This window comes from Engraulis encrasicolus, chromosome 18 (assembly GCF_034702125.1).
Source record: "Engraulis encrasicolus isolate BLACKSEA-1 chromosome 18, IST_EnEncr_1.0, whole genome shotgun sequence".
NCBI classification, from domain to species: Eukaryota; Metazoa; Chordata; class Actinopteri; order Clupeiformes; family Engraulidae; genus Engraulis; species Engraulis encrasicolus.
Window position 1 is genome coordinate 45,951,775 of NC_085874.1, and position 72,089 is coordinate 46,023,863.

At 43.9% G+C, this 72,089-nt stretch overlaps 2 protein-coding genes across 2 annotated transcripts in view; both read left to right on the top strand.

The window, feature by feature from the left end:
- LOC134469437 (interferon-induced GTP-binding protein Mx1-like) overlaps positions 1-898 on the top strand; it is an 11,796-nt gene extending 10,898 nt beyond the window's left edge. Inside the window, exon 13 of the mRNA XM_063223699.1 lies at positions 238-898. Within this exon, the coding sequence (XP_063079769.1) occupies positions 238-462 (225 nt within the window). The 3' untranslated portion in view covers positions 463-898. The remainder of the gene's footprint in view (positions 1-237) is intronic.
- Positions 899-19,521: 18,623 nt separating this feature from the next.
- LOC134468663 (fish-egg lectin-like) lies at positions 19,522-29,047 on the top strand. Its single transcript, XM_063222557.1, has 5 exons — positions 19,522-19,651; positions 19,990-20,214; positions 21,095-21,306; positions 28,169-28,296; positions 28,611-29,047. Exons 1-5 carry the CDS (start codon positions 19,591-19,593, stop codon positions 28,753-28,755), a joined length of 771 nt encoding a protein of 256 aa, XP_063078627.1. The 5' UTR covers positions 19,522-19,590; the 3' UTR covers positions 28,756-29,047.
- The last annotated feature ends 43,042 nt before the right edge of the window (positions 29,048-72,089 follow it).

Consider the following 72,089-nt stretch of genomic DNA (forward strand, 5'->3'; position numbering starts at 1 on the left):
AACATTTTCCAAACGGCAAGGTTGACCCGTCTCCCTTGGTTTGCTACTGGCTGTTTGCTTCCCGACAAAGTGGAAGGAGTTCCCATTTTTTCTGGAGCTCAGAAACGGTATTTGTATTGCTCCTGGCCTGAACAGAAGCAACGCTGAAAGGTGTTGCATCACTAGGAGGGTGCGGCCTGGCTACCTGAATGACATAACCACTTCTTTTTCGCCCTCTGTCTCTCTCCCCTTCTCCAGATTGTGATCCAGCGTCTGGCAGACCAGATCCCGATGCTGATCCAGTTCTTCCTGCTGAAGGAGTCTGCTCGTGTGCTGTGCCAGGAGATGCTGAGCCTGATAGACGGGGTGGACTTGGACAAGGCCCTGTGCGAGAACTCGGACGCCGGCCGACGCCGTAATGATCTCCAGAGTCGCATCGAGCGCCTCAGCCTGGCCCAGGAGAAGCTCAGCCACTTCATATGAGGAGCTCAGCTCAGACACTTCATATGAGGAGCTCAGATACTTCATAAAAAGAGCTCATTCCATATGATGAGATTGACCATAAAACAGTAATGTATAGAAGACACTTTACTTTGAGGACTAAGGCTCTTAATATGAAGAGCTCAGCTACTTCATATGAGGAGCTCAGCTCAGACCCTTCATATGAGGAGCTCAGCTCAGACACTTCATATGAAGAGCTCAGCTCCTTTGTAGCATAACACAGTAGTGTATAGAAGCCATTTCGGAAACACTTTACTTAAAGGCCATTCTACAGTGCATGTGATGAGCGCATTGATGAATTATAATCATACTTGGTCACAATGCATTATGGCTACACTCATAATGCTTCATGATGTATTATATCAAGAGTTATAACTGTACATATAGCTAATGCCTTATAAATCAAAGGTCATTATATATATATATATATATATATATATATATATATATATATATATATATATATATATATGTATGTATGTATGTATGTATGTATGTATGTATGTATGTATGTATGTATGTATGTATGTATATAAGGCATTATACGCTAGCTGTATAGTTATAACTCCAGATAGACCTATACGTAATATCATGAAGCATTATCAATGTATTCATAATGCATTGTGACTAATAATGATGCACATTACAATTCATTATAAATGTGCTCATAATGCACTATAGAATGGTCTTTGAGTGAAGTGTTACTGCCATTTCATATGAGGAGCTCAGCCACTTCATGTAAGGAGCTCAGCCACTTCATATGATGTGATTGACCATAAAACAGTAGTGTGCAGAAGCCACTTTATTTGATGAGCTCAGATACTTCATACAGTATAAGCTCACCCACTTTATTTGAGCCACTTTATAACCCATTAGTGTTTAAAGAAGCTCAAGGCACAGGGGCAGAGGGTTTTCACGGGGACATTTCAGAGTTTTTTTTCCTTCACATTTCACATTATTTTTTTGCATGTGTTTACAACATAGCTTTTTATGACCATCACAGTTGCATCCTTTAGAGGATTGCTTGTGTAGCAAATATGAAAATGACTACTGTATTTACTACTGTAACTACTGTAAAAGACTACTGTATTTATTTTCTAACTGTGTTTTATCCACTGTAAACATTATTTTATGTGCTCGAAAGTAGTCTACATTGTTTTGGTCAACCAAAGACTACTTATGACTACTTACTTATGAAAATAACTGTTACATAATTGTATTCATCTCCTAAGTATACTAAATAAATACATAAATGTACAAGTGTTTGTGCCAACCCAGGTCTTTTGATTCTCATGATTACACTCTTGGAAATACAATCTGAGAAAACTACTCATTTATGAATGCCAGTCAGCTGGTTTCATGATATCTGCAAAATATCTAGGCCTCACATATACTGTGGAGTTTCCTTTTAGTATCAAATAAGAAAGTTTAAATTATTAGCTGCCAGTGATCTTCCTGCATGTTGTCATTGGTAGTGTTGCACACATGCACACAGCTATTGGTTTCTGTTGTTGGTGTAGTAGTATTGTGGACCGTTTCATATTTGAACCCAGATAATAATTCTCAATTTTCAACAATACCTCGACTACGCCACTAGAAAGAGAAGTTTTACCTCTAGAAAATGAATGCACAAGGCACACAGGTTCGTACATTACGTGAGTTCCATAAATATTGTAACATTTCTTTTTGTACACAGAGTTAAACACACAAACATCAAGAGTTCCACAGATATGCACACGTAACCTTTTGTCCATAATAATCACGCTCGCTGGATGTACATCATTGAATTTCCAAGCCAAGCACCTATAAGATTTAACTCATGCAATTTAGGCTACACACTGCAAGCAAGACAACTTGGTTACCCAAGGGATGGACAGTTCATACAATTTTATAGCCTAGAAATCTAGACGCCCCTAGCGAACGCAAATTGAATTTGCTCCCGGGGGAAGTCTAGCGGACCCCGGTTGTTTTGCGAGGCTGAAAGTTATCCGATGACAGGGCCAATCAAATCGCGAGGAGCGAGATGGGGGGCCGGGCTACCTAGTAAACACAGAAAACTTTCTAAGAAGAAACATGGCGGCCGTCCGTGCTACTTACAGCACGAACGTTTTTACTTAATTTAGAAAGCCTGGATGATAATACATTTCGTGGCTGACATGGATTGATGTAAAAATACACCATGAACTTATCGGACACAAATAGATCACTACACATTACCATTTGATCATTCAATGTTTTAAGCTAGCTAGGTAAGCTAATTTGAGCATTTTACAGAACCAGATAGTCACACGCTATTATCAGACCACTATTGTAGGTGTAGAATGAAACTGCTGCCCCAATTTCTAATAAGACACATGCCATTAAAAACGAGACATTTGGGAGCTTTGAAAGTCTTTGAGTAGCTTACTAAATAGATGGGAATGACACCTAGTCTACCGAGCTAGTGGCTAGCCAACCTGTCGTCAATAACACCTGTGCCAGGTATCCAGCCTTGTATTATATGCCTGCCCCAATTTAGTGAAGTGAAAGTGAAAGCCCATTGGGAAACTCCAACTCCCATTGTCATTGTGACACAGCACTCCACAGCACACAAGTGAACACTGCACACTGCACACAACGAAATTGAATTTATGCCTCACCCGTGCAAGGGGGCCGCCCTCAGTGGCGCCCCATGGGGAGCAGTGCGGTGGGACGGTACCATGCTCAGGGTACCTCAGTCATGGAGGAGGATGGGAGAGAGCACTGGTTGATTACTCCCCCCACCAACCTGGCGGGTCGGGAGTCGAACCGGCAACCTCTGGGATGCAAGTCTGACGCCCTAACCGCTCACCCATGACTGCCCATTTTCATGACAATTTCTAGTAAGGTCCATCCTATTGCGTGGCGTTGAGTGCCAAGGCATTTTGATAGACAACGTTTATCCCGCCCACACTCTCTGCAAGCTCGCCCAGACCCTTGTACAGCTTTTTGCAGTACGGGTCTGGCTCGCCAGGCTAGCAATTTTACACACGTCAAAATATCAGACAGACAACTGACTGCCTACGTAGTAATAAAATAAAATAAGCATGCAAAATAAACAAAATCAAACACAAGGAAAAATGCTTAGTTAGTACATCAGCTGCACTCCGCCGAACGTGTTGAGTCGGAGGGGGGACGCGGTAGACCCCTTCTTGTCATATTGTAGGCTACATTACAAATCACTCAATACAATACAATACAAGTCTCTCAAATGTGGTGATTAGGCCTACGCCACCAGCAGCAACCCTCGCGCTGCCTCTTGGCGCACAGGAGAGGATGGATCTTACAGCACCGTGGCGAGGAACAGCCGGGTAAGCAAAGCAGCAACCTCTGGTGCGGACACACGATTGGCCCAAATAATCCACTCCAACTGTGGGAATGATATGTATGCTAACGGTCAATGACAATGGCCCACGCACCACTGCTACTACAAAACAGTCAGGAACAACAAGTAAGCTTTCGTACGCCAACTTACGCGGAGGTGAAGGTCAATAACGCACGCCGGTAACGGCAAATGCAGCAGTCGCAGCTGGTGTCAGAGGCTACTCAGCAATCTCATGCCCCCAAACTCGGACGACCATCAGCTGGAACTACAATATAAGGCCAAAATGTTATGCTAGTATAGTAAAGTAACGATAGAACCTTTAAGAGTGTACCGTCACACCGGTGTGATGGGAATGTTCAGGCAGTGAAAGTTTTATAGTATTCTGGGCGTCATTCAATACAATATGGAATTGTAGAATCTTGCACACACTCTTTAAGGTTAAGCTGACAAACACAAGACCAATACAACAACTCACCCTTTCCAAAACTTGCATGCATTCAACCGTGGCGGCAGCGGCCAACGTGCAGCCCGCACCACCAAACCCACAGGCACCCCTGAAGCTGCAAGGAAATCACCTGTTCCTGCTACCTGCCCATTTATCACTACTTTAGAGCGTCATCAACCAATCCAAGACGTCCCTGGGGCAATTATCGAATGTGAGCACTTCCACCTGCTACACATAAAAACATGCAATGAGTTGCATTTAAACGCTAAGACCCTCATCTTTCATTAGAATGTGTTCATTCTTCTTAAACAAACAAATATTTTCAATTAAGTCTGAAATCTCATGAGCCTGAATGTTGCGTAATTCAGCTCCAGGCGCCAAGGCCAATGTTGCACAACTCAACATCCAGCATCAATGGGTTAAAGGGGCCACTCAAAATTAGCGGTGCAGAACTGACTCATCGGTGGGCATTGCACCTTTGAAATGTTAAAAAAAACCCTCTTTTTAAAAAATGAGTGGCCCACAAGGGTGCGGGGCCCACCAGGAAATGCCTGCTATGCCAAATGGCCAGTCCAGCCCTGTCAATGTATGCCCAATTTGGTCTGAAGCAGGGGTCAGGAACCTATGGCTCTAGAGCCACATGTGGCTCTTTTGGGAACTACAAACCCCAACTCCATAGAAGTTGGGACGCAAGGTTAATTGTGAATAATAACAAAATACTGCCATTTTCAAAAAGTTCAAATTGTTCATCAGTACAATTCATTTTGAAATGTTCTTCCTGGTTGTTTTATCTTATTTGGATGTTTATAACATTTCACTGATCCCCGTCCCAACTTATTTGAGATGTGTTGCAGTTATAAAATTAGAAATGAGTACATATGTCCCCTAAAAAAATATTTTTTTCTCGGTTTTAACACTTGATATGTTGTCTTTTCAGTATTCTCCATCTAAGGAATGTATTGAATGTTTTGAAAATTATATCATTTTGATTTTACTCTCAGTTTACCAAATGTCCCAACTTCATCGGAGTTGGGGTTTGTATATATGGCTCTTACTTATCTAGGGTTCCCAACCATCCCTTGAAATATGGAATCGGTTAGGGAGGTTAAAAAGTGTTAAAATGCAGGACATTACTTCTAAGAAATACAAAATTCTCCCAGACACTTGCCATAATGAAGTTGACAGTTAAGTGTCTTATTTTTCATGTTAAGCATTGTCTTGCTTTAAGACAAGTTAAAAGAGGGAGCATGTCGCTAAGCTAGTGAAAGTCAATGGATCCGTGTAGCATGGCGACATATTCCCTCTTTTAACTTGTCTTAAAGCAAGACAACGCTTAACATGAAAAATAAGACACTTTACCACCTTTATAAACCCTGGCCAACGATTTTAACTGTATTAAGCCCCAAAATAGTGGCATACCCCTTTAATAATGTAGTGCTAGCAACACACAGGGTTTGGAGCAAATCCAACCATTTGCATGAAGGAACTCATTTCCTTATGGAAACTTCTGTAATGAGTTTCGATTGATAGATGTAGCACATGGATAAAACAGTTTTTTTATTTAATGAAGACGGATCATTGTGTGCAAGGCACACAACAAGATACAGGACTCCGCCTTAATGCCTGGTATGTAAATGTGTCTGTAAATTTGTCTCCAACAAATAAACCCTGACTTCACATGATGTGACAGGTGTGGAATTGAACACAGAGTGCAATGGCCAACATCACCTCTAACCCCGAGTAAAATGAACAGGGCAAGTTACATACTTAATAGCCTACATTTATTATGCACAAAGCGACTCTATTTCAACTCACAAAGTTAAAAGATTCATAATTTGTTTGCATTCATAATAAGATGAATTTTGCATTTCTAGCATTGCATAGCGCTGTTGAAAAGTTGGTGATCCTCTCCCTCTCCCTCCATCAGTGGAGACACAATCAGGTGCCTGGCGCGCATGCAGCCTCCCCCATCGTTGAATGCTGTGATTCAAACTGTAAGAATGTTTGTGTGATGAGATTTTTTTTAATTATAGTTTTAATATAAACGATTAATTATAGTTTTAAATACAGACAATGGATATGAAGGCATCTGAAACAGCTTAACTGTTAGATGCGCTGTTTACAGATATGGGAAGCAATCCCAGGTGAAAAACCCATATACTTAAAGTGTACTTTTTTGACCGTATAGTACAAAGTGTACTATTTTCGGCGATTTAAAGTGCGCTTCATTGCACCATTAGTGCGCTGAAGCACTACTAAAGCAGTACTTCAGCACACTTGCAGCACACTGAGGCTGCTAAATTGGCACCGCTTTTGGACAACTTTAAGTGCACTACAAGCATACTTTTGAAAGTATGCTCCAAACACACTTTTCATGCATTCGTATGGCATTAAGAGTGTGCTGGAGTACTCTTCTATGACATTTTATTTTTACTTGAAGTTCAATAAAAGTATATTAACGTCATGCTTCTTTGGACTACATTGGAACACTTCAAGTCTGTAAAAAGTATATCATGTTAAGTATTGTAAATATATTAACAGGTATGCTTGAAGTACGTTTACAGTACACTCCCAAGTACATGAAATAACATAAATGCAATACTATAATCCATGCTGTTTCTCAGAGCTTGTACATTAACCACATCCACAGGTCACATCAGTGATATGCATGCATAGCATGTTTGCCATTCACAGTCATTACAGGTTCACACAGATATCAGATACACATGTCACTTCAACTCAGTCTTGTTTCATCTTCCTACACTTAAATACTTACTTTGATCTGCCATCCTTAGTTTGGTCAAGTACTTCTGTCTTACCTCCCACCATGAAACTAGTGTGAGCCTATAAGGCTATATACCAGCACATATATGTGACCGTCGCAATGACGGTGGGAACATGGTCATTATCTGTTTTCCACTTAAAATAAAATAAAAACCCCTACAATAAACGCAGAATATAACAATGAGTAATATTTCCAAGAAGTGCAGTGCATGATGGGGCATGCATGATGGCGCATGATGGGTAAAGGCACTTTGTGTAAGCGCACTTTGAAGATATTTGGGTGAAGTACAATCATGGTGCACTTAGAAAAAGTATGCTTGCAATATGTTAAAGCGATTTACTTTAAAGCGCACTATAGAAAATCACACTTCGAAGACATTTGGGTGAAGTATAATCATTGTGCACTTTAAAAAAGTGCAATTGCAATATGTTATTAAAAAATACACTTCTAGTAAGTTCACTATTAGAACACTATTAGTAGGCCTATATTCCTCTAAATACACTTTAGCCAAACATCTTCCAAGTCCACTTTAAGTATGGTTGGCTAAGTGTACTTTATTTGAGAGAAACTTAATTACATCTAATTTTAAGTACACTTTAAATAAGCATATTGTAAACATACTTTTTCTTAGCACAAAAAGTATGAGTGCACTTTTAACATGCTTAGTACACTTCAGTCGTGCTTTTATTGTACTAAATTGAACCACTTTTTCACCTGGGAATTCATCATGAGTTTCCTTGTGTTGACAAGCTGATTAGAAAACTTGATAATGGAAATTTGCACATTGTTAAAGCAACATAAGATGATATCACAGAGTTTGGCGCAAATAAAGGTAGGCTATAGCCTATTTGCTGATCCTGGAAGAGTTCAGACAGTTTGAGGATGTACACAGTTCATCCTCTTCCACATCTGCGGGCTGTCAAATAGGGACTGGTAAACTTTTGCTCTCCTGCCTTTGCTAGTAGGCCTACCTGCATCATCAGAAGAAACTTTGGTAACACTTTCTATGAAGCCCATATCTATAGCGCATTATGAGTACGTTTATAACAACTTATAATGCACATCATAGTCATAGTGTATTATGCATATACCCATAACACTTCATGATGGACAGTGTTGCCACAGTTACTGTGATAGCCTACAGTAATCCGACTACTGACTACTTCTTTAAAAAATAATTTAGTTAAGTTACTGACTACATGCTTTTAAAAGTCACTAAGTTAGATTACTTTTAGTTACTTTCAGCAGAAGCTGATCCCTGCCCCCGGCCTGCCCCCTAGGCCTATAACATGGAAAGGATCACCAGTTCTGCCAATAGGCCTAGCCTACTCACTTCATTGACACATAGGCCTTGACCTATTTTAAGAGCAACATCAAAAATGACGCTGACATCTGCAAACCTTTTCTTGAAATAGGCTTGCATTTTTTTAAAATAGAAAATAAATAAGACAAGGCCTAGAAAAACATCTTTTGGTTCCGGTGCCGACTGACCCTGTCATTTGTTATGCGACCCAATTTTCTTTCAGTTTTTGGAATCCTCCAAAATTAGCGATGCTGTGTGGACTATTGTACATACAAGACAAGATTTTTCTTCATTCTCATGGGTTAACTCCCTATCTCTCACTTTCTCCCTGCCTGTAGCTGAGTTTGTGTCGCAGGTAGGGGGCGCTCGTGCTTTCAAACGGCGCCCCCATTTAAACCAAACAATTACCCTGGGGAACATGCTATGCGCACCAAGTATGCCAGGACACCAGTTTCAAAGTTGACACAATCATGTTTCTTTTATTTAGTAGGAAGCCTGGAAGGCTGAGAGGGGGGGGGGGGGGGTGTGTGCAGGCATTGTCCATAGTCCATCCAAACCTCAGAGAGTTCAACGTCAAGTTCATGTCAGTCCAAGCATACGTGGCATCCAGCTGGCTGGAGGGAGACCACGGCTCATCCGGGTGAGAGTGGAGAGAAATGGACCTGTAGGCACACGGAGGAGGGCACCAGTCAAGTGTTCAGGGTATTGCTACAGGTTGAGATGCTCAGCTAAAACACCGCCCCGTTGAAGAGCACACGTGGAGAGACACTCACACTGCACACAGACTACATCTATGCTCAAACGAAGTGAAGGGTGGGAGCAACACATCATCACAGCACACAGTGCATAAAAGGGGGCAGGCATCTCCACGTAAGGAAAGTTCAGCAGTTCAGACATAAATGCATTTCTAATTATTGTTCATGATCGTGCGGGCCTGGAGTGAGCGACTCAGTCCGAGCGAGAACAGAGTAGGCTATGAGAGAGTGAGAGACACAGAGCCAGAGCCAGGGACAGCTGCAGTCCGGCAGAGGGGTAGGCCACGGGCACCAAGAGACGGAACAAAAAGGGCACTTAACTTCAGCGAGGGAGGGAGCGTCCTCACCCTTCCTCCAGTCATCCATCCAGCGGCAGATCCACCTGCACCCGGGTCGCGGTCTTCGGCCCATCCGCCGTCACGCTTCCGCCTGTCCATCCGCAGGCTGCCGTGTCCAGATCCGTAGGATCTTCGGTTCTTCCAGTCTCTGTCATGGTCCCGCACCGGCTACCGGCACGCGTCCACCCCCTTCTGCAGCAGCTTCCCAGCACGGATGGCTCGCTCACCCTCTCCTTCGTAGTCTCCAGCCTTCTCGTTCCTCCACCCGCTCTCACCCCCTGTCTTCTCTCTGTGAAATAAAAACATTTCCCCAACCTGTGTCGCCCAATCACAATTTCCCTCACCTGTACCCAATAGCCCCAATTATCCCCAAGTTAATCGTGTCAATCCCATAGGCCTACATGTTCTCCTGTTTACATCCCGTCACTAAACTGCTTCCCTAGGGGTACAGGAAATGAAAACTTTGGTTCCCTCCCCGACCAATCCTAGTCACCCCGTGACATCTGCATCATCTATCAATCTAGCCTACATCACTCAGGCAACACACATGCGCGTGCAAGTCTTTGCGCAGCGCCTCTTAGAAATCCCAGCGATGTCACCACATACAGTGCCTTCAAAAAGTCTACACACCCCTCTTCAAATGTCAGGTTTTTGTGATGTAAAAAAATGACAGAAAGACGAATAAATTCACAGCTTTTTCCACCTTCAATCTAAACTATTAACCTGTACGATGCAATTGAGAAACAAGCATAAAGCTTTAAATGGAAACAATAGAAAATAAAAAACTTCAATTAACATGGTTGCATAAATATACACACCCTTAAATTAATACTTAGTTGCAGCACCTTTGGCTTGTCTGGGCCATTCCAAAACCTCAATATTATTCTAGTGAAGCCATTCTTTAGTAGATTTAGGCGTGTGCTTAGAGAAATTGTCGTTCTGAAAGATTAGTTCCTCTGCATCTTCACCTTTCTACCAGGGGGCCGAAGATTTTGTGCCACTACCACGGCCCCTGTGGAAATGTTCATAATTCCCTCCTCCCTAATGAAGGCCCCAGTTACAGCTGAAGAAAAACAGCACAAAAGAACAATGCTGCCACCACCATACTTCATGTTAGGTATGGTGTTATTGCGGTGATGTTTTGTGCCAAAAATACCTTTTGGAATTATGTCCAAAATGTTCAACCTCAGTTTCACCTGACCATAACACATCTTCCCACATGCATTTGGGAGATCACAGAAGTATTTTTTGAAAAATTTACCTCACCAAGATTGAACTTTTTGGTCATAATTCAAAAGGATATGTTTGGTGCAAAACATCACCGCAATAGCACCATACCTAACATGAAGTATGGTGGTGGCAGCATTGTTCTTTTGTGCTGTTTTTCTTCAGCTGTAACTGGGGCCTTCATTAGGGAGGAGGGAATTATGAAAATTTTCACAGGGGCCGTGGTAGTGGCACAAAACCAAAACAAGGCCGCAGGTTTTTTTCCTTTCGTAATGAAAGACAAAACCATTTGTGCATTGGGGGTGGTTAGGGGTCATTTAACGCTCAGAAGAATTTTATACATTTTTGTCATCTTTAACTGCAGGGGTTACAATTACCCAGTTTGTGCTAAACTAACATCCATGGTCTTGTTAGAAAGGCATGACTCTGGAGTATGTCACTAAATAGCCAGAAGACCAATCAAATGTACTGTCACAAAAATATTTGGAATAAAACACTAACATTCTTGGGGGGGAAATGGAGAAAATAAATGTTAACCCAAATAAATGTCAGTGTAGTCCACTGTGAAGGCAATTCTCCCGCTGAAACTTCAAGTCTTGTAAAAAAGTCCAGTCCAAAGGATCCAAAAAACACGCACTGCCAAAACCGCCTCTGGAGGTCCCATTGACGGCCATTAATTTGGGGAGTACGAAAAAGACAAGTTCGCGGAGGGGGTTCCTCTAATTATCAGAAGCGAGCTTTTCGGCACAAAAAACTCACTCTCTGGAGGTCTCGTTCCTACCGAGTCTGACGCATGACGAAGCCCATCGAGAGCACACGTTTTCTGGCTGCCGGTCCGCGGAGGTCCGGTTCTCACTCTGGAGGTCTGCAGCGCTGGAGGTTTTGAGCTTTTCACCGAGGTTTTCCTAGTGTAGTAAGGTGGACCGAATGATGGCAATAAGACCAGAAATTAATTACTATTATATTTGCATGGAATTGCACGACTACGCCACTGGGGGAATTTCGCCACCCAGAAATATTGAATAGCAACCAAAGCACAACAGGTTCGTTTTAAAAGGCAGAGACAGAATGCAGGGTAACAGTTAATTCTCTTATTTTATTATTTCACGTTCTTAATATTCTCTGTGTAAAAGGGTTCAGGTGTAACAAACAAGCATTGCGACAGATGATTTGAGACACGTCTTAAAACAAAACAAACAGATAAAACAGGTTCCACACCATCACTGATCCCATTATCCCAACTGACCTCGGAATGCCGTCCACCCCTTGAGATGCCAATAAAATACAGAGCAAAGTAATCACCGCAATACACAGCAAACACGTTAGTTCTAGTTAAGGAAACCCACATCAACCCACACCGTTGAGACTGCAACCAATTCACGCGATGGCACTAAGAGGGCACCTTACACTATGGCACTGCAACCAGGAAGCTCAAGGAGCCGGTTATCCAGGCAGTGGGAAGAGACTGGGCCAGTGTGGTAATTTACATATAATCATAAAATAACAAACAAAACACAGAACCAAAATACAGGACGGGTCGTTCGCTCGTTCAAGAGCACAGTCTCGCTCAAAACAAAAGTACATAAACAGTCATGCAACCCCACTCACACAACCACTTCAAACGTTACGCACACACCATCACTCGGCGCATCTAACCAGTTCAGTCTACCTAAACTAAACAGCAGCCCGCCGCATTAACCAGTTACATCAAGGAAGGGGGTTCCACACCCCAACCGACGAGACAAGCACACACTCCCAACAATCACAGCAGGGGGAAAACTGCGACGACATTCAGTCAGTCACCTAGTTAGGCCTAAACACCAAGTACGGGACTTAGACAACACCTGCACGTTTAATAAAGCCCACAATATAACATGGTTAAACCTGAGGCTACATATATGGAGGTCAATTTATTGACCTCATTCCCTGTTTCTCTGGCCTTTTATATGCCAGTACTTGTAACAGTTCCTTGTGGGTACCATGCATGTGGTGCATAATAGTGGTGTCTTTTGCTTACAATTCACACACTGTCGCCGTCCCTCTGTTCCATCTTCCCCGAAGTGAGGAGGTATATGCAGCACATCAGGTGGTGCTGGTGGTGCCTGTGGCGGATTCCTATCCTGGCATGGGAGGCAACCATCTGTACATCAATGGCGATGTTCTGGCCTGGCTGGAAGTTGGCCATGCAGTTCTGCCGGATTTGGTTGTAGAGGGGCTTAATCTTCTGAAGCCGGTCGAACTCAGGGTTGCCTCTCCGATCCGCATTGAGCTCGTCCCCTTCAGGATAAGACAGATGAATATTGGTGGAATTTACGGCCAGACATGGTTGAGCCCGCCCACGGGAAGCCATACAATGCTGACCTCCTCCAGTAGTCTGTAAGAGCTGGTGCATGAACAAGGCCCATGTAAATGATCAGAGATAGATAGCTGAACATATCTGCCATGGTCAGTTCTTCCCAATCCAGCGTATGCTTCCGTCTCCCAAATTTGTTGGTGTTTCTGAGGACTGTTTGTAAAACTTCCTGGGAGATGAATAGGCATCTTAGGCATCCAAGATGCTATAATTTCACCCAGTAATAACTTGCGGACCAGGCGTACAAGTTAGTCTAAACACTGGTTGTTGTGGAAGTATATCCTGTACCTCGGTGTCCTGCCATCCACGTCCATCTTCAATTTGGGGCAAGTCTCCCCCCCACCCCCCTTCCTCGTGGCCAGGGGGCCGGCCTACTCCTCTGCCTCTGCCACTACCCCTGCCGGGAGGCCTACCTTTTTTTTAATAAGCCAATTTTTGGATTGGAGCCAATGTTGGTCCCCTAGGGGAAATTCTTTCTCTGCATTTATCCCATTTGGACTAGTGAATCACATTGAAGTACACACACTAGTCCGTAGCAGTGGGCTGCCTGCAGAGCGGCACCCGTGGAGCAGTGTGTGGGTTAGGTGCCTTGCTCTAGGGCACTTCAGCCGTGGTTCAGTCGGGCATTGAACCGGGAACACTTGGGGTTGCCAACCCAGTGCTCTAACCACTGAGCCACGACTGACTACCTTGAGGCCTGCCTACTCCTCTCCCACCAATCCTCTTTGCGGGAGGTGTGTATTCATCTCTGTAATAGAAACAAAGCACTGAGCCTTACAAAATATGTTACCCTGTCCGAGAAGCCCCTGGTCTATATGAGCGACCCGATGAGATGTGATCCTTTTCGCTACTGAGCATGCGTTTTCGCGGGTGATTGCCCATCGAATTGTGCGACCGCAGTTACGGTGTATCCCCTGAGACTGTCAACTTTAGTGACTCAAACTCTGAGGTTACCACTGAGGTTACCACTATTATGTCATTGATAGTCTAGTTATCCACCGACTGTCAAAATATGGGGAAAAAAACGGGAAATAGCGTGGATCACTCAAACTCTGAGGTTACCACTATTATGTCATCGATAGTCTCTAGTTATATCCACCGACTGTCATCGACTGAAAGTTACGATAGGCTATGGATAAAAACGGGAAATAGCGTGGATCACAAAATTGTTAATTGTGATATTAATTTGATGGTGGTGATGTTGATTCCTTGTGTAGTCACCACCGACTGTCATGGACTGAAAGTTACGATAGGGCCTATATCCCCTGAGACTGTCAACTTTAGTGACTCAAACGGTATCTCCTGAGGTAACCACCAGTCATCCATAGCCTAGTTAGCCTATCCACCGACTGTCATCGACTGAAAGTTACGATATATCCCCTGGGGAAAAAAATGGGAAATAGCGTGGATCATCCAGCAGATCATTCACCTGTGTAGCCTAGTGACTCAGACTTAACTTGGTTCTCCAATCCAGCAATGCTTTTTGTAGCCTACCCATAATATCAGGCCTACTACATGCATTCTCAGTTTGGAAAATCTGCGAAATAGTGTGGCCTCAAACATTTGCTACTTTGTTGCCTAACAGTAATCGCCCACTCACTCAGCCTCGAACATTGTAACATTGATCAGAAAAGACTATTTATGTAGAGGAGGCATTCTCATTGCGAGACAGGCCCACGTCGCATTGAAACCAAACCAACAGCAAATGGCTGCATTAAACAACCCGTAGCCAGGCCCTGATCCCAAACACTTTCTCCAGTCCTGTATTTGCTCAAACTCAGCTCAGTCTCTTTCATATGGCACGTTTAACTTGCTCAAACGAGAGGCTCATGTTTTTTTTTTAGTGATCAGCAGCCGCACATTCTTATTAAACTCCGCATGAACGATTGCACGCCCCTGTCCCTGACATAGGCCTAAATAAAGTAATGGTTATTAAAACAGGATCCTACGTGGACCATGGCCGATTGAAACGTCTTCCACGGAAAATCAAGGTCGCTCATTTAGATGAGGCAGCGCAAATCGATAGAACACCACTAAGTAAGGCGAGTAAGGCTAGCGGTCGCTCATCTCGACGAGGCAACTCATCTCGACAGAACACCGGCTGTCTCGTTGTGGGTCAGACCCAGCTATCACCACTGTAATACACATTGGTACTTACAGTACATTTCCGAGTCAGAAGGTCTCGCCTACAGCGAAGCGTTCTCCAGATCTGTATTCACTTCAGTGTCTGAATCGCTTTCAACCTCCCATTCAGTCTCTGTTTCGTCTCCGTCGATGGAGCTTGTTGGTTCGGCGCTCGCCTCAGCGGTGGAGCGCGTTCTTTTCTGAATTTTTTGTGACATTATGCCGACATAAGTCAACTTGTTCCGCTGAACCACGCCGGAAAAACATGGCGACGGCGTGTACACTTTTAAACGCCAGCTTCAATCACTGGAGGATCACAAGGACCTGGAATTGCAGGCTGATTGAATATTGTACCTGCACGCGGGCATTTGATTGTTAAAAAGACACACACACGCACACCACAAAACACACACACACACGCACACACACAACCTATGGAACTGCTCCACGCAACTGCACCTTACCTGCACTCTCTGATCTACACTTCCAAGAACTGCTTGCACTGTGAGACTTGCACCTCCAACTATGCTGCTAAATGCTAGACCACTGGACTACAATGGACCATGTTGAAAAAGCACAGTTTGACTTTTGTAATCCACTATTGGACTGTACCTGCACTACCCACAAGAACACACACACACACACACACACACACACAAACACACACACACACACACACACACACACACACACACACACACACAAACACACAGTACCAGAGACTGCACCTTACCTGCACTACCTCAGTCCTGGAACCTACCACTTGCATTGTTATTAGACTGTTACTTTCACTGTTATTATTTCTATTATTGTAGTGTCTACATTCTATGTATGTCTACATGTCTACATGTTGAATGTTAAATGTTAAATGTTCATTTGTACTGTATTTATAATTTATGATTGTCCATTGTTACCAGTCTATCACTGTTACCTGTCCTGTCTTACACTTTGTCGGTCTGAAAAATGTCAGTTTTGTATATGTCTTGTCCTGGCATGGTATAGAGAGCAAAGGTAATTTCATTTTTCTTTGTATGTCTTGTGCATATGATGAAAGTGACAATGAAAGCTGACTTGACTTGACGTATTAATTATCCGCCGGCGGGTGGCAGCGTGTACCTGCAGCTGCAAACCCCAGCTACACCTGGCAATTAGCCTATGTGTGGGCCTGGTAGTGTGGTAGGTGTCAGTTCAGCCTTGGGCTCCTGCTCGTGCCTGGTAATATGGAGGTGTCTACTGTGGCCTAGTGACCCAAGGCAAGTGCCCCTTGGTGGGGCATGGTGGTGTCAGCTCAGCCCTGGGTGTCTGTTATTATTACATTACATTACATTGCACTTAGCTGACACTTTCATTTATTCAAAGCGACTTACAACTATTATTTTTCAGGGTATTGGTTACAGTCCCTGGAGCAATGTGGGGTTAGGTGCCTTGCTCAAGGGCACTTTCAGCCATGGATGGAGATGTAGGGAGAGGTCAGGGGAATTCGAACCGGCAACCCCTAGATTGAAAGACCAACTTTCTAACCACTAAGCCACGGCTGACCCTCTGTTGGGGCCTGGTAGTGGATCTTCAGGTGGAGAGAGGGGGTCTCGTGTGCCCCATGCCAGCCCATGCAGGTGCTCCCCTGGTCGGGCAGCCTGGCGTCGAGGGCGCCAGGTGCTGCCATCGGGCCTGGTAGTGTGGACCTCATGGTGGAGACAGCTCGTTGAGTTGCACCCACCGGCGGGGCTCTCTCCCACCGGCAGCGGGCGAACGTTAAAGGGACACTGTGTGAGATTTTTAGTTATTTATTTCCAGAATTCATGCTGCCCATTCACTAATGTTACCTTTTTCATGAATACTGACCACCACCATCAAATTCTAAGTATTCATTATGACTGGAAAAATTGCACTTTTCATACATGAAAAGGTGGATCTTCTCCATGGTCCGCCATTTTGAATTTCCAAAAATAGACATTTTTAGCTGCAAAAATGACTGTACTTGGATCCCTGGCGGCGGGCGAACATTAACTGGTTACGAACGATAATTGTTGAGTTAAAATGAATCTCCTAAATGTCAAGGTAATAAGGAATCAGTTGACAACAGAGGCAGCCAAATTTTACTTCCACTGTATGATTTTAACACATATTTCATATTGCTTGGCCACCTGGTCTCAAGCAAATACAACTGCCTTGTCACTGATACACAAATCCTATGAACAAGCACTAAACATTCTGGATAAGAAAATCCAACATATACCATCACTGTCCTGTCATACAGAAGTATAGTTTATTTGGTCTGGACAATTTTATAACTTTTTGAAACTGCTGTTTATTCTCTTTTTTAATTATAAATGATCTTGCTCCCTCTCCCCGTACGTGATTTGTGAGTCTGAGCAAACCCACAAATAATACAAAAGCATCATCTACAGGGGGACTACAATTTGGGGACCTATTTTTTTTATCTTAAAGGGACAGTTTGGTCAATTTCAACATGCAGTTGTAATGCTCACACTACCCTGGACTTGTCAGTGCCTGAGATTTTTTTTTCTTCTTCTTCAGCCGTTTCCGAGATCCTGGTCATTGTAATGGGGCAGCTCTTTGTTTACATTTCAAAAAAACATTTTTATTTATTCCCAAAAACATTCAAAAGGTTATAAAACATCAGCAGACAACTAGCAAACAGCAATACCTTTTGGGAAAATATTTGGAGTTGGCCTATGTTTCATTTTTTAAAAATGTAAACAAACGCTGCCCCCATTAGAATTGCTCATATCTCGGAAAGGGCTGAGCCGAAAAATGTGGCATCACCAGGTACTGACAAGTCAAGGGTAGCGTGAGCCAGTGTTTCCCAACCACTGTGCCGCGGCACACTAGTGTGCCGTGAGAGATCGTCAGGTGTGCCGTGGAAAATTCTTGTTTTCAAAAAAAAAAAAAAGAAAGAACAAAATAATTCATTATTATCAGCAAATAATGCCTATATGTCATTATGTAGTGTCTGCTGTTGACTGGCGTCCTAATCATGTAATAATTCCTTATCACTAGGTGGCAGCAGGTAGCCAATTGCATTGTAGTAGGCCTAGCTGTCAAACAAGGCAAATGCCGTGCCGTGAGCTCGAGTCAATACAAAGAGAGTTGCATTTCATTTGGATTTAGGACTACCGGTACTTGTACGTGGGATGCAACGGCACCGATTCCATTGTGCTTGGTATGTAAACGAAACACCCTTCACAAAACAAGAGTGCAGACTATTTCGTTGGCCTGCGTAAGCAAACAGAGAACCAAGCAACATTTGTGAGGGGAAAAGGTGAACGAGAACCTTAAAGCTAGCTACCACGTAGCTGAACTTGTAGATAAATCAAAAAAGTCACAAAGTCAGAGACGCTACCTGCCTGCAAAGCCATTGTAGGCTAAATGAGATGCTTGGACCTTAAGCGGTTAAAGAAATAGCCAAAGTCTCACTCTCAATTAACACAATTTCCAGACATTGATGACATGTCTGCTGACATCGAAAGTGTGGTTTTGGAAAAGATCCGTATCCGTGAGAAATTTGCGTTGCAACTTGACGAGGCTGATATTAGTGGACATGCGCAACTCCTGGCCAATGTGCGTTTTGTGGATGGAGACGCAATTAGAGAAAGCGTTCTATTTTGCAAGGCATTGAACAGAGATTGATATTAAACATGCATATTCATAATGTGTGTATGTGGCAGCTATGTATGTCCAAGACAAATTTCCTTTGGGACTATTAAAAGAATCTTGAATCTTGAATGTAACAGTGAAATCTTTTCTAAATAACATTGCTACTGTCAGAATAAACATTATTTTCTACATTCCTGCAAATAGAATGCTTTTGGAATAACAATTTGTAAATAGTAAGCCTAGGCCTACTTTGAAGTTTATAGCTTCCTTAAGAAGGGACAAAGTGCACTTTTTATTTGAAAGAGGAAATTTAAAAGATGATTAAAAAAAAAAACACGTTTGTGTTTATTTGACTGCTATTCAAGACATTTTTATAAGAATGACTATATTGTTAGGCGGCTACTATAATTTGTTTTCATTATTTCATCATTTTTGGTTGGTGGTGTGCCGCAAGATTTTTTGAAGGGAAAAAGTGTGCCCTGGCTCAAAAAAGGTTGGGAAACACTGGCGTGAGCAATACAACTGCATGTTGAAATTGACCAAACTGTCCCTTTAACACCAATTCCTGTCCAGGGACTACAGATGAAAATTAGCCATAGGGGTATAATCTGGCTCAATTGTATGTTGTGCACTGTCCCTGTTAAATAAACAATAAATGAAATGAAGCAAATAGAGTGTGGTTCTTATTTAAACATGGGGCGTGGACAGGTGGACATGATCATGTGCATGGCCTTCACAATGGGCAGCACATGTATAAAAAAGAGGCCACACTCCTGCAGACATTTACTTCACAGAACATCACTTCTGAGAGGAAGAACCATGTGTCTTAACATTGCAATACTTTTCCTTGCCTTGCTTTGGATGCCCACTTCCTGCGATGGTAAGCTCACACACATGTACTTGCAAATGCATGCGGAGTCATGATTGAATGATTGATTGATTAGTATTTTACAATGTGTGTTTGCAAAATCAGATGGGTATGTGTGTAGAGTCTAACCTGACCTTAGCACTGTGAAGAACTACGACTGTCAGCCACTTTCGCAGTCCGTTGTCAGACATAAAGACTTGTAACTTTTGGCTGGAGGAGCATCACACATAACAACGTTTTTCTAAGGTTGAGTGTTTAGGTTGTTTTAGGTTGTGAGTTCAAAGTCATTAATCTTTTTTTCCCTTGAAAAAAATAAATAAATGATGTATCGATGCACTTTCTCCCCCTAGCCGGATGCACGCGGGTCGAGGGTGCCCTGGTGCAGATTGATGTTGGTGGGGGTCAGGTGTTTGGAGTGAACAGCGCCAACAACATCTACACACTACACGAGAGTACTTGGTGTCACGTACCAGGAAAATTGCAGCATGTTACTGTGGGACCAGCCGGAGTCTGGGGAGTGAACAAGGAAAACAACATCTTCAAACTTGTTGCTGGAAAGTGGGTGCAGATCCCGGGTAAGAACTGGCTGAGAAATAGAATATTTTAAGGGGGGTGCTGTGGCTCAGCGGGCTAAGGTGCCTTACTGTAAAACTGGGTTTGAGTCTGACTTGAGGTCATTTCCTGATCATTTGCATTTATCTCTTCCACTAATTTCCTGCCCTCCATTTCACTATGCAAACAGGATAAGAATATACATTATCACCCAGTGAGCAGACGGAATGTCTTCTGATTGGCTGAGCAGGTGTCCTTTATTCCCCAGTAGCAGGACACCTATGATGTCATGCGGGCGTCCAAGTTGCTTCTTTTCTAACTTTGGCGAAGTTGTCTAGTCAAGACCACGTCGTTAGATCTATCGCATCTGGTTGTCTAGTCATGACCCTGTTACTAATTCTATCGCATCTGGTTGTCAAGTCAAAAACCCAGTCGTCAATTCTATCGCATTTGGTTGTCAAGTCACCCCAACATTCTGTGCGCGTCCTAACATGCCTCCGATAGAGGCGCGTCTCACTAGATTAGGAAGTGGTGCCCATAGCAACGTACCAAGCGCAGTGGTGAATCTACCTTCTCACGAAGCCTTAGATCAACATATTAATAAATTAATACTTAAATGCTGGTAACTGGACTAGCGACCTTCGAGGTGTCCCGATATCAAGGGAAAATGGACTTGGCGAAGCGAACAGCCCTTCGGCTGCGCCGTCGGGCTGTTTAGAACGCTCCGCCTCGTCCATTTCACTATGCGAACGGGATAAGAATATACAACAATGTAATATAATGTCACATTTTGTATTTAATGTAAGTTGATCACAATGGGCCTATCAAAATATGTTATATTAATATTAAATTGTTATATTATATTAAAATATAATATTAATTTACATGTTTTCTTTCTACCAGGGCTTCTGAAGCAGATTGATGCAGGTGGAGATGAGTTCATGGCAGGAGTGAATTCCAACGACCATATCTATTGTCTGAATAAAGGCTCTTCAATACAACCATGTAGGGAGAAGTCAGAGTGGACTAACATCCCTGGTGGCCTGAAGTACTACAGTTGTGGCCCTATCAGCTGCTGGGGAGTGTCCAAGGGAAACCACATCTACATCAGGAAGGTAAGATTACCGCTGCATACTTTTAGTGATGTTGTGGTTGTGACAGTAGCATTGATCAAATTTAGCCAATTAACAAATATAAGACAAAACCGTAAGCTTATGGGAGCTGAAGGTTTGAAAATGGGTCGTCAGTAATGTAGATGACCTTGTGGGACAAATCCAGAAAATAATGGTAAATATTGTTCTAAACTCAGTGTTTGCAGTTCTGTCGAATTATTTCAATATGTTCTTACATGCAATATTATTCAATTCCATCAGTGAGATTTCCATTCAGACAATCATTGAAATAATAATACCTGTGCTTAGGACAGCAGGTTTTATTGGTGGGTGGGGAAGAACACAATAATGAAAAACAATAAAATTACAATTAAACAAATAAATGTTCATTTGTGTAACAGACCCCTTATTGCCTGCATTTCTTTTCCTCATTAAAATGTAGTTAATTTTTAACAGAATAGGCACTTTTATGAGTGGGACAGGTTTTAAAGCCAAACTTTCAAGAATCAATGCTATTCAAATAAAACGAGGGTTATGTATATAACCACGGTTCTATGAGTTCCGGATGACCGCCAGAGGCGGTGCTTACAGCACATGGATGTCAGCGCACGGGACGTGCAGGTCGAGTCTTAATAACAACAAATTCACTTGTGACCTGGGTGACGTCACCCCGTGACCCCGTGACCGGGGTCAAAAGACCGGTGAACCCAGGAAGTGACCTCTTGGCAAATCTTCTCGCATAAACTTCCGAGTGACAGCCAAGCTCTGGCGATCATCCGGAACTCATAGAACCGTGGTTATATACATAACCCTCGTTCTATATCGTTCCTCCTGACCGCCAGAGGCGGTGCTTACAGCACATGGATGACCAATACCAACAAAGTCACGAGGGGTGCCTACCCGTACTCAGAGTTGCTGTGACGGGCCCGGAACCACCGCCATCGGGACAGGATTATGTGGGACAACATTAATCCTGTAAAAACGAGTGAACGTGCAGCTGGATGCCCAGGAGGCAGCGCTGCAAATGTCAGAGAGGGGAACGCCCCTCAACGAAGCCCAGGAAGCCGCCACACCAGTGGAGTGTGCCCGAACATCCCGAGGAACTGCGGAGCCACCGTGCCTGTAGGCATGCAGTATGGCCTCCACTATCCACTTGGACAGTCTCTGCTTCGAGAGTGCCAAGCCCCTCCTCGGACCTGTGTGGCACAGGAAGAGGGCATCACACAGACGGAAGCCCTCAGTACGGGACACGTACATCCTGAGGGCACGAACAGGGCATAAAAGTTCTGACTCTTCCCCCTGAGCCGCCGTAAACGCAGACAGGCTGAGAGGCTGATTCACAAAGCCAGAAGAGAGGGTCTTCGGCAGGAAGGAGGGGTTAGGCCACAGAGTAACCCCACTTCCATCTGGGTGCCACTGCAGGCAGTCACCACCAACCGACAGCGCGTGCAATTCCCCAACGCGCTTGGCAGACGTAATGGCCAGAATTGGAATGCAGTCTTTATGGAGAGCCAGCTGACGTCCGCAGTCAGCATGGGTTCAAAAGGTGCATTGCAGAGAGCCTGCAGCACCAAGGGCAGATCCCACGTGGGCACCCGGGCCCGCCGGGGGGGCCTCAAGCGGAGAGCGCCCCTGAGGAAGCGAGCCACCAAAGGATGGGATCCCACTGTACGCCCATCAACCCTGGCATGATGTGCAGAGATGGCAGCAGCGTACACCTTGATGGTGGAAGGAGTAAGACCCTTGTCGAACAGCGACTGGAGGAACTGCAGAATGGCAGGCATGGGACAGCGTGTAGGCTCCACGCCCTGGGCCAGGCACCATTTGGAGAATAGTCTCCACCGATTGGCATAGAGGGCATTGGTGGAGGGTGCCCTTGAGCTGGCAATGGTATGGACCACCGCCGGCACACAAAGACCTGGCCAAACCCAGAGCTGCATCCGGGCCGGATCCGGGTGCCAGATCTGGCCCCCTAGCTGTGATAGAAGGTCCCGCCTCACCGGCAGGCACCAGGGGTCCCCGTCCAACAGCTGAGGAAACCAGACTCTCCCGGGCCACCGAGGAGCCACCAGCAGAAGCGAATGACTGTCCACCATCACTCTGTGAAGAGTCTGCACCATCAGTGGCAGTGGGGGGAATGCGTAAAGCAGCCGTCTCGGCCACGCATGCGCCAGTGCGTCCTGGCCCAGAGGACTGGGGCCGTGAACACTGAACCATAGGGGGCAGTGCGTCGACTCCTGGCATGCAAAGAGATCCACCTCCGCCCTGCCAAATCGTTCCCAGATGGCGAGAACCACCGCTGGGTTGAGCCGCCACTCCCCGGGACTGGGGTCCTGCCGAGACAACAGGTCCGCTGCATTGTTGACGGCACCTGGTAAATACGCAGCCCGGATGCTCAGGAGATGCCGATGGGCCCATCGCAGCAGCCGCCGGGCCACCTTCAAGCACCGGAGGGACTTGGTGCCACCCTGGTGGTTGATGTAGTATACCACCGTGCAGTTGTCGGACCTCACCAGGACGTGCCTGCCAGCCAGGTCCGAGCGGAAATGCCGCAGGCCGAGAAAGACAGCCTGCAGCTCCAAAACATTGAGGTGCTGCCGCCGCTGCAGAGAATCCCAGCGGCCCCTCGCCGTCCGGCACTGCCAGACCGCACCCCATCCTTCCAGGGAGGCGTCCGTGGTGATGACCTCTCGCCGAGAAGGGACAGCAGCGAGCGGGACACCCTGCAGGAGTTAAGCCTTCCGTCTCCAAGGACGGAGAAGCTTGTCGCAGGTGTAAGTGACCTTGATCAGCCGGCGACGGTGCAAGGTCGGGTGGAGGCGGAGGCCGTACAGCCACCTCTGGAGTGGGCGCAGTTCCAGCAGCCCCAGCGGTACCAGAGAGGAAGCAGCGGCCAGCATGCCGAGGAGGCGCTGGAAAGACCTGAGGGTGAGCGACCTGCCACGCCTGAAACTGCCGAGCAACTCCCTCAGCGACCTCGAGTCCAGGTGGATATCGAGAAACACAGTCTCCTGACGCGGAACCAACGAACTCTTCTTCAGGTTGACCCTGAGCCCCAGCTCGGCGACATGCGAGAGCACATGTGCTACGTCGGAGCGGGCCTGAACCTCCGACCGGGAACATATTAACCAGCCGTCCAGGTAAGGCAGGATGCGCAGGCCCTGGGCCTGGAGGGGCGCCAACGCCGCTGCGACAAACCGGGAGAAAACCCGGGGAGCCAGAGCAATGCCGAAGGGCAGCACACGAACTCGTATGCCCGACCCTCGAAGGCGAACCTCAGGAACCGCCGGTGGCGTGGCGCAATGGGGACATGGAAATACGCGTCCTTCAGGTCGATCTTGGTAAACCAGTCGTCCGCTCGTATGCTGGTCAACACATCCACAGTGCGTAACATGTGGAACCGCAGTGTCTTCAAATGGCGGTTCAAAGCCCTGAGATCTAGGATTGGGCGAATACCACCGTCCTTTTTCGGCACAAGAAAATAATCCGAATAAAACCCACCTTGCCGTTTGCTCCGCTCGACTGGAGAGATGGCACCCTTCTCCAGGAGGCTGTGGACTTCTTGACGGAGGACGAGAGCCTTCTCCGGGCAGGCCATGATGGTGGTCTTGACCCCTTGGAACTTCGGCGGTCGGCATTGGAATTGGATCCGGTAACCATCTTTGAGGGTCACCAGCACCCAGGGGTCCGAGGTCAGCTCTCTCCAGCGCCGGAGCTGCTCGCTGGAGAAGTGGCCGACCGCCGGTGGGACGACGTCAGCGTCGTCCAGATCGCCCCCGTCGGTCCCCAGAGGGGCGACGAGGGGCCGGTGGTGTAGAGGGAGCGGTGTCGCGGGCCCGAGACGTGTAGGGGCGGCGAAAGTCCACGGCCCGCCTCAAGTCGTTGGCCCGCCTTGAGTCCCTGCGGGTACGCGGCCGATACTGTGGCTGCGCCGGCGCAGGCCTCCTAGAGGCCGAAGCCGCAGCGTCACGTTGGTGCAGACCAGCATACTGTCGCCGTGCCTGGACGACTTGTGCACTTCTGTCCAGGGCCTGCTGCGCGGCCTGGCCGAACAACTCCCCGGGGACAACAGGGAGGGAACGCAGGACCCTCCTGTCTGGTTCTGCCAGCGGCGACTGCGCCAGCCAGACCTGGCGGCGAGCGAGGGTCAGAAGAGACATAAGCCTCCCCAGCTCCCGCGAGGAATAGGCGAACGTCTGTAGAGCAGCCTCGTACAGCTGCGATCCAGCATCCGTTCCTTGTAAGGTCTGGGCGAGGGCCAGCAGGAAATGAGACATCCAGTTGCTGAGCCTGCCCACACGCGCTGCCGTGTCATAGCCCCCGACCAGAAGATAGTCTGTAACTCTGCACTGAGCCTCGTTGGGAGATAAGACCAACGCCGCCACAGACGGCTCAATGCCTGGCATCTGCTGGAGGCCGAAAGCAGGAGCATCCCTCATGGTTGCCAGAGCCCGGCAGTCACTGGGGAGGTGAGCAAAACGCCTGGGGTCCGTCCAGCACCTCTGCAGCTCCTGGATGTAGGGGGCCGAGGGCGGCACGGCTAAGACAGAGGGCTGTGTGGAGCTTGGAAAGAAGGCACTCTGCGGAGGCTGGTCCGCCGGGGGCGAGTCCAACCCCAGGCGGGCCAGTGCGGCCCTCAAGGCGGGCTGAACGGTGGAGCGCCCGCGCTCGGACACCGCCACGGACCCAGCCGGGCTGACCGTCCGGGAGCCAGACTGGGAGACAGAGTCATGGGCCACAGACCGAACAAAATCCAAACTCTCCAAGGCGATGAGGGACACCTCGTCCAGGCCGCAGGAGCCAGCAGCTGGAGATAGACGGGGAGGCGGCGGCGAGCGTGCACGCTGCCGATCATCCGAGGGAAGCATAAGGGAACCCCCATCCGCCGGAGGCTGCGGCGTGTGCCCGGGCAGCTGGCCAGCCGGGGGAGGTGCGGGGGTACCAGTACCCGTCGGAGGCGGAAGGCCGGCCAACAGGGCCTTCACCTGCTCCAACTCAGCCGACATCTTGCGGACCTTCGACGCCAGAAGGGCCGGGGGAGACTTCGACTTAGACTTGGGGCGAGGGGCCACCCCATGTCGCTCGCCGGGCACAGGCACGGCACTCTGCCCCTCCAAGGGCCGGGGAGCCTCCTGCGGTGCAGCCACTAGCGCAAGCCTGGCAGTCCTGGCTTCCACGCGGAGGCACATACAATCAGCACAGGCAAAGTCGGTTAAGCCCTCCTGCAGGTGACCGAGGCCCAGACAAGACGGGCACTCGCGATGTCCATCATCCGGCTCAAGATGTGCCCGGCAGATTACGCAGCAGTGGAGATATTCCATGCCGTCAAGAGAGAGGACAGGGGCGAGAACACCCCAACAGTAGTCACTTGTCTCAAAAGGGACAAACAATGCCACAAGACACAGAGGCGAGAGCACCCCAGCAATATGTGCAGTCAACCGAAAAATAAAGACAAACAAAGCCACAAGATACACTACGGGGCGGGAGCACCCCAAAAACAGTAAGAGTACACTAGTAATAGCAAGAGACGGGCCACAAGCCAGGCCAAAAACAATCGTAGGCTACAAGCAGAAAACCCAGTACAAACTAAAGAATGATAACGATAACGGTCATCAGTATCAAAAACAAGGCGGTAAACAATGCATAAGGGCGAGCGCACCCCAAATTAACAACGATATAAGGGCCACAAACACTAGACAGCAGCAGAAAGTTTGCACAGGGGCGAGGGCACCCCGTAAAAAAGAGCTGGAAACTAGATACACTTGCTGCGAACACAAAGGCGCGAGGACCCAGCGAGAGCGCAGAGATTCCGCGAACTACCGGTAAGTAATTACCGTAAAGAGGCCCCCAAACATAAACGTATGGATAAGAAGGCAGCCCGCGACCAAGACTACAAACAGGCTATGGCTACAAGCCGAAAGCAGCAAGCAACAGAAAGGGCACCGAGTGCCGCAAAGTATCTCAGAGCAAATCAAAACCGTGGCGAAAAAACACCACAATAACAAAAACAGGCAAGAAAGCAACCTTACCTCCAGTCCAAATGCACGCTCAGTCCTGCGGCGAGAGAACACCGCTACGGAGCTAGGCAGCCGGCCCCAGCCGAGCGAGAACACCCAGCGAAGGCGGCGAAAGGACAAAACACAATCTCTTTTTTTCAATAAATCCGTAGGTGGATGAACAACGAAGAATAACCAAAGCGCAGTCTCAAGGGGGGTGAAACTACACAGCCCCAAGCCAAAAGCACGAGACTATAGCCAGCGCTTTCCAACAAACAACTCAACCTGCAACTCGCATGCGAGAAGTGAAAGAGGTCACTTCCTGGGTTCACCGGTCTTTTGACCCCGGTCACGGGGTCACGGGGTGACGTCACCCAGGTCACAAGTGAATTTGTTGTTATTAAGACTCGACCTGCACGTCCCGTGCGCTGACATCCATGTGCTGTAAGCACCGCCTCTGGCGGTCAGGAGGAACGATATAGAACTGCCGTGCCTTTTGTCTTAACCAATAAGACAACACAGACTTATTACTTGACAACACTCTTGGTCATTTTAATCTTTTTGTCTACCTCAACTCACAGGATATGTTTTGCTGTGCAATGTAGGCCTATGTGTGTTGTTAATGTCTGTTGTGTGTGTGTGTGTGTGTGTGTGTGTGTGTGTGTGTGTGTGTGTGTGTGTGTGTGTGTGTGTATTTTGTGATGTTCATTATGTGTACTATGTATATTATAAGCTACTTCACGCCTACTGCTCAGAATCAATTAAGTAACTCTACTCTACTTAACTGTACTTTTACTTTTACTGTAGAGTTAAGGTGTTTTGATGACTTTTGTGGAAGCTGAATTGTCTGTCTGTCTGTCTGTCTGCAGGGGGTAACTCCCGCGGCATGTGAGGGGGTGGGTAACTATCAGCACATTGGGGGAGCCCTGTCCATGATAGAGGTGGGACAGGATGGATCTGTCTATGGCGTGAATCACGGGGGAAATATTTACCACAGGTTTGTGTTATTCATGTGTATGCTTTTCTGACATGTCAGCAGTGTCATTTTAATCTGCACTGGCTACTGTACTGTATGTTTTTTAGATTTGTCTTTGTGTACCATTGTTATTGTCGGAATGTCCCAAGTGTTTGTTCTGTGGTTCCTTAAACGCAATTGTTTTAAAGGTTTAAATGAAAAATAAAGGTTCCATTGATTGATTGATTGATGGATTGATTGGTTCATTCATTTATTCATTCATTCGTTCATTCATTCATATATTGTGTTGACAGTATAAAGTGTGGCTAATTGTGTATATTGTTTTACAATTGTAGGACTGGCATCACTATCGAACAGCCTGAAGGGACAGGCTGGACCCACATCGATCTCTTCAGAGGTCAAGCTAAACACGTGTCCTTTGACTTGGGGCACCTCTGGATCATCTTGAAGAATGACCAGATCTATGACTGCATTCAATAAACTCTGCAGCATATTTGTTTCTGTCTTTCGAATTCAGCATTTATCAATGATTTTTCTTAGCACACAATTGAACAATAATGCGTTTCACTGTATCTCTGACATCCTATATGTTAACAATGACATCTACAGTGTGCAGGGTTCAAACATTGACATCAATTAACTATCTTGAATTGTCATTGTCATGTGTCACACATCATCCTTTTCCTTAATAATCAAAAATGTATTCCTTTATTTCCTACGAGATGAATGAAGTTACTCTTCTTCTCGACTCAATAAAGCATTTCAAAATGAAGACATTGTAATGTATTCTATGTACAGCACATCTGTGATACAGCATATCTGCAGCATATCTCTCTCTCATATGCACCTAAGTAAGTATGCCTTTAATAATCCCGCCATGGGGAAATTCATTTGTTGCAGCAGTAACATACAGATTGTGCAGAGACAGTAGACAGTGTACATACAACAACACAGGATAAATAATTTAAAAAGATGTTAGGGGAAAATATAAATGTCTCTGTTAAAAACCACAACAACAAGTACATTAGTAAAAGTGAAAGTGCATTGTAAAAAGTGCATTAGCAGCTTCATAAAAAGGAGGAGAGGGGGCTAGGACAATAATAAATAAGTAAGTTAAAAAGTTAAAAAGATAAAAAGACCATCACTACCATCACTACCACCACCACCACCATCATCATCATCACCATCATCATCACCATGGCTACCGCAGGGACTTAGTGACCTCTCTATCTCTTCCTCTAATTGTGACTAGCCAGCCACTCAAGTTCCGCTGGTAGAACTAGAACTTGTTACATATTGTATCATTTTTCAGGAGCGGGCGCGTTACGCACAGCAGCAAAGTATCTGCCTTTGTAAATCAATGGTGTCTGTTGGTGCCTGTTACTTACAGGCTACTGGTTGACCAGGAAATAACGTGAGGAAGACCACATGCAAATAGGCCTAATTTCGGTAGAGTTTGCAAATCTATATGTTCAGCTGAATTTTTTCTTTTATAGGCCTATCGGTTTTGTTAGGCAGCATAAATTAATATATTCATTTGTGAAAGAAGAAATGGGCAGTTCTCCATTACCTGTGAAAATGCCCATCTGGCTTCATGTAATGACAACAGTCAGTTTAACTCCCTCTCGTACTTTTTTGCCTATTCTTTGTCTTAACTGAATAATGGTTTACTAATTGCTAGCCAGGTCATGCCCTCCTATTGATGCAACACCTTCAGAGTTGCCTCTAGTCAGGCCAAGAGCAATACAATATTGTTTTCTGAGTTCCCGAACAAATCGGGAACTCCTCCCACTTTCTCAGGAAGCTTACAACCTTTATCAAACCAAGGGAGGCAGGTCAACTATGCCATTTGGGAAATGTTAATAGTTATGCTCTTGGTCAGACCAAGTCTCTAAGAGATTTGAAAGTCGATGATAACCAGGCTAACTAATTGAATGCAGCATAATAATCTGCCAAATGTAATGTAATGTAATGCAATGCAATGAATCAACATGATTAGACTTGGAAAGCTATTTTTATTTGGTGGTAACCGTCCAGTCTTTCCTCTGTGCCTGTGGTTCCATCCAACACTGTGATGGAATTCGTAGTGACACTCTCAAGGATGTACAGCAGTGGTTCCCGAACTTTTTTCCCTGCGCACCCCCTTTTACATTTCAGTGTGGTTCGCGCACCCCCTAAGTGAATGTTGCACAACCGCACATTTTTAGCAAAACTCATTTCCAATAGACCTGACATTTTTTCTGCCATCATTACAATGGAACTTGTTGCATGATAAGTCTAGGAGTTATTAAAGAGACTTAAAGATGGATCCTTCCAGCATACAATTCACCAAACAACATGTAATGTTCATTAATTCTGTAAAAAACACATATCAGCCAGTACTCTATTCAGCTCGCGCACCCCTTTGTGGCAGGCCTCGCACCCCAGTTTGGGGACCCCTGATGTACAGTGCTGTGAAGCTCCAAATGCAATTTACTCTGACTGTTGTCCCACAAGGACACCAGCAGTGTTGCCAGATGTGTCTGATCAAATCCCGCCCAAAAAGGTTCTAAAAAAAAAACGTCAAAATGCGCTAAATTCCGCCCTAATTCAACAAATTACATTGACTTCTATGGGCCCAAAACGGCCGAAAAAACAACAAAAAACACCAAATGGCCAATTTTTACCCGCAGACGCGCATCCCAAGTAGCCCAATCTGGCAACACTGGACCAGTACGTATATACTGAGATACTAGAGTTGATGTAGTAGTGTAGGTTTCCAAGAGGGGATGTCTGCGCTTCAGCCTTGCTGGTGCTCACAGTCGAGGACAGCAGTATCAAGTCAAGACTAGCTGGGCTACTTCACAGTGACCAGACCCAGGGATGACTGGAGCACTCAGCAACTTTTTAGAGGTTTTTTTATTTTGGTGCATAAAGTGACTGACGTTTCGGCGCACCTGCGCCTTCCTCAGAGTCGGGGGGAAAAAAGTTGCTGAGTGCTCCAGTCATCCCTGGGTCTAGTCACTGTGAAGTAGGCCTGTTTGTCTTGACATAGAGTAGATGTAATGACCATGGCCTGCAGCATCATAAACAACTCGTGAAGGTCTGTAATGTCGAAAGCCAAGCTGAAATCACTGAGGAAAACACAGATGTAGTTATTTTCTATTCTATAGATGTTGCAAAAAGAAGTGTACACACTGACAGAAATAAGTGACTTTATTTTAATTTTTCGTGTTTCATACCCACAGACAGAAGTTCATTGCATGGAACACAAATAACAGTGGTGTTTCTAAACCTGCTTATTTACAATCTTGCTAGTTGCAAAGCATTTTGTGTGGCAAATGCATTTTGAAGATTGTCAAACTCATGTCTTCACACACTAAATCTTTCTTCCTCAATAGGTTGAGTAACAGCACAGCAGCAATGTCCATGTTGGTAAACTCATATAACGGTTTCTGCATGTGGTAAAAAAGTTTGCCAAACGAAATTAGTTTCCAGTTATAACTTCTCTTGCTGGCATTCTGAGAAGAACAGTCGGGTTACTTAAATATCGTGTGGGCAGGGGCACCGCTAAAAATGTGGGGACCCATGACAGATTCAAATTTTGGGCCCCCACAATGACAAATTATGTTATCAGCATCCTTCCAAGGGCCCTGTCAGTGCTGTTGGGCCCTTAGAATCTGTACCACCTTTCCCCCCCTCACGGCACCCGTGCCTGTGGGTAAACTAATTTCCCCACTTCACTTTCACCCCCTTCAGATTCTGGCCAGGCAAAAAAGACGAGCCTTCTTGCCTTCTTGAAGGAGCAGGAGCCCTTTTTTTTAACACAATGACAGCTTGACTCGCTCCATCTCTCTCTCTCTCCTTTTTTGTCCAGGCCCATTAGAAATGGTGAATGGTTGAAGCATTCCATTTAAATAAATAAGACTAAGCTTTTGATACAGTTTCATTTGTATTTTAAATGTACCACTTATATCACTGGTCATTTGGAAACTTAAGTTTGTGAAGGCCTAGGTTTGTATGCAACACCATAAAATGCTCTAGCCCAGGGTTTCCCAAACTGTGGTGTGTGTACTCCTGGGGGTGCGTGGCCTGCTACGAGGGGGTGCGTGATCTGAATTGGGAAATGGCATTGCCCAATTGAAGTAGTTTTTAATTTTATGGTGAATTGTATGCTTGAAGACACATCATTTCTATTGGAAATGAGGATTCCCCAAATGACTGCATAATTTGTGAGGATTTGTGCAGTGAAACCTTACAGTAAGTGGCCATCAGCACACCAACACATTCGCTTAGGGGGTGCGCGAACCACATTGAAATGAACAAGGGGGTGTGCAAGGATAAAAGTTTGGGAACCGTTGCTCTAGCCCAAATCAATGATAGACCACATGCAAATAGGCCTAATTTCGGTAGAGTTTGCAAATCTATGTGTTCAGCTGAATTTCTTCTGTTGTAGTCCTATCGGTTTTGTTAGGCAGCATAAATTAACGTATTCATTTGTGAAAGAAGAAATGGGCAGTTCCCCATTACCTGTGAAAATGCTGATCTGCCTTTATGTAATGACAGCAGTCAGTTTAACTCCCTCTCATGCTTTTTTGCCTCTTCTTTGTGTTAAAGGACCACTCCGGGGCATTTGATATGAAATCCCATTGCTAGAGGTGGTCAAATAATGACCGTAGGCAAAAATTGGTGCAATTCGGCGCTCTCTGTGAGAAGATTGCGCTACTTACGCTGCCTGTCATTCTAGCCAAATACATGGTATCCAAGGGGCAATTTCTAAACCTTCCACGTAAAACCACAAATTGCACACTGCAGAAACGCGACACTGCTTTATAAACAACAAAGCCACAAGCTTTACCATCAAAACCACATGCCTGGTTCACACATTATTGGCATGGGAACGTTACAAAACAACTTTATAAGCAGCCTCTCACTTACCACTTGTTGGTCTGTGCGCGCCTGCGAAAGCCCATAACAGTCGATGGACGATATTCCCATATATGAAGTAATAATCTTCTCTAAAATAGCCGTGGTAAACTACTGAAAACATTATAACAATATTACTAAGCATGTAATAGCATTTAGTAATGCTAACCTTGCAGTATATCACACTGGCGCTTTGATTTGAAAACAAGTGCAAGTCTCCTTCCGGTTCTGAAATCATGTGAGAGTTTCGTTGCAGGAAGAGGAATATTCCCATTTCAGAATAATTATAAAGTGGTGGATGGTGCAATTGATCGGATAAGAATTAATACACGACGCTTTTAATTGTTACCACAGAGGAAAATGCAAGCTGCAGCTGCCCTGACCGGATGTAGAGTCCGGAGAGGGGAATAATGGACTGTAAGAAGGAGGAGGGAAAGGAAAAAGAGAGAGAACTAAGGGGGAAAAGAAGGGGGGAAAGGGGGGAGAAAAAGAGGGTATTTTCATCATAAATATTCCTGATCAGTGATCGGCTGCCCTGACAGTCTTTGCACATTGTTTTCAGGACTGCTTTTATAAAAAGCCACCAATGAATATTATTTCATAATGCTGACTAGGCAACATTTCCAAGTACACTTCTGACAATAGGTTTGTTTATATGTTGAATCCCCATTAGCTACAATGACGATTATCTGGGGGCCCGATTAACTGGGGGTGGTCACCTACAACTTCCCGGAGTGCTCAGCGCACTCACAAATCAGCCTACTTTGAAACAACTTTTGTATAATCAGAGCTGAAGTGTTTGAGAATACAATCACGCACAATGATGAGTCTCGGAGATGTTTACGTTGGTTTACTTGAGGTATTAGGCAGCCCCCTGTAACTGCGCAGCTCGTTGTGCAGCGGTCCACTACCCCTGACAATGATGCCCTACTTGACGCTGTCTCGTTACCGGCTACGGATTCATTTGACGACAGAGAGGATCCGGACGACTCGTGTTCTGGCATGCTCTGACGCGGACTCTGAAGTGGAGGTCAATGCTTCCTTGGGAGACACACGCCATGCTTTCTGCCGCATGGCCTGAGGCCCCTCCTCAAAAACAGCGCTCGCTCTTGGATGGATTCTATCTCCCCAAGGCGGTGCCCCCTGTCCAGGAGGTGCTCCCTCCATTTCCAGATATTATCTCGTGGAAACGCCCAATTTCGTCCAGAGCCCCCATTTGGCGATTTCGCCATGCTAAACATGGAAGGTACATTTGGCGTGTGGGATAACCTTCCACAGATGGAGTGCACTCTGGCTAATCACATAGCCCCCTCCCTGGGGGCGGTTTAAGCTGCCGCACAAGTCTGATCGTTTTGCTGCTAGCCTCTGGACGAGATCTTACAGATCATCTTCCCAATGCTTCCACCCTACTGACGGCCTACCTAGGGGCGCTGGGGACCGAGATGTACACAGCCCCGGCAGAGGGCAGGTTCGTCGATGCTCCAAGAGCTGATACAAGGACAGCGTCTGACCTTATTTTATGGACGTCGCGTTGTACGGCGCAAGCGACTGGGCGTGCCATGTCGTTAGCCATGGTTGGACTGAGGCACACCTGGCTGAACCTCTCGTCCATAAATGACAAGGATAAGTCGGCAGTCATGGACCAGTTTATTTCCTCTTTGGTTCCACTGCAATAGACGCTATCCAACAGCGGTTTGAGGCACTGAAGGAACAGCAGCTAGGCTATTCTCGCCAAGCGACATATGCCAAGCCTACTTTGAACTACAAACGCCAGGCCTCCTACTTGGCTCCAACCCCCCCCCCAACTGTCTAAGCCCTAATCGAGCGCTGACCACAAAGACGTACCCCCGGGAAGACTGCGCGTCTGTGCCTGCCCCGCTGGAGGACAAACAAGCTAACACAGGGTTCAGGAAGACAGCCCCAAGGCTGCACCTTTGTCCGGTTCTACCGGCTTGATGTGAACGCTCTGCCTCTGGGACATATGGTCCTGGGTACGTCCACTACTGGCCATTATGCCGCGATCACACAGCCGGCGTTGTATGTGTGGAAATATGCGGAAGTAATTGACTTTATATGGGAGAGCAGGCGGCAGAAGTGTTAAAAGCAGCAAAAGCGTTTCTAGAGTCAAGGGCGTCAAAAGCCGAGGGCATCAAAAGTTGAACTTCATATGAAAATATGTAATGAGCTCGGCGGCAGCCAATGGAGTGTTCACATTTTTCAAAACACGAGCTTCGGTTGGTTAAGATTCCTGGCCGAACGCTTCAGGTTGAATCGTTTACCGCGTTCAACGCCCCCGACCAGTGCTTTCCAGGCAGGAGTCAGCAGCGTTCTAGCTCTTTCAACACCAGTGGTGTGTTCGCAGCATTAGGGTAACGGGAGCGCCTTTCATGAAGGGGACCTTATGGAGTGTCCTACTCAGATGGTCGGTCGAGGCCTGTAATCCGGGAGAGATTGTAGGCTCTCATAGAGATTATGAACCGAGTTTTACGAAATAGAGCAATAGGACATGGATATGTCCCCGGTTCTATGAGTGAGATGAGGGAGCCATCTCTCTGCTACACCCTTTTTGCTTCATCTGTAGAGAGTGTGACTCATGAGGGGAAAAGCCTGTGCGATGGAGTATGGCAAAGTGACGTCCCGCCCTCATCTCATTCATAGAACCGGGGACATATCCATGTCCTATTGTTCCTGACTTACCATGAATAATGGTTATTCATGGTTTTCATGGGTTTTTTTCCCCAGCATGGTTTGTGTCTATGGTTGAACCATAGTCACAAACCATGCTTTGAAAAACCATGGTTAATTTTGAGTGAAACTATGAAACCATGAAAACTTCTGAAAAGATCTGAAGAAACTGAAGATCACAGAGTTGCAAGTTTGAATCCCACCCTTACCTCTCCCTACACCTCCATCTATGACTGAGATGCCCTTGAGCAAGGCACCTAACCCCACATTGCTCTTAGGACTGTCGCCAATATGTGCGTTAGATAAAAATCGCGGCAGCTAAGTGTAAATTTAATGAATAATTATAAACTTTCGTAAAACCATGGCTAATTTTATAGTTAAACCATAGTCAAACTAATACCGTGCCGAACCATGCTCAAATAAACATGAAATCATGGTTTATCGTGGTCGATTTTCTTAAGGGACATAATAATGTAATATATAGTGGTTACACTTAACTTGACTGCGGCGTCATACGTATGATATAACAGTGTCATAATAGTGTCAAAACAGTGTCATGACACAGCCATGAACGAGTCATAAACATTATGTCATAAATGTTTTATGGTCATGAAAAGTTGACATTTTTAGGCCTGTCTTTACCATAAGTGAATTTCACTTAACGACAAAGTCATTAATCATTTGATGACACATGCATCACTGCATTATGACAATGTTATGACACTGTTATGTCATGCGTATGACACCGGCGTCAAGTTAAGTGTTACTGTTTTAGTAGTATGGCCAAAGTAAGGCAAGCCCTTCTCTAACCTCAAAGTTTACTTGGCCGCCATCTCTGCGTGCCATGTGGGGTTCGGTAATAACACTCTGGGTAGTCACTAGAGGTGCTTAACTCGAATCTTTGAGGCGTCCGGATTGATTGGATAATTCCAAGGAGGGTACCCGGATTAGACGGATCACTCGGATCACTTATTTAAAATAAATAAAAATAAATAATATTAATGTATTTTTTAAAAAGTTCCTGCCGTTAAGTAGCTATGCGCCTCGCCTTTGTTGTTCCATTTATCAATTCACGTGGCTAAATCAAAGAGGAAGACAGTTTGATCAACAAAACGTTATGAATGTCACAGTTCCTAAACTCATGCTGCGATCCGACCCACCTGGGTCTCCTCACTAAACATGCAACCACAACTCGAACAGCCTTTGGCAGCAGTGAAGCGGCATGTTCCTGATTTTGCAATAAATGATGTGTGTGTTTGTATTTAAGAAGACTAAAAGTCAAATATTTGGGAGCAGAAGTCTAGTTAAACAGGGACAGTCAGGAGGCGAGCAGCAGATGACCACTCGCTTCCGCTGCCGAGTTGCCTTGCGACTCGCACACTCGTGGCAAAAACGAAACTTAAGCGTTGATCCGACCCGTAGGGGATTCGCTTCTACCAACAACTCAGTCAAGATTCGTCTCACCGAGTCGCCGAGGGCGCCGCTGCTGAGTGACTCGGACGAGGGGAGTGACAGCAGTGGCTTTATAGACTGTACGCTGTAACGCAGTGAGTGATAGGCCTAGTAGAGTCACGTCTGTAGACTATAATTTCCCTAAGAGTAGCCTACAGACTGAGATGTTAAAGCGTTGGCAGAGCACTGTTAACATTTAGGAATGTAGACCTCAACAGAGTCAGAAGCACACACACGGCGATCCGCGACTCAATTGGCCACAACAGGCTGGACGGATCTAACAGGCTCGATGAATGACGAGGCGGGAGTTGGTTCAGTTTTACTCAGTGAGTGTTCGTGACTGAACAGCATACTAGGGAGATTAGAGAATGGCTGTTGTAGTCAACTAAAGAGGATATATTCCGGTTTCACAATTTCTCGCGCTGTAGGCCTAACTGCCATTTTGTTGACATATTAATGAAATGCCGTCTGACCCGCCTTTGGCGGATCAATGCACGACAGCCATCCGGTCTGTTCGGATGAGGTCTTTACCCGGCTCTCCAACCGGATCCTCCGGGTTTTATATCATCTCTAGTAGTCACCCATTGGTGTTCCGATTCATGAAAGGAGCCAGGCGCATCGCATACACCCGATGGCAAGACAGACGATGCCCCCTTGGGACATCACCCTGGTACTGGAGGCTTTGTCTGCGTCCCCCATCGAGCCTCTCCAAGAGCTTTGCATTGTAATTGGCTTGCCAGATTCATGGCATTCTGGCTTCATTGAATCATTATGCGAGGCCAGACCCACCCGTAGACAAAATATTTTGCCGTCCAGCGGGTGGCGCTGGTTCACCAGGCTAGTGGATCTACGCATCCTCTCCATTAAAACAGCACTTCTTCTCGCATTGGTGACGATGAAGCGCGTCAGTGAATCCCATGCCTTGTCAGTCAATCCTGCCTGTGTGCAGTTTGCAGAAGGCAACACTCTTTCAGCTGTGAGCCCATAGTAGAGCTTCAAGCTTTTTGTGCTCCTCCCTTTCAGTCCGCGGAGCAGCGGCACCAGCACAACCTGTGCCCTGTGCACGCATTACTCATTTACATGGACAGGACTCACACTTTCTAAAAGACTGAGCAGCTGTTTGTGTGCTTCGCTAACCCTTCTAAGGGTGTTGCTTTGTCCAGGCAGAGGCTATCCAAATGGCTGGTTCAGGCCATCATGCTGGCTTATGAGTCTAAGGGGCTTTCTCCCCCTGCTCAGGGTTGCCAGATGAGGCTGATGATTTCCAGCCCAAAAAATGCTCAAAACCCGCCTGGAAGCACTAAATCCCGCCCAATTCTATTGATTTCTATGGGCAAAATTGGGCAGGTTTTCCTGCAAAATGCCATTTTTACCCGCAGACAGCCAACCCAAGCAGCCCAATTGGGAGGGAAACAGCCCAATCTGGCAACACTGCCCCTGCTCAGGTCAGAGTCGGCTGACTGGGCCAACCCCTGCACCTTTGTCCAGTTCTACCAGCTTGATGTGACCGCTATGCCTCTGGGACATGGGTTTTGGGCAGGGTTGCCAGATGAGGCTGATGGTTTCTAGCCCAAAGCACAAAATCCCGCCCAATTCTATTGATTTCTATGGCAAAAATTGGGCGGGTTTTTCTGCTAAATGCCATTTTTACCCGCACACGGCCATCCAACACAGCCCAATTGCGCGGGAAACAGCCCAATCTGGCAACACTGGTTTTGGGATCACCCCCCACAGGCCTTGGATGATGGGAGCACTGCCCATACAGGGGACCTTTTTGAATGTCCTTCTCATGTGGTCGGTCAGCATGTGTTCCGGGAGTGATCGCACGCTCCCATAGAAATGACGAACCGATTCTTATGAATAAGACCATAAGGACATGTATATGTCCCCGGTTCTCAGAGTGAGATGAGGGAGTCATCTCTCTGCTTCACCCTACTCGCTACAGCCGAAGAAAGTGTGACTCATGAAGGGAGATTTACGACCTCTGCACCGCGTTATAAAGGCAATGGCCGTTCCCGCCCTCAGCGCGAATTCCACCTTTCAGGAGTGATTTTACAAAATCTTCGTCACAGGTCGACACCAATGAGCTGCTAACATAGAGATGACTCCCTCATCTCGCTCTAAGATACATACATATACCGGTACATGTCCTTTTGTTTTCTGTCGTCTTACCGTGTAACTGTCTGATAGTGTGAGAGCCTATGTATCTGATTTGGGGGCCTGTGGGATTTGGATGTTAATTTTTGGAGACATTTATATCTTCATTCTATAGGGTCTAAGGAATGAAAAAAAACATGTCTCCATTTTTTCTTTTGACTTTTAGTGCCTTTAACCCCTTAACATTCCTCGTGATTTGCCTGAAAAACCAATCCAAATTGAAATTGTAACTGTAACCCAGCCCTTTGTGCTATGGACAAAATAAGACCACTTTTGGAAAGCAGACATTCTGTAGTTATTTTATATTTAGTCAGATTCACTGTAAATTGTTCTGGTGAAATATGTAGATTAAGAAATGATTGTAATTTTTTAACATTTTTGTCCCTCGCCTAAAAAAATAAAATGTATATCTCTTAAACAGACCTTTTACTGCAAGGAAAGGGTTTACAGACAGAATGCAGGCAAGGCGAGATGCTCTAAGAACTTACATTTCAAATTTCAAAACAAAATCTCAAAATCTGTGCTCTCTACATGATTTTATATGTGGGTATGCCTAGGCGTTTTTCAAAGTACCATTTGGAGTCTCCAAACGGACATTTTTGGAGATGTAAGTTATAGGTATGCTAATGGAAACATGCCATTACTTGTAATGCAACATCACACATCTTTGGAAAGGTTACACTTTAGAGGATTGGATTACACTGTTAGAATACTCACAAAACCCTGATTGTTTGAAAACCCTGAATGAATAGGAAAAAAAAGGGGGGGGGGATGCATGCAATCTCAATTTTTGTACTTAAGATGTACACATTTCTGTCATTAGTGTAAGTGACTTGTACTGTATATGCATATAGCTCATGACAGTCTCAAGGAGCACAACACAGCCACAAGAGTCAAGTAAAGTCAAGTTAAGTGTACTTTAATATCAAAAATCTATGTAGCAGGAAAAGCATAAAAAATCTATTAGCACAGAAGTTTGAAATGGTGTTTGACCAATCTACAATGTGCAGTTACTAAACATACATAAGACATTGACAAAAATCACCCACACACACATACACTGCAGTTAAAAAAGCATTCTAAATGTATTGAAATACTTTCTCTGACACATGCACTCATACCATAGTGATAGTATAACCACACACACACACACACACACACACACACACACACACACACACACACACACACACACAGACATGCAGTAGAAAACTAACATACTGATAAAACAAACAGCTTTTTCACACATTTTGAGGAAAACAACAAGACCCACCCACAGAAAACACCTCCCCCACCTCATGACCAGGCGCTGTGTCTACCTGTTGATAGCGTGGAGAGGGCACTCACCAGGATCAACCTGCACAAAACAGCAGGCCCAGACAACATCTCTGGATGAGTGCTGAAAGACTGGGCTGAGCAACTAAAGCACGTCTTCACTGACATATTTAACACCTCACTAAAGCCACCTTCAAAGCCGCCACCATTATATCGGTGCCAAAGAAGTCATCCCCATCCTGCTTCGAAGACTACTGTCCTGTAGCACTGACCCCCATCACCTTGAAGTGCTTCGAATGGCTGGTCATGGCACACATCAAGTCTACCCTTCCACCCACCCTGGACCCCTACCAGTCTGGCGCCCCCCTCTACACCCAGCCCTCACCTGGAAAAAAAGAGTCATATCTGAGAATGCTGTTCATTGACTTTAGCCAAGCATTCAATGCTATCATACCCCCCAACAGCTGATACGCAAACTGGACAAACTGGGCCTCAGCACCTACCTATGCAACTAGCTGCTGGACTTACACTACTATGCCAGAGACCACAACACCTCGGACACCAACACACTGAGTACAGGAGCTCCACAAGGGTGTGTGCTCAGCCCTCTGCTCTTCACCCTGCTAACACAGGACTGCAAAACAACCCACACAATACCAACCACCTGGTGAAGTTTGCAGACGATACAACCCTGGTGGGTCTCATCTCCCATGGAGAAGAGACGCACTACAGGACAGAGGTGGACAGCCTGGCCAGATGGTGCAGCGACAACAACCTCCTACTGAACATCATTAAGTCAAAGGAGATCATGGTCAACTTCCAGAGAGGCCACAGACAACACCTGCTACTACGGTGCTGCTGTGGAGAGAGTGAGCAGCAGCACAAAATTCATTGGAGTGCACATTAGTGAAGACCTCTCCTGGACCACCAACACAGTATCACAGGCCAAAAAAGTTCAGCAACGCCTCTACTTCCTGCGCAAACCGAGGCACGCCAGTGCCCCACCAGCCATCAGGACCACCTTCTACAGGGGAACCATTGAGAGCATCCTTACCAGCTGCATCACTGTATGGGGCGGAAGCTGCACTGACTACAACAGGAAAGCCCTGCAGCGTATAGGGAATTCAGCTGGGAAGATCATCAATGCACCCCTCCCCTCCCTGCAAGACATCTACACCACCCGCCTTACCCGCAAAGCCCTCACAAATCATAGAACCTGATCAGCCTCCTGCCCTCAGGAGCCTATGGTCCAGATCCACCAGACTCACAAACAGTTGTCTACAGCAGGCCATCAGGATGCTGACCTACCCCCCGCCAACACTGACCACTACCACATCTTACACAGACACACACACACACAAACACACACACACGCATGCACAACATATGTTTATACAGTGATATGCAGCAAGATAAATAGTTCAATCCAGATCATATCCAGATTACACCTTAAAAACAAAGCGTTCATGAAAGATCAGGGATTGTGATTTTAAATTACATGTTTCGTAAAGGAATAGCTCTAGATTTTCCACCACTTGAGCAACTTTTAAAGAGAAATGAAATTGGGGAGAGACTAATCTTTGTAACTGGCTTTGACACAGACAGACACACACACACACAGACACACACAGACACACACACACACAGACACACACACACACACACACACACAGACACACACACACACAGACACACACACACACAGACAGACACACACACACACACACAGACAGACAGACAGACACACACACACACACACACACACACACACACACACACACACACACACACACACACAGTGTGCAGTAAGGGCACTCTGAGGGCACTCCCCAAATGACATTTTTCCTCAAATTTGGGCGATTTTGAGATTGTTTTAGAATTTGTTCCATTTACATGTCTTCAAAATAATGACAGAAAAATGTAATTAAAAGTCTTTTGGTTGCTTATTTTGTGTAATTGTATGAGCACGACCATGAATTTGGCAAAATAGAGACTGATTTTTACATCAAACCCACACATTCAACACATGTAAACAAAAGTATTGTTCTCTAAAGAAGGTGATATTATGGAACGTTATTGGCATACTTTTCCACAAAACACTAAATTAGACCAGGAAATCAGGACATAAAACCTTACAAAATTTGTATTGGAAGTTTTCAGAATTGTTTTTTTTGTTTTGTTTATTTATTATGCAAATTAGGCCCTAGTTCATGAAATATGCGCACAGGCGTCCTGAACATCAATCCATGGAATACCTAATTCTCTAATACTCAGATACACCAAACTTGGTAGACTTATTCATATCTACCCCGTTTCTGAGTATCAAAGGGTTTGTGGGTATGTCATTCATCCAATCCAATCCAAAACGTATTACACATTTTTCTCTAAATGCGATTTTATGACTTTTTTGTTGCATGGAAAAGGCGATATCTTACACAGACCTAACTTGGGGAAAACCTTCTTAGCCACCTACTGCAACTTTCTATAGAGGGGCTTGTTGATATCTCATTCACATCTTGAGTTAGAACAAGGTTTCTAAAAGAACATGGCGTTTTTTCATTTTTTTGGGACTTAGAACAGTATTTCATGATTTCTGGGCATACAAAAACAGATAGCCACAAACCCATCTGTAGAAAGTTGTATTTTGACTGTATTATCACAATGAGCCCACATGTTTAAGTCTGGCCCCATCCAATGTGCCTACAGTAGCTTTTAAAATGTAACCTAAATATGCGCATATTTCATGAGTTTTGGCCTCATATGCATAAAAATAAATACAATTCAGAAAACTTCCAAAACAAAAAATCTTCAGTTGTATGTCCTTAATAACTTGGAGAAGTTTCATAGTCCTTTCAAGTAATCTAAATTTTTTGCCTATCTAGGTGTGCCCTCTCGTGCGTCTATTGCAGTAAAATATCAAAATCAGGTGGGGGAAAGGTAAGAAACTGGGGGGGGGAATGGAGACACATTTTTTCTCAAAGTTCAATGACTCTAGAACACATTTCAACTAGTCTCCAAAAATTAACATTGAAATCCCACAGAAATACATAGGCTCTCACACTATGAGTTGCAATACCTACTCTGGCCATAATCCTACATGGTGCACTTTTAACCCTGGGTTAATGTATACAACTAGTGTACAACTAACCCCACTATGCATTTGCACCTATTGCTCTTGCTTGTTTATTTCCTGTGCACTTTGTATCTGCAAGTGCTGTATGCTGTGATTACATCCTTGGTTGTAAGTCACTTTGTACAAAGCATGCCAAGTGCATGCACACAATATTGGGCAAAAAAAAAACAAAGCAACAAAAAAGAAACAAAAGCTGTGGTTATTCTTAAATAGCTTTATTAAAGATTTCACATTAGCCTATATGAATATCTTCCTGATTTAGATTGTCCTTAGTGGTTCCACTATATATAATACTTTCTACAATGTATTTTCCTCTCTCTTCTCTTTCTTTTCTCTTTCGCACATTGGATGACAGTTATGTATGATAATGTGCTATATATAAAAGCTATTGCTATTGCTACAATAACATCATGTGCGTCTCGCTTTGGCCAAGGTGTCCGGTTGCCATCTCTGGTTGCTCTTGTTCAGTGTGCATGGAAAGGATAACAATATCACGCGAGGATATGTTTATATAGGCCTTTTATTGACATTTATCCTAATATACATACAGATATGACGACTGCAATTTCAATATAGCCTATCGCAACAGCTCCACCACACTCAAGGTGGTCATGCAAGACTATTTATATGTCAATGTAACCAATGCCATACTGTAAGACTGACCATAGGGGAAGCACACAGCTTATCTGATCTTTCACAGAAAGAATATGTCACTGGTACAATCATCAAAAGACACACACGTAATATACTGTAACTGTCTAAAAAAAGTATTTGCTAATAGGAAACCAAGTAAACCAAACAAAAGTAAAAGGTACACAATACATGTTATGGTGTCTGTTAAACACTCTGAGAGTTGAATTTAATACTCATGGTGTTGGACCAACTCTCTACGTGTTGAATTAACACCACATACTTAACTGTGCATAGCGCATCGGCCACTTCCCACAACTTAAATATTTAAGAGATTTAACGTAAAATAAAAGGTTGATTACAAACGCAGGTTTTTTTTTTTTTGTTGCAGACAGAACTGTTACTCTCATGCTATGCTGCAGTTCTGAAATGATCATTGAACATACTGTATCTACCGGTAGCTAACAGGTGATGTGGAAGGCTGTGAATATGTTAAAAAAATAAAAAATAAATACAGCATTGATAAACAGAACAAAACAAAAACAAAATCTGAAAATGCTAGGCTAAAATGCTATTCCTACACATATACAATAAGGCAATAAAACTCACCTATCAACACGGAAGAACACACACACACACACACACGCACAACTGTCATCATCATTGTCATCATCATCATCATCATCATCATCATCATCATCATCATCATCATCATCATCAATTTGTGAAGGTTTTTGTTTAAAGACAGTGCAATGTAATGTTTCAGTAACACAAGGTGGGAACACTAAATTGTCCTTGAATATACAGCTTTATATATAGCTATACATGTACGCAATGCCACAAATGCCCTCAGTGCAAACTCAATACAGCTCAGATTTCAGCATGTAGATATCTGGTTTACGCACTGATCAACAGACAGGAGGTGAACGCAAAACAGACAATTGTCATTGGGCAATAAATACACATGTGCATATTCTGAATACCATTCACACCCAAAGACACTCAAACACAAAAGACAAAACACCCCCCCCTCCTCCTCCACACACACACACACACACACACACACACACACACACACACACACACACACACACACACACACACACACACACACACACACACAAAATCACAATATTTCTGCCTCAAGTTTGACAGGAGCCTTCTTGTCGATGTGTTTTTAAATGAGCTAGCTTTCTGAATGCTGTGCTAAGCTTGTGTGATTTCAGCTCATGTGCAAAATGAGGTGTTGGTGATTACAGGACAGGCACAGAGGCTTTACTGCAGAGGTGGGCAAACTTAGGCCCGGGGAGCACACATGCGGCCTGCTAATAGCCTGGTAAACCAGCGCCACCCACTGGGCGCCAAAATTTTTCAGCTGCGAGTGGGTCTGGCCTCGGATCTGAGAACGTTTTGAACACTATGCTCTGAGTCTGGCAACACCAATTACAATGCAGAGATTTGTTTTTAATCAATGCGGGCAGGGTTTTCAGGGAGTGACTATGAAGCTCGCAACACCGTTGGGAAAGCACATCAACGGCAAAGATCGCCGATTGGTCAGAGCGCCGGCACAGTTTGAAAAAACAACAGGTATTTCTCATCAGCAATCGGAGGCATCGTTCATCGGGGCCAGACTAAATTACTCCGGTCTCACATTTAGGCTGGTTTATCAGGCGAGCCCGCTGAGGCATTTTAATAATAATAATAATAATAATAATAATGACTTGGTTTTATATAGCGCCTTTCAAGGAACCCAAGGTCGCTTTGCATTGGGGGTGGGGAGAAGGGGCAGGGGGAAGGGCCAGTGAAGTTGAAGTCCATATGCTTCTGTGAATAGATGGGATTTAAGGTGCTTCTTGAACATAGCCAGTGTGGGGGCCTGGCGTATGTTGGCAGGTAGACGGTTCCAGAGCGTGGGGGCAGCAACACAAAAAGCTCTGTCACCAACAGTACGAACAACGTACTTAACAAGACAAACAACTTTTCATACGGTCACTCAACATTCTTAAAATGGCTACCTAAAACAGGGGTCTTGTGAACTTAAAGTTAACCAAGTACATGTGCTACATTTAAATACCTTTTCATATAATGCGCTTGAGTGGCAAAGCTGACAAGTTGTCACTGTACACTATGACATCTGGCCCTTTGGTCAATATCTTTACCCAATGTGTCCCTTCGGCCAAAATAATTGCCCACCCCTGCTTTACATTAAGTATACACTCTGTTCCTAAGCGTGAGGTGTGCTGTATCCAGGGTGAGATCTTAAAGGTTGACTCTGGAACATTTTTGTTAGTCAAATCATAACATTTTTTGTTGATTTTATGTATCAATTCTTGTGCTGCCTGTTCTAAAACTTCAAATTCCTATTGGATTAAACTTTTACGTATTTCTATTGGAAGTCTGAGTTCCGAAGACTACGCATTGAACCTTTACTGAATAGTTTTCCGCTATTAAAAAATACCACACACACACAGAGGTATTGGAATTTGAACTCCACCCTGGTACCCGTTAGAGTGCACTTCAGACATATTCAGATCCAATAACTTCTATCTTTGGATGAAATAGTTGAAGAAAAAACAACTGAAAGCCATGTGATTCAAGGAAGTACACTTAGTAGCATACAGGGAGGCGAACAACAAAGGAAATTATTTGAAACATGTTTTGGACGGAAAGCGGGATACATACGTCTCTATTTGCATAGAATTAAGTTTGTCTTCTTTAGTTGTAACTAGCTCCAGTAACCTTTGGAAACACTGTTTCCATAGCAAAACAGTAACAGTATCCAAGCTAAATGTGATACTTCAAATCGTGATATAATTGTAGCACAAGAAACCATTTGGCACAAAATATTTTTACACATGTAGAATATGTGAGTACATACATAAATATATTCCTAAATATATTCCTTGATGTTATTGTTGGGCTTAGACAGCCTACCATACACTACTGTTCACACATACAGTACACAAACACACACACACACACGCATATGCACACAGATTTCCGTGAGAACAAAGGTCTCTGAAATGATGAGCATGCCTGCTGTGAACAATGTCGGTAAACGTACCATCATTCATCGCACAAGCTGGATGGTGTAGTATGAAAAAAAACGTTTGTCGTCTGAGGCGTATAAGCCGTGATATGAGCATTGGAGACAACATATGCCGGGTCACAGTGCAAAGCTGAGGAAAAAAAGTCTGTTTGGTCTGCATTGTTTTCCTCCATTGTTTTCTCATCCATACTCATCTATACATGGGTTCACCGTGTTTATAAACACAATGTTGTGAGGAGGGGCGACACTGGCATCCAACCACGTGAGATAATTTTTTGACCAACAGCAATTTCCAACAATCAGAGGTTGAGTTGTACGCAGCTAGTGTCGCGCAGCCAGGAGAAAACAAAAATGTATGACCTATTTATATGAGAACATCTGTGCAATGTGAAGGGAAATGGACAACCCCAGTTTGCCTACTACAGAAGATCTAACAACAACAACCAAAAAAAACCACAAGCCATCTGTTTTGGGAGGGAAAGTATGGATAATATTCCTGCTGGGCTGGCGTCATGGAAACTGAAGAAAGCCTACTGGGAAAAGGCAGTTGGAATACGGTAAGTGGAACTGTAGGGAGGGGTTGGATTATTAGTGACAATGATCAGGGACAGTCTAGCCCCTTTGTGCAGAGCCTATGTTATAACCTTACTGTCACCAGCGCGGTGGCGCAGCGCGCTAAGCCCATCATATTTGGGCTTGCATGCCCACGGGGACCGCGGATCGAGTCCGGCCTCCTCTCTCCTGCTCATTTCCTGTCTCCTCTCACACATTGCTATCATAATAAAGGCCCAAAATGCCCCCAAAACACACTTTAAAAAAGAAATTTAAAAAAAAGAAATGCACTGAATCGAAGGTGTCTGAAGTCAGCAACTATGGTTTTGAAAAATGCACCCCAGAATTGTACTGAAGCATTAAAGGGGCAGCTTTACCAGGATAGTCCAAAGAGTCCAGAGTTCGTGTCTGAAATAGACTGTACTGTATCGTTACGACTGATACAGATGCTTGCTCCTGTCAAATTATGAAGCTGGGCGTGCCTGACAGAAGAGATTCTGAGAAAATTCTACCACTCAAGGGGGCAGCGCATTCCATGAAGGACAGCGGAGAGAGCCACGATTCAGTGCGCCAGCAACTGACGTCGACCGATGTGATGTGAATGGGAAAACAATGGACACAAGCTGACAGTTGCAAGCTCCTGGACACACGCTTGTTCTCCCAGCGGTAGAGGTCCTGTGTGCTATGTGCTGTGCTGAGCTGTGCAGTGGCAGACATGGCCTAACTGTTAGGGGGTTATTTTTTTGGATCAGAGGGTTGCAGGTTCAAATCCCACCCTAAGCAGCAGTTTCTCGGCAGAAGTACCCTTTAGCAAGTCAGCTTGCGTCCTGCAGGGGTGCAGGTGGAGGGCTGGCCACTAGGGGGCGATAGTTCCGCTTGCGTCCTGAAGGGGTGGTGCAGGTGGAGGGCTGGCCACAAGGGGGAGCTGCTCCCTCCAGTAGGTGAAGTGGCTGTAGGTGTCACTGCAGGGGAAGTCTGAGGTGCTGGACCTCAACAGCAGAGGGAACATGTGGTCCACCACCTCTCCCAGACGCACATATCTGCACATGGGAGAGACAAAGATCATGAGATCTATACACAACAAGAGTGTAGGTTTGGATGGCTGTGGCACTGGTCTTTTATGGAGTATGGATGGATGTATGGTTTCCTTTTTATTACCTTCGCCAGAAGATTATGTTTTGCCCGCCGTGTATTTATTTGTGAATATGTCTGTTTGTTTGTCTGTTTGTTTGTTTGTACTTCGTCTAACTCAGTCAAAACTGAGCCGATTTTTATGAAATTTTGTGGGATGTTTGGTCATGACGCAAGGAAGAATCGATTAGTTTTTGGGAGTGATTGGGTCAAAGGTCAAGGTCAAAATGTGTGTTTGTACTTCGTATAACTCAGACAGAACTGAGCCGATTTTTATTAAATTTAGTGGGATGATTGGTCATGACCCAAGGAACAATTGATTAGTTTTTGGGAGTGATTGGGTCAAAGGTCAAAGGTCAAGGTCACGAAAAGGTCAAAAACGTACATTGAGCCGATTTTTATGAAATGTAGTGGGATGATTGGTCATGACCCAAGGAACAATCGATTACTTTTTGGGAGTGATTGGGTCAAAGGTCAAAGGTCCAGGCCAAGGTCACGAAAAGGTCAAAAACGTAAATTGAGCCGATTTTTATGAAATTTAGTGGGATGATTGGTCATGACCCAGGGAACAATCAATTACTTTTTGGGAGTGATTAGGTCAAAGGTCAAGGTCAAGGTCACGAAAAGGTCAAAACGTAAATTGAGCCGATTTTTATGACATTTAGTGGGATGATTGGTCATGACCCAAGGAACAACCGATTACTTTTTGGGAGTGATTGGGTCAAAGGTCAAGGTCACAAAAAGGTCAAAAACGTTTTTCTTTGCCAAGCACTATATGCCAGAAGAACGTGTGCATGCTGAATTGAATAAGAGGTCAAGACTGGGCCAAAAATGTAATATTACAATATTCCGGTCCGATTTAAATGAAACTAACACCAAAATTTGGAGAATGTTATGCCCCACACTTTGAAGATGGCCAGAAAAAAATAAGTGGCGTAGGCGAAGGTTTGCGCTCTACCGAGTGCCCATTCTAGTTACCTTCGCCAGAAGGTTATGTTTTGCCCGCCGTGTATTTATTATTATTACCTTCGCCAGAAGGTTATGTTTTGCCCGCCGTGTATTTATTTATTTGTGAATATGTCTGTTTGTTTGTTTGTTTGTACTTCGTCTAACTCAGTCAAAACTGAGCCGATTTTTATGAAATTTTGTGGGATGATTGGTCATGACCCAAGGAAGAATCGATTAGTTTTTGGGAGTGATTGGGTCAAAGGTCAAAGGTCAAGGTCAAAATGTTTGTTTGTACTTTGTATAACTCAGACAGAACTGAGCCGATTTTTATGAAATTTAGTGGGATGATTGGTCATGACCCAAGGAACAATTGATTAGTTTTTGGGAGTGATTGGGTCAAAGGTCAAAGGTCAAGGTCACGAAAAGGTCAAAAACGTACATTGAGCCGATTTTTATGAAATTTAGTGGGATGATTGGTCATGACCCAAGGAACAATCGATTACTTTTTGGGAGTGATTGGGTCAAAGGTCAAAGGTCAAGGTCACGAAAAGGTCAAAAACGTAAATTGAGCCGATTTTTATGAAATTTAGTGGGATGATTGGTCATGACCCAAGGAACAATCGATTACTTTTTGGGAGTGATTGGGTCAAAGGTCAAGGTCACGAAAAGGTCAAAAACGTAAATTGAGCCGATTTTTATGAAATTTAGTGGGATGATTGGTCATGACCCAAGGAACAATCGATTACTTTTTGGGAGTGATTGGGTCAAAGGTCAAAGGTCCAGGTCAAGGTCACAAAAACATCAAAAACATAAATTGAGCCGATTTTAATGAAATTTAGTGGGATGCTTGGTCATGACCCAAGGAACAATCGATTACTTTTTGGGAGTGATTGGGTCAAAGGTCAAGGTCACGAAAAGGTCAAAACGTAAATTGAGCCGATTTTTATGACATTTAGTGGGATGATTGGTCATGACCCAAGGAACAACCGATTACTTTTTGGGAGTGATTGGGTCAAAGGTCAAGGTCAAGGTCACGAAAAGGTCAAAAACGTTTTTCTTTGCCAAGCACTATATGCCAGAAGAACGTGTGCATGCTGAATTGAATAAGAGGTCAAGACTGGGCCAAAAATGTAATATTACGATATTCCGGTCCGATTTAAATGAAACTAACACCAACATTTGGAGAATGTTATGCCCCACACTTTGAAGATGGCCAGAAAAAAATAAGTGGCGTAGGCGAAGGTTTGCGCTCTACCGAGTGCCCACTCTAGTTTTTCATGTTAAGCGTTGTCTTGCTTTAAGACAAGTTAAAAGAGGGAGCATGTCGCTAAGCTAGTGAAAGTCAATGGATCCGTGTAGCATGGCGACATATTCCCTCTTTTAACTTGTCTTAAAGCAAGACAACGCTTAACATGAAAATAAGACACTTTACCACCTTTATAAACCCTGGCCAACGATTTTAACTGTATTAAGCCCCAAAATAGTGGCATACCCCTTTAATAATGTAGTGCTAGCAACACACAGGGTTTGGAGCAAATCCAACCATTTGCATGAAGGAACTAATTTCCTTATGGAAACTTCTGTAATGAGTTTTGATTGATAGATGTAGCACATAGATAAAACAGGTTTTTTATTTAATGAAGACGGATCATTGTGTGCAAGGCACACAACAAGATGCAGGACTCCTTGACGCCTTAATGCCTGGCATGTAAATCTGTCTGTAAATTTGTCTCCAACAAATAAACCCTGACTTCACATGATGTGACATGGTGTGGAATTGAACGCAGAGTGCAATGGCCAACATCACCTCTAACCCCGAGTAAAATGAACAGGGCAGGTTACATACTTAATAGCCTACATTTATTATGCACAAAGCGACTCTATTTCAACTCACAAAGTTAAAAGATTCATAATTTGTTTGCATTCATAATAAGATGAATTTTGCATTTCTAGCATTGCATAGCGCTGTTGAAAAGTTGGTGATCCTCTCCCTCTCCCTCCATCAGTGGAGACACAATCAGGTGCCTGGCGCGCATGCAGCCTCCCCCATCGTTGAATGCTGTGATTCAAACTGTAAGAATGTTTGTGTGATGAGATTTTTTTTAATTATAGTTTTAATATAAACGATAAATTATAGTTTTAAATACAGACAATGGATATGAAACAGATTGACTGTTAGATGTGCTGTTCACAGATATGGGAAGCAATCCCAGGTGAAAAACCCATATACTTAAAGTATACTTTTTTTGACCGTATAGTACAAAGTGTACTATTTTCTGCGATTTAAAGTGCGCTTCATTGCACCATTAGTGCGCTGAAGCACTACTAAAGCAGTACTTCAGCAGCACACTGAGGCTGTTAAATTGGCACTGCTTTTGGACAACTTTAAGTGCACTACAAGCATACTTTTGAAAGTATGCTCCAAACACACTTTTCATGCATTCGTATGGCATTAAGAGTGTGCTGGAGTACTCTTCTATGACATTTTATTTTTACTTGAAGTTCAATAAAAGTATATTAACTTCATGCTTCTTTGGACTACATTGGAACACTTCAAGTCTGTAAAAAGTATATCATGTTAAGTATTGTAAATATATTAACAGGTATGCTTGAAGTACGTTTACAGTACACTCCCAAGTACATGAAATAACATAAATGCAATACTATAATCCATGCTGTTTCTCAGAGCTTGTACATTAACCACATCCACAGGTCACATCAGTGATATGCATGCATAGCATGTTTGCCACTCACAGTCATTACAGGTTCACAGAGATTTCAGGTACACATATCACTTTAACTCAGTCTTGTTTCATCTTCCTACACTTGAATACTTACTTTGATCTGCCATCCTTAGTTTGGTCAAGTACTTCTGTCTTACCTCCCACCATGAAACTAGTGTGAGCCTATAAGGCTATATACCAGCACATATATGCAGGGCTCTAAATTAACACACGCCAACACGCCAAATGCGGGTGAAAATCCATTTTGGCTAGTAGAAAAAATCATCCACTAGCCAAATTGGCCGGTAGACTCTAGCGCGCGCCCGAACGTCAAACAGCTGCCACCACAGATCTGTGGCTGACTGCCGTCTGATGAACGTTAAAACGGCGCCTACATTACCCATGATACCATGAACATCATTGGGCCTACCGTCATGGTGTAGTCCACACCCATTGGCTGGCCGTTAATCACAATAACGCAGCTTCACATTCATTGGCTGCGTGTTAGATGCCCGCGCTGGAACTACTGTTGATCAAATATTTTCAATGAGCGGACTAGCGCGGATTACTTCGGTTTTGTAGATTTTGGACGGGTGAAAAATAATGTGGCAGTGGTTAGAGCAAGGTTATGTGTCGGTGAATGCAACTTGCAACTGTAGTGACGCTGAAATGGAGTGGTGGTGGTGGAGCGAAAACGGCATGAGTGGAGTAACAGGACAGCTGTCTGTCAAAACCGTGTTGCCCTGCTGTCAGAAGTCGTCTGATATTTGAGAGGTCCTCGCAACAACCTACGATGGAGTTGTCGTTTCCTAATAATGCCCACGCCATCGCAAAGACCATGCACGAGTTTGACATGGATGAACGAGTAAGTGAAAAAAAAACGATAACAAAAAACTAGCGACGCTATGAAAGTAGCAAAGTAAGCTGGTGCTCTCCGTGATGTTATAGGATGTCTACTAGTTTAGACATAGCGTAGCCTATAATTATTGTCATTCCAAGCGCATGATAGTAGAGTGAAGCAAGTATTAATCCTGCAGGAACCTAAAGGTGTGAAGCAGCAGCTGCATAATAGAGAACTGCATTGGGCGGGTTTTCTCGTTTCTCTCCCGCCCGCTCCCGCTGAATATTAGACCATTACCGCCCGCTCCCGCAGGGCTTGCGCACCGTGCCCGCCCAGTCCCGCGGTGTTGTCCACTCCCACTCCCGCATGCTGGTCTCTTGGTGCGTTGGAATAGGCTTCGCGCTTCTGTTTTGTTTAGGCTACGTTCATTTTCATAAGCGAAATAACTGCAGCTTTTTCTATTTTCCTCCGAATGTAGGCTAATTAAATATTTAAACAAGGCTGCTTGAATGACCTGCTAACCCATAATGCCAGTGCATGACAACCCAATAGAATCAAATTTGATTTCGTTTTATTAACACAAACCAACAAACAAAAATCAAAACTTGCAGTCACATGGCAGAAAAAACCCAATTACCGGTATTCGTCAGATTTTGCAGGTATTCTGCTGAACAAAAAGGTGACAAATTCTGTCGGCAACATCTGGCATCATCGCGACGACCGGGTCCGTGTAACGCTTTGGTGCTTTGCTCCATTTTCGGAATTGATATGAAAAAGATGGGTTCATAACTTCAATTTTCCAGATAGCCTAACTCTGAAAACAGGCAACTGTTTTTTTTATTGTAATTTGTGACATCTTGGCTCAAGTAGCGCCAGATGTGTTTTGTATAGATATGCCTACTGACATGGATGGCAAGTCAGCTTGAGACGTAGCCTACAGATCTGACAGAACGACTGGCTCCGCCATAGGCCAACCTGCACACTACAGTACCCAAGTTGGGGCATGATTTAATATTGTCATGTTTTACGCAGCACAGCCGCAGCGACATTTCAGCACACAAACAACTGAAGACGTGCGGCATCAGCGTGTGATCCTTCCATTCACTGAAGAAACTTTTCCAGTGCGAGGGTGGGAGATCTCGCCTTTTCATAGCGTTGCAGTTGACACAATTACGGCAGGGGAAATACCTGAGGGGAGGTCACATAGCCAGTTATGAGGTGGAGTAGGCTATGTGTCTGGTGAGTCGGATAGCCTACTCTATCTTTCATAGGCAAATCTCTGGGGTTAGAAAATGATTCTCCAAATGTTGGATCATTAGATAAGATGTGCCACTGTTTCTTTAGACCTATTGTGTTTGATGTCATTAGATGAGTGAAAATATAACCTATTAACCATGGCCAGTCGTGGTTTGTCTTGGTTGCGCACTTGTTTCTCCAACAAGGTAGGCCTACTTCTCTCCAGGCATTTAAATTAGGCTACCGGCAGCTCAGACTTTTTTGGCCTGAGTCTCAAATTCGTCATCTGTTCTGCAATATGTCGGTTTATCGCAATGTGGCAGATGGAAATAGCCTCTTAATGCACGTAGCCACCACCCGCCCTCTATGGTAAAAACGTTTACCTTATTGTCAATTCTTGCACGTCCGCAGAACTTGCAGTACAGATTGAAACGCAGGCCAAAATATCCACGAGCACTTCGTCAATGCGGGATATGATGCTAGAGGCAATTTAAGTGCATGCCTGAAGGCACGCAATTCTGCGAACACATATGGCACTACTTACAATGGATTACAAAAATCTAAGATCTAAGCACTGTATCTAAGCACTGCAAGGCGTTACATGGACCCATCGGGGTAGGGTATGGTATATGCAATATGCTGATAGCCTACATTGCAATTGACCAAATAATGTAGATAGACAATATACTTCTTCTTATATAGCCTCAATAACGGGACCAACTCGGCCTCCAGCATTGACCACTGCGAGCTGTTATAATAAGGGTGTAGTCAAGATTGCAATGAATTTGCAATATGTTGGCTAATTCAGCAGTGGTTTACATTATTTGTATGCATTATTTATGAGTAAAATAAATAGTTCAATTAACAACTAACAGGTCTAGGCCAATAGACTAACTTTTTTTTTTCAATATCAGCCCCCTTTTCTACTGGAAAGCGGTGACCAAATGCGAGGTTTAACAGTGCAATTAGTTGCCAAGATAAATGCGGCTGCATCAGGATGTCGTTTGCAAAATTAATTTGTTGCTTAAATAACTAATATGTTTAGGCTACTAAAGTTAATTTGATGGTGTACTTCAACTGAAAACACGTACCAGCTATCTTCTGCAACGTGGGGCAGCGGTCATTCTGAATGACATAAGGCGCAAGTAGACTACATGCCCTCTCGGCCGACACGGCGTGAAACTAGTGAGTCAAGTCCCGTGTCGCCCGCACAACTCCACTGTATTTGAATTCTCCGCCCACTCCCGCCCGCAGCTTTGCCAACACCGCCCGCTCCCGCGAGATTTGCGTTGGGTCCCGCGGGACCCAGCGGGTTCCAATCCCAATGCAGGTCTCTACTGCATAAAGAAACACACAATGTAGACATCATACACATCGCACTGAGTTGGCTCTGTGTGTGAAAAAGTGAAAGCCCTTTGGGAAACTCCAACTCCCATTGTCATTGTGACACAGCACTCCACAGCACACAAGTGAACACTGCACACTGCACACAACGAAATTGCATTTATGCCTCACCCGTGCAAGGGGGCAGCCCTCAGTGGCGCCCCATGGAGAGCAGTGCGGTGGGACGGTACCATGCTCAGGGTACCTCAGTCATGGAGGAGGATGGGGGAGAGCACTGGTTGATTACTCCCCCCACCAACCTAGCGGGTCGGGAGTCGAACCGGCAACCTCTGGGATGCAAGTCTGACGCCCTAACCGCTCACCCATGACTGCCTAGTACTGTGTGTGTGTGCGTGTGTGTGTGCGCGTGTGTGTGTGTGTGTGTGTGTGTGTGTGTGTGTGTGTGTGTGTGTGTGTGTGTGTGTGTGTGTGTGTGTGTGTGTGTGTGTGTGTGTGTGTGTGTGTGTGTGTGTGTGTGTGTGTTCTCCTGTCCTCCTCTTCTCCTCCTCACCCCTCTCTTCTGTGCATTGTCCATGTCATTTGGCCCACTGTGTGTGAAGTTTAAGTGATACTGTGTGGGGGATATGAGGATTGTAGTGTTTGGTTGTGTGTGTTTGGCTAGTTTATGTTGAAAGTCTGGTATGTGTGCAACATGTGTGTTGAAGGCATGCTGTGTTTGTATGAGGTGTAAGCCTATACTGCATGTGAGGTTTGGGTGATGGTGTAATAGGCTAGTGTTTGGCTGTCTGTACAGTATATGGTCCAGCGTAGGTCTGGTATGTGAGAGGCATGTGTGATGCAATTCACTGTTTTCAGAGGAAATTGAATAAAAAATAATGAAAATGCAGGTAATAAAAATAATTACTAAATAATTATAGAATAAACTGAACAGTGAAATATGTTGAGTATAATGTTTATATTGTTTATCTGTGTTGAGGATATAGTTTAATGGAATAATTAAAAGCAACATAATTAACGCATGGTTTATTATGGTGAGATAAAAAAAAATGGCTAGTTGACCTTCCATTTGGCTAGTAAGAAAAAAAGTCTACTAGCCAAATTGGCTGGTGGTGGAAAAAGTTAATTTAGAGCCCTGCATATATGTGACCGTCGCAATGACGGTGGGAACATGGTCATTATCTGTTTTCCACTTAAAATAAAATAAAAACCCCTACAATAAACGCAGAATATAACAATGAGTAATATTTCCAAGAAGTGCAGTGCATGATGGGGCATGCATGATGGTGCATGATGGGTAAAGGCACTTTGTGTAAGCGCACTTTGAAGATATTTGGGTGAAGTACAATCATGGTGCACTTAGAAAAAGTATGCTTGCAATATGTTAAAGCGATTTACTTTAAAGCGCACTATAGAAAATCACACTTCGAAGACATTTGGGTGAAGTATAATCATTGTGCACTTTAAAAAAGTGCAATTGCAATATGTTATTAAAAAATACACTTCTAGTAAGTTCACTATTAGAACACTATTAGTATATTCCTCTAAATATCCTGGAAGAGTTCAGACAGTTTGAGGATGTACAGTGAGTCCAATATGTATTTGATCCCTTGCTGATTTTGTTGGTTTGCCTACTAACAAAGACATGATCAGTCAATAAATGTTATGATAATATGTATTCTAATATGGAGAGATAGAATATCAAAAAGAAAATCCAGAAATTAACTGAAGAGAATATATATTAATTTATTTCCATTTCATCGAGCAAAATAATTATTTGATCCCCTGCCAACTGATTACAGTTCCGGGCCCACAGACCAGATGGGCACTTCCGATCAACTTGTCATCTGAATTAAAGACACCTGTACATACTAACATGCATAAAAGACACATTGATTCAACAGAATCAGTCCATAGTATGAGTGAATCAGTCACACTCCAACCTCACCAGCATGGGAAAGACCAAAGAGTGGTCAAATGATATCAGGGACACGATTTTAGACCTGAACAAAGATTAAATGGGCTGCAAAGCCACAAGAAAGAGACTGAGTATTAATGACCCAGCTGTTGATGCATTTCCTCCAAAATGTGAGGAATACAAAATGACTATCCATCAGCCTGTCTGGGGTTCTATACAAGATTTGACCTTTTGTATGGATTTGATAATCATGAGAACAGAAAGAAATCACCCTAGAGCTGTACGGGATGAACTAGGCAATGATATCAAAGCTACAGGGACCAAAATCACTGAGAAAACTACTGGTAGCACTTAATGCCACAGAGGTTTAAAATCCTGTAGTGCACACATGGTACCTCTACTTCAGAAGGAACCTGTGCAGTCCCACTTGAGGTTTGCCAACGGACATCAGACTGCTTTAGGATATGATAAGGAGGTGCTGTAGTCAGATGAAACCAAAATCAAGCTGTTTGGCATTATCACAATTCAATGTGTTTTGAGAAAGAGTACTGCTGTCTATGATCCAAAGAACACCTTCCTGACCATCATGCATGAAAGTGGTATCATTATGGTTTGAGGGTGTTTGTCTGGCCAAGGCACAGGACAACTTCACACCGTCAACGAATGGATGGAGGGAGACATGTAATGTGCAATCCTGAGTGCAAACATCCTTCCCTCCACCACTACACTGAAGGGTGGGCCATTTTTGGATCTCCCAACATGACAATAATACACAACATACAGTCAAAGCAACGAAGGAGTGGCTCAATAAGAAGCATATTTAAGTCGTGAAGTGGCCTAGACAGTCTCCAAATATTAACCCTATAGTAATTCTATGGAGAGAACTGAACCTCCCATTTACCAAGCTACAGCCACAAACTATTCATGTTTTAGAGATAATGTGCAAAGAAAAATGGGCAAAAATATTTTCTACTATATGCACAAACATTGTCATCAACTAAAAGAAGCATCTGACCTCAGTGCTAGACAACCAGGACTTTGCCACAAAGCACTTTATCTTCTTTAGCTAGAGGGGTCAAATACTTATTTGCCTAAATTAAATACAAATAAATTAAAATATATTATTTAAGTTATTCTCTGGAATTTCTTTTTGATATTCTGTCTCTCCATGTTTGAATACATATTATCATACATTTATAGACTGATCATGTCTTTATTAGTGGGAAAACCGGCAAAATCAGCAAGGGATCAAATACATATTGGACTCACTGTACACAGTTCATCCTCTTCCACATCTGCGGGCTGTCAAATAGGGACTGGTAAACATTTGCTCTCCTGCCTTTGCTAGTACCTGCATCATCAGAACAAACTTTGGTAACACTTTCTATGAAGCCCATATCTATAGCGCATTATGAGTACATTTATAACAACTTATAATGCACATCATAGTCATAGTGTATTATACATATACCCATAACACTTCATGATGGACAGTGTTGCCACAGTTACTGTGATAGCCTACAGTAATGCGACTACTGACTACTTCTTAATTTAATTTAGTAATTTAGTTAAGTTACTGACTACTTGCTTTTAAAAGTCACTAAGTTAGATTACTTTTAGTTACTTTCAGCAGAAGCTGATCCCCGCCCCCGGCCTGCCCCCTAGGCCTATAACATGAAAAGGATCACCAGTTCTGCCAATAGGCCTAGCCTACTCACTTTATTGACATGTAGGCCTTGGCCTATTTTAACAGCAACATCAAAAATGACGCTGACATCTGCAAACCTTTTCTTGAAATAGGCTTGCATTTTTTTTAAAATAGAAAATAAATAAGACAAGGCCTAGAAAAACATCTTTTGGTTCCGGTGCCGACTGACCCTGTCATTTGTTATGCGACCCAATTTTCTTTTAGTTTTTGGAATCCTCCAAAATTAGCGATGCTGTGTGGACTATTGTACATACAAGACAAGATTTTTCTTCATTCTCATGGGTTAACTCCCTATCTCTCACTTTCTCCCTGCCTGTAGCTGCGTTTGCATCATCTATCAATCTATCCTACATCACTCAGGCAACACACGTGTGCGTGCAAGTCTTTGCGCAGCGCCTCTTAGAAATCCCAGCGATGTCACCACATAGTTGCGCACCAACTGTGTCATGTTGTAGGCGAATTACTATGCTACAACATACCAGTTAGCTTTGTAGCCCTTCTAGATGACCGAAATGCAATACAACACTATGAGTAGGCTTATCCGCGATTTTTGAATGATATTGGTTAGATAGTCTCATCATGGAAGAAGGTTCAGCGAGAGATTCAGAACCTGTCGCTGTAATAGTACTGCAGTAGTCCTACAGTTAAATAGCCTGTAAAACAAAGCAGGGTAAATTTAATATGAAAGAAGGGAAATGGGTAACACTTTGTAATACGTACCCCTTTTTAAGCACAAGTTAAGCCTTAGTTAAGCCTTATTTTAACATTAGTTAACCGTTAGTGAATCACGAGTTAGTCATTATGTAAGTATTACTTCTTATTTCTTAATCATTAAAGGATAGTTCCGGCGTAAAATGAAAGTTTCACCATCGATTTCCCATGCCCCAAAATGTATCTAATGATGAGCCATTCCGGGAAATGCCGCGCCGTTATGGAGTTAGCTTATTTGAAGCTTTTTGGCAAATAACGCAACCAATGCATCACGTCGGGGCCAATTTGTAAATATTATTTTCTGATGTTTCCCCGCTATAAACAACCTCAAAAACCCTACACACTTCATCACAAAGGTCTAGTCAATCAAACCGAGGCACAGAGAAGATAATCAGACCACACAGTCTTTCACTGGCCAGTGTTTTCAGAGGTGTCTCACTCACTGTTGCAACTCTCTAGTCCAGCGGTGCTCAAACTGTGGTCCGTGTACCACTGGTGGTACTTGAGACATCTCTGGTGGTACTTGGAAGAATTCGTTTTTGTGCATTGATTTGAAGACTGATCAAGTTGTTGCAGTCGAAAATATCTCTTTGGTCTCACATTTTGTAATATTGGACTGTATGAATCTGTATAATGCAGAATAATACTAGGCAAGCTAGAAGTTTAAAACAAACTTGCACTGAATGTGACCGTAGCTGTTGATACCACTATGAACCTCTCCTGTATTGACTGGCAAACGTTACTATTACTGTGATATTCTAATGTTGGTTGTCAAGGTGGTACTCGGAGAGCTCAATATTTTCTCAGGTGGTACTTCACACAAAAAGTTTGAGAACCACTGCTCTAGTCTGATCCGGATGCAGGCTACTCAATCAGGTGGCTAGGTAGGCTAAACATGGTCCGCGGTTCTTACACCGGCTGCGGCCGTAAAATGAAAAGCTGTAACCCCGACCGTTTTCACCGACTGCCACTGTCTAAACCAGCCATATTACGGGAATGGCTAATAGCATTAGAAGTGGACGAAAATGACATAAAAAACCCGGAGGGATCACGACTACCGTGTGTGCAGGCAGCATTTTGAGGATGATGACTACAAGAAGAGTGAGGGAGATGGAACACCTAAACGAAACCGTCTAAAGAGGAATGCTGTGTCAAAAAGGTGCATGGCTATGGAGGTAGGCTATGTTTGAAGAGAGAGAAACATGTATAAATGTGTCTGGCTCATGATTCTTGACTGTCTGTGAATCTGTGAAACTGCTCGCAACACTGCGCGTCTTTGCCAGCAAGCACTCTGTTTTGGGAAGCATACAGGTGCAGTAAATGTAGCCCACTACAGGAGATAAATAAACTGTCAAAACAAACTAGCGCGGGATGGCAAGTGAAATTGTGAGCGACCTGAGGCATTTGATGTGGATGATGTCAATTGAAACCCTAATTGATGAGGGGGCGCGAGGTCAGATGGTGGACCATTACGCAACGGAGGAGGGCTACGGAGGAATTTTATAAAGTCGTACTAGAAGTGCATCTACTCTTCCTGCATCTTGAAAAGGCACCCCATTGTTGTTTTGACATTGGAATGCCATACATATTTCGTACTCTCCATCAAGAAACGTAAACGCAATACACGAGGAGCCAGGACACCGTGTAAAGCACAAATTGTAAAAGAAAAAAAAAACGGAATTATATCTCAGCTCATCTAGTGTAGCTACACATCCATCCGTTAGCCTAACATACTTTAAAGCATGAGGGCTACAATCTTACCAGGCTAAATCAAATGACCCAGTAAATATGCCGCGGTGGTGGACAAAATTAGTAATCAAATTACCTTACCTTAGTTAAAACGTTTTCTTGGTCCCAGAACTTTTATCAATTTCCAGTTAAATCCATACTAGGGGTCAACCGATACATGTTTTTTAATGGCCGATGCGATACCGATATTTTTTCCATCACCCTTGGCCGATACCCGATTTCCGATACCCCATACGGCCGATGCCGATATTGTTAAAAAAGTGTTAAAAATTACAAAAATCAGTACTGTATAATTTAAAAAAAAAAAAAATCCTATCCCATCACCTTTTCATCACACCATAACATGAATAACAGGAAAATAACTGTTAATAACAGTTAATAACAAAGCACACTGAGCAACTTAGTTTTCAAGCATCTGTAGCCTACTGTATTATAGCCACCTAAAAAGGTATACATAAGGCATTATAAATTCAAAGGACTGTGGCTTGACAGTGGTACAATAGCATAGAGCTTGACTGTAAATTTGAAAAATGTTGGGGATGACCAAAATTATGGGTTTAAATATTTATGCCTATTTTTTCACCTGTATAGGTGTACTTGAGTTACTAGGGCCTTTCACAAAATAAATCAAATCAACTAAATAAAACAAAAGCCCAAAATAACAAACCAAAGAAATGCAAATAAAACACATAGACAAGTAAAACCATTTTCTTATTTTCATATTATAAAATACATTGCAAAGAATCCCACCAGTAAAAACACCCCTGTTCAAAGTGGTTTGGTCCGCCAAACGGCGGACACCCCTCTATTTTACTCAGATTGGAACATTCACTTGTTGCTGAACGAGGAAGTGGCAGCATGCCGGTGACCTGATCTGTTAAATGTTACAGAACTGTTTTACACTAGTAATGGCAAAATGAAGCTTTTTGAAACTTTGAAGCTTTCATTGGAATTGGTTCGAAAAATGGTTCGAGCTTTGAATCGATTCAAACTCTATGATGACATCTGCTGGCAAAAACGTTGAATTGCAGTTTTAACCACAAATCGCTCGAATAAATAAATGGCCTATTCTTGAAAAGAAAAAAAACGATTGCCTTCACGTTTGGTTTTTGATTACAAGTTAATGGGTTTCATTGTGTATTTTAGTCACTGAACTGTGACAATAGACTAGGCCTACTCATGGGCATAAAAATCTCCTAACAATTTACCACGTTACATTGCAAAACTGGAATATTTTATCCTGGAAAACCGTTTGCAAATATTTTTAAGACACATCAGTAGAATTCTATAATGGATGCCGCTAATTCCATCTAACTTCAAATGAGTGGCAAAGCCGGACTCGTTTCATTAACTAGCCCACACCAGGGACTGAACATGCAATCTAATGAATCAGAGTGCAGCACCTTAACCGCTACACCATGGGTCAGTCTCCTCCACGGCGTTAAAAAACAAGTTATCTAAAACAGTTGAAGATGGGCGGACTTACACAAATCACTGTATAATGGCGGTTTACTTTTAACTGCTACTTTTTCAAAGGGCAAATTACAGTGGCCGTAGAGCACACTTTCCTTGATTATGCTTTTACGGCGCTGCGTTGAATTATTCCGACTACAATCCCGCAATCGCACACAACTCTTGAAGCAACTTCGGCCCTCTGTGCTTCGATGCGCAACCCTTTTGATTCCATCTCGAGTCATCACGTGACTTTCGAAGCTTCAAACGTCACTAATCATGTGATCAATGCACAACGAATCAAGCTCCGAAACAAGCTTTGTCTTTTGTTTTTTTCAATTTACTCGAAACACGCTCCGAATCAGGAGAGTCAAAGGGCCATCACTATTTTACACAGTATTTCTAACCAAATAAACTTCTATGAATTGAAATAGCCAGTTTGCAAGTGATGTTTGTTACTCATTAGATATTGCTAAACAGATGGAGGTTGATAAATGAATAAGTACATTCGACATGACATCAACGCAGACATGAACATGCAGACAGCAATGCATCCTGGATGAAAATGCTGCATGACGGTTAGATTTCCTGTCAAACTTCAAAATTTCGTCGACGTTGCGTTGACGAGGTGACATGTCACATGGTGTCAAATTATCGCGGGATGCGTGCGACTGCAGTCAGATCTTGCAACCTTTGCAGTTGCTTATCCCCTTCAACGCTCGTCGGTGGACTGCCTCCGAGGTCACGCGCCCATGAACTGGTTGGTCAACAACTCACTCATGTGTGTATATGGGTCTTGTTTCACACCTCTACACAAGTTTGCGCAGGTCCCCACTTCAGCTCCTCCTCATTGCCTGTCCCCCCACTCCTCACACGTGGTGTGTTAGTAGAGCAAACTGGTGCGAGCTCATCGTCTCGTTCATATTTGTGGCCGACTTTAGATGCGCTGTATTTAAAAACACCCACATCGTGACAACAAGTTCTCGCTCATGTGCCTTTTGCAACATCAACGCTCGCAACAAAGTCGTACGGGGCTACTGACGTTACGAAATGCGCATGTTGAAACGCGGTGGAAATTTACACTGAAAAATATGCCGATAGACACTCAGTTACAACAGTAGGTAAAAGATGATAAATGGTGGTGATTATTGACTGAACAATGAACCAGGGAATTAAAATCAGTAGGCCTACAGAAAATGGATGGAGCTGAAACATTCTCCCATTACGCCTATTACATGCACATGCCATGTCATTCAGTGTCCACATTAGAATAGGATGAATCTGAAAGTCTAAAACTTTGTGGCAGCCTGCAAGGCTGTTTTCTTTACCCCATTAGTGGGGGAGGGGTGACGCAGCTGCGTGCATTGCGGGTCTGCCAGCAACACAGAGCTGCCCGTCTGTAGTCAAAATCTCGGGGTGGGCGCAGTGCATGTGATATTGTTTATTTATTCTTTTTAAAAAGGGCGCGGGAGAGAGGGCACGTTCAGTAATAGGGCAGAAAAGAGCAGGGGCAATCGCCCCCCCAAAAAAAGGAGGGGGACTGAAGAGGGCACGTTCGGTAGCAGGGCAAAAAGGGCAGGGGCAACTGCCCCCCTACAGGTCTATGTGTGCACGTGCCTGATCTCGTGGTTTTATAACAGGTGGAAGAGATCTAGTAAAATAGCCTTTGGTCGTAACATTGACCTATCTTAGTGTTTTTCAACGGGCACGCTACATCCCCCCAGCCCCCCCACCCCCAGGGGTGCGTTGCGGAGCCTCAGAGGGGCGTTGAAAAGGATACAGGTGATGTACAGGATACATACATCAAGGGGGCGTTGGGAGGCTTAGGATGTGGTCTGTTGAAAAAAGGTTGAGAACCACTGACCTATCGGAAGAATGGGTTTCATTTAATGGGAACATACACATCGAACTAATGGGCTGTAGGATCACTGGGTATTGATGGGTCGGATCAAAGGGGCTTCCGAGAAACGGGCAGACTCCATTATAGAGTCTAAGCACACAGGATGTACAAAGTATTCAAATCCATCCACCTGTTCAAAAGTTATCACACAACCAAACTTTTGGTCATCTTAAAAGTGTTGGTCTCCAAACTTTGATCAGTTCCTGTACTTAATAATGTAGTAGCAACACACAAGGTTTGGAGCAAATCCAACCATTTGCATGAAGGAACTCATTTCCTTATGGAAACTTCTGTAATGAGTTTCGATCATTGACCGTAAATAGAATGGACGCCAAATCAACGCTATTTGCCATTCAACGCTTTGAAGCCAGATTTGGGAACATTCCAACTTACATTCCACCTTAGCAACGCCAAACGCACGTGCTGATTGGACAACAACAAGACTTCTAACGGTCAATCAAACCATGTTCTGATGCTCATTGGTCAATTTAACTTTTAATATCTCTCTAAAATAAAACATCACCACAAAAAATCACCACCCTGGTAAGTTGGAGAGCAAGGGGACCTACTAGTTGAGCGAAAAATGATCCCCCTGGAGTGGCATTTAAGGGAGATACAGGGTTTTATGTCTCTCATAGGAATGAATGGGATTTGGCCATTTTTTGGTCTTTTTGGGTCCAACCTTGGCTCCAACTTGGCTTCAACAATGAAATAGAATTTTGGCCTCCATTCTATTTACTCTCAATGGTTTCGATTGATAGATGTAGCACATGGGATCATTGTGTGCAAGGCACACAACAAGATACAGGACTCCGCCTTAATGCCTGGTATGTAAATGTGTCTGTAAATTTGTCTCCAACAAATAAACCCTGACTTCACATGATGTGACAGGTGTGGAATTGAACACAGAGTGCAATGGCCAACATCACCTCCAACCCGGAGTAAAATGAACAGGGCAAGTTACATACTTAGTAGCAGAGGTGGAAAGAGTACTAAAATATTGTACTCAAGTACAAGTACTGTTACTCTGTTGAAAATGTACTCAAGTACGCGTAAATTTACCAGTCAAAAAATCTACTCAAGTACAAGTAAAAAGTAAATAATTTAAAATGTACTTTGAGTAAAAGTAAAAAGTTACTTTTTAACAATCAGCGTTTTCTGCCTCTAGATGTGCAAGGGGTGCACTGGGTTAGAGGAAGAACAGCTACTGTTGATTTCCTCTGAGTTAAGTGAATCTCCACTGTCAGCCTCCATGTCAGCCATCATCGTTTGAGTGAGAGACAGGTCGCACGCGCCAACTCTTTATAAACTAGGCTAGAATTGTAGATTAAAAAAAAAAAAAATTACTCAGTAAAGCTTGTGCTGTAAAATGTACAGAAGTACATTACTGGAAAGAAAATGTACTTAAGTAAAAGTAAAATTACAAATTTTAAAAAGTAGTTTAAGTAGTACACAAAAAAGCTACTCAATTACAGTAACGCGAGTAAAGTAATTAGTTACTTTCCACCTCTGCTTAGTAGCCTACATTTATTATGCGCAAAGCGACTCTATTTCAACTCACACAGTTAAAAGGTTCATAATTTGTTAGCATTCATAATAAGATGAATTTTGCATTTCTAGCATTGCATAGCGCTGTTGAAAAGTTGGTGATCCTCTCCCTCTCCCTCCATCAGTGGAGACACAATCAGGTGCCTGGCGCGCATGCAGCCTCCCCCATCATATTCTGGGTACAGAACATGTGATGGATCCTCAATTATTTTCCTAGCATGCCTAACTACAGACTCTTCATATATTACTTGGAGGGTGGGGTAGTCCCTCACCCCCACTACCTTCAGTGCAGTGCGGGTCAGTCTGCCTATTTGAGACTTCACTTTCACTGTCAGGTTTCCAAACCACACAGTGATTTCATCTTCCTACACTTGAATACTTACTTTGATCTGCCATCCTTAGTTTGGTCAAGTACTTCTGTCTTACCTCCCACCATGAAACTAGTGTGAGCCTATAAGGCTATATACCAGCACATATATACGTGACCGTCGCAATGACGGTGGGAACATGGTCATTATCTGTGTTCCACTTAAAATAAAATAAAAACCCCTACAATAAACGCAGAATATAACAATGAGTAATATTTCCAAGAGGTGCATTGCATGATGGTGCATGATGGGTAAAGGCACTTTGTGTAAGCGCACTTTGAAGATATTTGGGTGAAGTACAATCATGGTGCACTTAGAAAAAGTATGCTTGCAATATGTTAAAGCGATTTACTTTAAAGCGCACTATAGAAAATCACACTTTGAAGATATTTGGGTGAAGTACAATCATGGTGCACTTAGAAAAAGTGCAATTGCAATATGTTATTAAGAAATACACTTCTAGTAAGTTCACTATTAGAACACTATTAGTATATTCCTCTAAATATCCTGGAAGAGTTCAGACAGTTTGAGGATGTACACAGTTCATCCTCTTCCACATCTGCGGGCTGTCAAATAGGGACTGGTAAACATTTGCTCTCCTGCCTTTGCTAGTACCTGCATCATCAGAACAAACTTTGGTAACACTTTCTATGAAGCCCATATCTATAGCGCATTATGAGTACATTTATAACAACTTATAATGCACATCATAGTCATAGTGTATTATGCATATACCCATAACACTTCATGATGGACAGTGTTGCCACAGTTACTGTGATAGCCTACAGTAATCCGACTACTGACTACTTCTTTAAAAAGTAATTTAGTTAAGTTACTGACTACATGCTTTTAAAAGTCACTAAGTTAGATTACTTTTAGTTACTTTCAGCAGAAGCTGATCCCCGCCCCCGGCCTGCCCCCTAGGCCTATAACATGGAAAGGATCACCAGTTCTGCCAATAGGCCTAGCCTACTCACTTCATTGACACGTAGGCCTTGGCGCCTTGACGCTGACATCTGCAAACCTTTTCTTGAAATAGGCTTGCATTTTTTTAAAATAGAAAATAAATAAGACAAGGCCTAGAAAAACATCTTTTGGTTCCGGTGCCGACTGACCCTGTCATTTGTTATGCGACCCAATTTTCTTTTAGTTTTTGGAATCCTCCAAAATTAGCGATGCTGTGTGGACTATTGTACATACAAGACAAGATTTTTCTTCATTCTCATGGGTTAACTCCCTATCTCTCACTTTCTCCCTGCCTGTAGCCGCGTAGTCCGCGAATTTTGAATGATATTGGTTAGATAGTCTCATCATGGAAGAAGGTTCAGCGAGAGATTCAGAACCTGTCGCTGTAATAGTACTCCAGTAGTCCTACAGTTAAATAGCCTGTAAAACAAAGCAGGGTAAATTTAATATGAAAGAAGGGAAATGGGTAACACTTTGTAATACGTACCCCTTTTTAAGCACAAGTTAAGCCTTAGTTAAGCCTTATTTTAACATTAGTTAACCGTTAGTGAATCACGAGTTAGTCATTATGTAAGTATTACTTCTTATTTCTTAATCATTAAAGGATAGTTCCGGCGTAAAATGAAAGTTTCACCATCGATTTCCCATGCCCCAAAATGTATCTAATGATGAGCCATTCCGGGAAATGCCGCGCCGTTATGGAGTTAGCTTATTTGAAGCTTTTTGGCAAATAACGCAACCAATGCATCACGGCGGGGCCAATTTGTAAATATTATTTTCTGATGTTTCCCCGCTATAAACAACCTCAAAAACCCTACACACTTCATCACAAAGGTCTAGTCAATCAAACCGAGGCACAGAGAAGATAATCAGACCACACAGTCTTTCACTGGCCAGTGTTTTCAGAGGTGTCTCACTCACTGTTGCAACTCTCTAGTCCAGCGGTGCTCAAACTGTGGTCCGTGTACCACTGGTGGTACTTGAGACATCTCTGGTGGTACTTGGAAGAATTCGTTTTTGTGCATTGATTTGAAGACTGATCAAGTTGTTGCAGTCGAAAATATCTCTTTGGTCTCACATTTTGTAATATTGGACTGTATGAATCTGTATAATGCAGAATAATACTAGGCAAGCTAGAAGTTTAAAACAAACTTGCACTGAATGTGACCGTAGCTGTTGATACCACTATGAACCTCTCCTGTATTGACTGGCAAACGTTACTATTACTGTGATATTCTAATGTTGGTTGTCAAGGTGGTACTCGGAGAGCTCAATATTTTCTCAGGTGGTACTTCACACAAAAAGTTTGAGAACCACTGCTCTAGTCTGATCCGGATGCAGGCTACTCAATCAGGTGGCTAGGTAGGCTAAACATGGTCCGCGGTTCTTACACCGGCTGCGGCCGTAAAATGAAAAGCTGTAACCCCGACCGTTTTCACCGACTGCCACTGTCTAAACCAGCCATATTACGGGAATGGCTAATAGCATTAGAAGTGGACGAAAATGACATAAAAAACCCGGAGGGATCACGACTACCGTGTGTGCAGGCAGCATTTTGAGGATGATGACTACAAGAAGAGTGAGGGAGATGGAACACCTAAACGAAACCGTCTAAAGAGGAATGCTGTGTCAAAAAGGTGCATGGCTATGGAGGTAGGCTATGTTTGAAGAGAGAGAAACATGTATAAATGTGTCTGGCTCATGATTCTTGACTGTCTGTGAATCTGTGAAACTGCTCGCAACACTGCGCGTCTTTGCCAGCAAGCACTCTGTTTTGGGAAGCATACAGGTGCAGTAAATGTAGCCCACTACAGGAGATAAATAAACTGTCAAAACAAACTAGCGCGGGATGGCAAGTGAAATTGTGAGCGACCTGAGGCATTTGATGTGGATGATGTCAATTGAAACCCTAATTGATGAGGGGGCGCGAGGTCAGATGGTGGACCATTACGCAACGGAGGAGGGCTACGGAGGAATTTTATAAAGTCGTACTAGAAGTGCATCTACTCTTCCTGCATCTTGAAAAGGCACCCCATTGTTGTTTTGACATTGGAATGCCATACATATTTCGTACTCTCCATCAAGAAACGTAAACGCAATACACGAGGAGCCAGGACACCGTGTAAAGCACAAATTGTAAAAGAAAAAACGGAATTACATCTCAGCCCATCTAGTGTAGCTACACATCCATCCGTTAGCCTAACATACTTTAAAGCATGAGGGCTACAATCTTACCAGGCTAAATCAAATGACCCAGTAAATATGCCGCGGTGGTGGACAAAATTAGTAATCAAATTACCTTACCTTAGTTAAAACGTTTTCTTGGTCCCAGAACTTTTATCAATTTCCAGTTAAATCCATACTAGGGGTCAACCGATACATGTTTTTTAATGGCCGATGCGATACCGATATTTTTTCCATCACCCTTGGCCGATACCCGATTTCCGATACCCCATACGGCCGATGCCGATATTGTTAAAAAAGTGTTAAAAATTACAAAAATCAGTACTGTATAATTAAAAAAAAAAAATCCTATCCCATCACCTTTTCATCACACCATAACATGAATAACAGGAAAATAACTGTTAATAACAGTTAATAACAAAGCACACTGAGCAACTTAGTTTTCAAGCATCTGTAGCCTACTGTATTATAGCCACCTAAAAAGGTATACATAAGGCATTATAAATTCAAAGGACTGTGGCTTGACAGTGGTACAATAGCATAGAGCTTGACTGTAAATTTGAAAAATGTTGGGGATGACCAAAATTATGGGTTTAAATATTTATGCCTATTTTTTCACCTGTATAGGTGTACTTGAGTTACTAGGGCCTTTCACAAAATAAATCAAATCAACTAAATAAAACAAAAGCCCAAAATAACAAACCAAAGAAATGCAAATAAAACACATAGACAAGTAAAACCATTTTCTTATTTTCATATTATAAAATACATTGCAAAGAATCCCACCAGTAAAAACACCCCTGTTCAAAGTGGTTTGGTCCGCCAAACGGCGGACACCCCTCTATTTTACTCAGATTGGAACATTCACTTGTTGCTGAACGAGGAAGTGGCAGCATGCCGGTGACCTGATCTGTTAAATGTTACAGAACTGTTTTACACTAGTAATGGCAAAATGAAGCTTTTTGAAACTTTGAAGCTTTCATTGGAATTGGTTCGAAAAATGGTTCGAGCTTTGAATCGATTCAAACTCTATGATGACATCTGCTGGCAAAAACGTTGAATTGCAGTTTTAACCACAAATCGCTCGAATAAATAAATGGCCTATTCTTGAAAAGAAAAAAAAACGATTGCCTTCACGTTTGGTTTTTGATTACAAGTTAATGGGTTTCATTGTGTATTTTAGTCACTGAACTGTGACAATAGACTAGACCTACTCATGGGCATAAAAATCTCCTAACAATTTACCACGTTA

What these genes read in the sequence shown, in the direction of transcription:
- LOC134468663 (XM_063222557.1), top strand. Translation starts at nt 19,591, where the DNA reads ATGTGTCTTAACATTGCAATACTTTTCCTTGCCTTGCTTTGGATGCCC. An exon ending in AAAGTGGGTGCAGATCCCGG is followed by an intron (nt 20,215 to 21,094) that starts GTAAGAACTGGC and finishes TCTTTCTACCAG; the next exon opens with GGCTTCTGAAGCAGATTGAT. An exon ending in GGGGGAAATATTTACCACAG is followed by an intron (nt 28,297 to 28,610) that starts GTTTGTGTTATT and finishes TTACAATTGTAG; the next exon opens with GACTGGCATCACTATCGAAC.